General features: G+C 43.2%; 1 pseudogene; it reads right to left on the reverse strand.

The window, feature by feature from the left end:
- Window positions 1-27,008: 27,008 nt before the first annotated feature.
- On the reverse strand, window positions 27,009-27,126 carry LOC126458978 (5S ribosomal RNA; annotated as a pseudogene).
- Between the last annotated feature and the right edge of the window lie 44,963 nt (window positions 27,127-72,089).

Below are 72,089 nucleotides of genomic sequence, written 5' to 3' on the forward strand. Positions count from 1 at the left end.
CAACGTCATGAATCTGTGGACCCTGCATGTCAGCAGGTGGCTGCTCAAGCTGGTGGATGCCCCGTAATGGTGTGGGTCGTGTGCAGCTGGAATGATATGGGTCCCCTGATACGTCTAGAAAAGTCTCTGACAGGTGGCACGTACGTAAGCATCCTCTGTTAGCACCTGCATCCATTCCTGTCCAATGTGCATTGCGACGGCGTTGGGATATTCCATCAGGACGATGCGACACCCCACACTTCCAGAATTGCTACAGAGTGGCTCCAGGAATACTCTTCTGAGTTTAAACACTTCTACTGGCTACCAAACTCCCCAGACATGAACATTATCGAGCATATCTGGGATGCCTTGTAACGTGCTGTTCAGAAGAAGTTTTCACCCCCTCGTATTGTTACGGATTTATGGACAATCCTGCAGGATTTAAGGCGTCAGTTTCCTCAAGGACAACTTCAGACATTAGTCGAGTCCATGCCACGTAGGGGTTGCGGCACTTCTGCGTGCTCACGGGGCCCGTACACGATATTAGGCAGGTGTACCAGTTTCTTTGGCTCTTCAGGGTACATACCTTCGTATTAGCCCTAATTATTCGTATCTTCTCTTCGTGGTCCTTATGCGAATTGTATGTTGTAGGCAACAGAATCGTTCAGCAGTCACCTTCAAATGCCTCTTCTCTAAATTTTCTCAATAGTGTTCCTCGAATTCCGTCCAGGGATTTCCATTTGAGTTGTCCAAGCATCTCATTAACATTTGCGTGTTGTCGGAACCTGCCAGTAACAAATCTAGCAGCCCTCCTCTGAATTGCTTCGATATATTCCTCTAATTCGATTTAGTATGGATCCCAAATGCTCGTGAAATCCTCAAGTGTAGGTCACTCTAGCGTCGTCTCTGTGGTCTCCTTTACACACGAATCACACTTTCCTAAAGTTCTCCCAACAAACCAAAGCCGACCAATCGCCTTTCCCACCACGGTCCTCAAAAGCCCGTTCGTCTTCATATCGCTTTGCATCGTTACGCCCAGATATTTAAACGACGTGACTGTAGCAAGCAGGACACTACTATCCAAACATTGCAGGTCTGTTTTTCCCACTCATGCGCATTAAATTACATTTTTCTACATTCAGAGTTAGCTGCCATACATCACAACAGCTAGAAATTTCGTCTGAGTCATCTTTTATCGCCGCCCGTGGTAGACGCGCGGTGTCAGGCGCCTTGTCACGGTCCGTGTGGCTCCCCCGCCGGAGGTACCAGTCCTCCCTGGGGAAGGGGTGTGTGTGTTGTCCTCAGCGTAAGTTAGTTTAAGTTAGATTACGTAGTGTGTAGGCTTAGGGACCGATGACCTCAGCAGTTTGGTCCCATAAGACCTTACCACAAATTTCCAAAATTTTTTTTCATCTTTTATCCTCCCACTGTCATTCAACATTGACACCTAGCTTACACCGTAGCATCATCAGCAAAAAAACCACAGTTTGTGGCCCAACCTGTCTGACTTAGCGGTCAGGGTAGGCAGCAAGAGAATAGTTGTGGTCCTATCACACTTCCCTGTCTCTGATGAGCACTCACCTTCGTGGACAAATATTGGATTCATGACTTGAAAAATCTTTCGAGCCACTCAAATATCTGTGAACCTGTTCCATCATTTCGTACCCGTCACACCCGGCGATGGGGCAATGTCTCAAACGCTTCCCAGATATCTAGAAATATGAAACTTACCTGTTACCCTTCATCCACAGTTCACAGTACATCATGTGAGAAAAGATCAAGCTCATTTCCACACGAGCGTTGGTTTCTAAAACCATGCCGATTCGTGGACATAAGCTTCTCTGTCAAGAAATTTTTTTGTATACGAACTGATAATATGTTCAAGTATCCTGCTAGACACCGATGTTAGGGAAATTTGTCTGTAATTCTGTGGGTGGTCCGTTCCTTTTCCCTTCTTATATACAGGAGTTATCAGCGCTTTGGACTTTGCGCTGGGATAGAGATTCGCGATAAATGCCAGCTAAATAAGGGGCCAGTGCTGTAGAGCTCCATACCAGCGAGATACCACTGCAGCAGTCATTGCCTATGGATCATCCAGAGCTTTCTCTACGAACGAAACAATGCAGTAGCATACTCTCTGACGTTATCAGCACAACGTTTTCAGGAAAGTAAGCTGAGTTGTTCCATAATCCACCATAAAAATTAGCTTTGTTTATTATCGTTCTCTCTTCCTACTTTACACAGTCGTATGCCACCTGCCCTGCGTTCCGTTAGTGAATTGCCAGAACGTTGTGTTTTAATTCACTTGCTTACTTGACTACACGATATAGAGTACTGTAATTGTTTCTTCTGAGGAACTTTTACTTCTGTACCTCGTATTTTTCTTTGCTGTAGTTATTTCCATGGCGGCCGCTTTAGTCCCGAACCGCGCTGCTGCTACGGTCGCAGGTTCGAATCCTGCCTCGGGCATGGATGTGTGTGATGTCCTTAGGTTAGTTAGGTTTAACTAGTTCTAAGTTCTAGGGGACTAATGACCTCAGCAGTTGAGTCCCATAGTGCTAAGAGCCATTTGAATCATTTTTTCGAATTCTGCCTCGGGCATGGACATGTGTGATGCCCTTAGGTCAGTTAGGTTTAAGTAGTTCTAAGTGTAGGGGACTGATGACCTCAGATATAAAGTCCCATAGTGCTTAGAGCCATTTTAACCATTTATTTCCATTTTGGTAGTTGTCTACCGAAGGTATAAAAGTCGTTTAGTGCCGAGCTGACGATTATCATGAATCCATTCCTACATCGATATGTTTATTTACCTGAAGACGTACCGATGATAATCTGTAAGGTGAGACTGGGATGCCGATGAAGGAGTGATCACACGGAGCGTTTACGGGAAGAACGGACATTGACGTGGGCGACCCTGGCGCGGGACAGCCGAAATACGTCTCCAAATGGCTTTCCAATACAGAACATCCAGTTTCGTTTTAATTAATATTATTTGCGCGAGCAAACAGGTTAACCGCGATTTTTATACTCCACAGTGACTTTAATTTGTGGATCTGACCAATTAACTACTATTTATTTATCAGTTTCAATTAGTATCGTCTGTCATTCTGAATGCAGTAGTAAAAAATAATTGCTTTTGTTGACTAATTATTGTTATGATTCTGTCTGAATTAATTAATATTTCTTCGGTGATAGAAGTCCGCATCATTTTCCGCTTTGGCTGATTTACAGACTCGCTCTGGAGTATAAATGCACACGAAATTGTAGAGCGATTTTTATTGACGAATAAATCAGAGCGAGCAGCTTTGACAGCAAGCTGTCGTTGTCAGAATATATATATTACGTTGTAGCGATAGATGAACACCCGCGTGTGGCGTGGGAATGTGCCAATCCCTTTTGTGCCGTTTCCTGGCAGAACACAATGTACGCAAAGTAACACATCCACTTATTATTATCACGTACAGCAAAACTCCCGTCTTAATCATAAATATTTATTTTGTTTCTCCCATCCTTGCGCTTTTCGGCATTACACCATTTTTAAAGGAACAAAATCCCTATGATTTAAGAATCGCGTCCAACTTATACGTATTAAGCTTAATTACAAGCCCCATGACTTACAGTCTACGGAAGGTAATTAAGAAACTCTTTTAACAGCATTAAAATTTTAATAGGGCACCTTACGATATTAAAGTATCACCTTACGGTAATACAGTATTATGTCGTTTTTAAAAAGTGAGGAAGACAGAAATTGCTACTGCATGTCTCTGACTTAATAGAAACAATCGCAAAAATGTGTCCAACGCCCACATGAAAGTCTATTTGCATCTTGATGCTACGCGACAAAGAAAGCCTTACTTTGTGCAAGAGAGCTGAAAATAAAACTCCAACACAAGTACCAATATAACTGCTGAAAGTCTTCGTAAACAACATACAGTGAGCTGAAAGGTCTATAGACCTACCACAAGACTGCGTAACCATTTCATTTCACAAAATACTCTTAAAACGTCATTACGTGTCTGTAATCTCTCTATATAGGGCAGCAAGCAAATTCTTAAACATTCAGTCCCAACAAGTTGCATGTCATTGACGAATCTACATGTCAGAAGGAGACGGAGAAACACAAATTCTATGCTGAGACACAAAATTAAGTACAATACTGAGCAGCAGTGTTTTCCGAACACATCACTCTATTGCTACTGGTGCACCACGGTATGTTTACATATACTTCCACCGACAATCGAAATCACAGGTTCAAATGGTTCAAATGACTCTGAGCACTATGGGACTTAACTTCTGAGGTCATCAGTCCCCTAGAACTTAGAAGTACTTAAACCTAACTAACCTAAGGACATCACACACATCCATGCCCAAGGCAGGATTCGAGCCTGCGACCGTAGCGGTCGCGCGGGTCCAGACTGTAGCGCCTAGAACCGCTCGGCCACCATGGCCGGCGAAATCATAGGTACAAAGTCATTGTACCGGGACTTGGCACAGAAGTTGAACGAAATGGACATTGTCTTGAAAGAAAGATGCAAAATGAACATCGACAAAAACAGAACAAGGATAATGGAATGTAGTCGAATTAAAGCTGGTGATGGTAAGGGAATTAGATTAGAAAACGAGACATTTAAAACAGTAGACGAGTTTTACTATTTGGGCAGCAAAATAACTGATGATGATGGCCGAAGTATGGAGGATACAAAATTTAGACTGGCAATTGCAAGAAAAGCATTCCTGAAGAAGATAAATTTGTTAACATCGAATACAGATTTATTAGGAAGCTTTCTCTGAAAGTATTTGGGGTGTAGCCATGCATGGAAATGAAACATTGACGATAAACGTTTAGACAAATTGACAATAAAAGCTTTCGATATATGTTGTTACAGAAAAATGTTGAAGATTAGATGGGTAAATCTCGTAACTAATGAAGAGGTATTGAACAGAACTGGAGAGACAAGAAATTTGTGGCACAACTTGACCCCAGGAGGCATCGGTTGATAGGACACTCTCTGAGACACCAAGGGATCACCAATTTAGTATTAGAGGCAAATGTGCGGGGTAAAAATCGTAGAGGGAGACAAAGAGATGAATACAGCAAGCAAATTCAGAAGGATGTAGGTCGCAGTAGTTATTCGGAGAAAAAGAAGCTCACACAGGATAGAGCAGTATAGAGAGCTGCAACAAACCAAAGTCTGATTGCCCAGTGTGAATCAAATTAGCACACTTGAAATATTCCAATTTTTGAATGTTGCGAAAGTACAGAGCCAAGCAAGCTGTTCAGAGAGAATAATATTTAGGGTCTCACAAAATGTCAGTCTGTAGACATTTCGTCAATTTAATTCGCTCGGTCCTGAATACGAAGAGTAAAAAACGTAATTCGAGTGTTCTCTTCTTCTTTCTCCTGACTTGATCGTATCTCCACGTTAATTATTGAACTTGACAATCTCACAGGTAGAAGAATGTGCTACAAAAGGTTTCGAACACGGCTATAATGGGCCGCCAGCGTGGAACTCCTTCCATTTTCAAGCATAATTGATGGTTAACGGTTCATATTTAGCCGGATTTAGTCAGATGTTATCATTGGCATACATCTTATTTTTGAAAATTTCAAGACAAAATTTTTGACAGCTACTGTAGTAAAGATCATGGCACATTCAAATTGTCCTAACATTGTCCCAAGTGATGCGCAATAACACTAGTTTTCCCAATGCTGAGTTAGGGTGAATGTGACATTAATCTCTATAATATGTTAGTAACAAGTTACCAAATGGAAATGTGAGTGAGTCGTGTTGTGCGAACGCCCATAACAGGGTTAAGCGACATTTGTTTAGCCACCATTGAGGCAATTTACCGAGATAGCTATGAATTTTAGTAATTGCTTACATGTTGTTGTTGTCTTCAGTCCTGAGACTGGTTTGATGCAGCTCTCCATGCTGCTCTATCCTGTGCAAGCTTCTTCATCTCCCAGTACTTACTGCAATCTACATCCTTCTGAATCTGCTTAGTGTATTCATCTCTTGGTCTCCCTCTACGATTTTTACCCACCACGCTGCCCTCCAATGCCAAATTTGTGATCCCTTGATGCCTCAGAACATATCCAACCAACCGGTCCTTTCTTCTTGTCAAGTTGTGCCACAAACTCCACTTCTCCCCAATTCTATTCAATACCTCCTCATTAGTTATGTGATCTACCCATCTAATCTTCAGCATTCTTCTGTAGCACCACATTTCGAAAGCTCCTATTCTCTTCTTGTCCAAACTATTTATCGTCCATGTTTCACTTCCATACATGGCTACACTCCATACAAATACTTTCAGAAACGACTTCCTGACACTTAAATCTATACTCGATGCTAACAAATTTCTCTTCTTCAGAAACGCTTTCCTTGACATTGCCAGTCTACATTTTATATCCTCTCTACTTCGATCATCATCAGTTATTTTGCTCCTCAAATAGCAAAACTCCTTTAGTACTTTAAGTCTCTTATTTCCTAATCTAATTCCCTCAGCATCACCCGAATTAATTCGACTACATTCCATTATCCTCGTTTTGCTTTTGTTGATGTGCATCTTATATCCTCCTTTCAAGTCACTGTCCATTCCGTTCAACTGCTCTTCCAAGTACTTTGCTGTCTCTGACAGAATTACAATGTCATCGGCGAACCTCAACGTTTGTATTTCTTCTCCATGGACTTCAATATCTACTCCGAATTTTTCTTTTGTTTCCTTTACTGCTTGCTCAATATACAGATTGAATAACATCGGGGACAGGCTACAACCCTGTCTCACTCCCTTCAAAACCGCTGCTTCCCTTTCACGCCCCTCGACTCTTGGAACTGCCATCTGATTTCTGTACAAATTGTAAATAGCCTTTCGCTCCCTGTAATTTACCCCTGCCTTGTCAAAAGCTTTCTCTAAGTCTACAAATGCTAGAAACGTAGGTTTGCCTTTCCTTAATCTATTTTCTAAGATAAGTCGTAGAGTCAGTATTGCCTCCCGTGTTCCAACATTTCTGCGGTATCCAAACTGATCTTCGCCGAGGTCAGCTTCTACCAGTTTTTCCATTTGACTGTAAAGAATTCGCGTTAGTAAATGCAGCTGTGACTTATTAAACTGATAGTTCGGTAATTTTCACATCTGTCAACACCTGCTTTCTTTGGGATTGGAATTATTATATTCTTCTTGAAGTCTGATGGTATTTCGCCTGTCTCATACATCTACCCACCAGATGGTAGAGTTTTGTCACGAATGGCTCTCCCAAGGCCGTCAGTAGTTCCAATGGAATGTTGTCTACTCCCGGGGCCTTTTTTCGACTCAGGTCCTTCAGTGCTCTGTCAAACTCTTCACGCCTTATCGTATCTCCCATTTCATCTTCATCTACATCCTCTTCCATTTCCATAATACTGCCCTCAAGTACATCGCCCTTGTATAGACCCTCTATATACTCCTTCCACCTTTCTGCTTTCCCTTCTTTGCTTAGAACTGGGTTTCCATCTAAGGTCTTGATATTCATGCAAGTGGCTCTCTTTTCTCTAAAGGTCTCTTTAATTTTCCTGTAGGCAGTATCTATCTTACCCCTCATGAGATAAGCCTCTACATCCTTACATTTGTCCTCTAGCCATCCCTGCTTAGCCATTTTGCACTTCCCGTCGATCTCATTTTTGAGACGTTTGCCTGCTTCATTTACTCCGTTTTTATATTTTCTCCTTTCATCAATTAAATTCAATATTTCTTCTGTTACCCAAGGATTTCTACTAGCCCTCGTCTTTTTACCTACTTCATGCTCTGCTGCCTTCACTACTTCATCCCCCAGAGCTACCCATTCTTCTTCTACTGTATTTCTTTCCCCCATTCCTGTCAATGTTCCCTTATGCTCTCCCTGAAACTCTGTACAACCTCTGGTTTAGTCAGTTTATCTAGGTCCCATTTTTTTTAATTCCCACCTTTTTGTAGTTTCTTCAGTTTTAATCTACAGTTCATAACCAATAGATTGTGGTCAGAGTCCACATCTGCCTCTGGAATTGTCTTACAATTTCAAACCTGGTTCCTAAATCTCTGTCTTACCATTATATAACCTATCTGATACCTTCTAGTATCTCCAGGATTCCTCCATGTATACATCCTTCTTTTATGATTCTTGAACCACGTGTTAGCTATGATTAAGTTATGCTCTGTGCAAAATACTACCAGGCTGCTTCCTCTTTCATTTCTCTCCCCCAATCCATATTCACCCACTATGTTTCCTTCTCTCCGTTTTCCTACTCTCGAATTCCAGTCACCCATGACTATTAAATTTTCGTCTCCCTTCACAACCTGAATATTTTCTTTTATCTCATCATACATTTCATCAATTACTTCATCATCTGCAGAGCTAGTTGGCATATAATGTTGTACTACTGTAGTAGGCATGGGCTTCGTGTCTATCTTGGCCATAATAATGCGTTCACTATGCTGTTTGTAGTAGCTTACCAGCATTCATATTTTTTTTTATTCATTGTTAAACCTACTCCTGCATTACCCCTATTTGATTTTGTATTTATAACCCTGCATTCACCTGACCAAAAGTCTTGTTCCATGCATCTTGCATATTATTTAATTCAAAAGTGGTTCAAATGGCTCTGAGCACTTTGGGACTTAATATCTGAAGTCATCAGTCCCCTAGAACTTAAAACTACTTAAACCTAACTAACCTAAGGACATCACTCACATCCATGCCTGAGGCAGGATTTGAACCTGCGGTCGTAGCGGTCGCACGGTTCCAGACTCTAGCGCCTAGATCCGCTCGGCCACATCGGCCGGCTATTATTTAATTAAAAAGTTTTCGGACTGGAGACCACAGCAACAGTAACATAAGAGAAATATTATACCGTTCTCAGATAACTTAAACACATTTTTGTGTATTGACATCGCACTTGTCTTGTTGCCACACCGCGGATGAAACGAGTTCTCCGCTTAAACTTCTTATATATTACTGCCTAAACATCTATATAGGAGCAGCAGAAATCGGAGTGATGGCACACCCGTCCCCAGTGCCCCCGAAATCACTCCCCCTTGGACAGAATTTGTTTACCACAGCCGTCCGTGTTTAACATATTTCTAAGAATGTACGTCTGGAGCAGAGCATTGTATGTTAGTGATACGTGAGCTGTGGGGAAAACTGGAACAGAAGAGTACTTAATCATTTGAGATGTGATGCTACAAAAGAATGTTGCAAATTAAGTGGACTGATAAAGCAATGAATGATGAGGTTCTCCGTAGAATCAGTGAAGAAAAGAATATATGGAAAACACTGACAAGAAGATGGGATAGTGTGGTAGGACGTCTGTTAATACATCAGAGAATAACTTCCGTGGTACTAGAGGTAGCTCTTAAGGGTAAAAACTGTAGAGGAAGTAGGTTGCAAAATCTGCAGTCAGGTGGAAACGTTGGCACACGAGTGGAATTCGTGACAGGACAAGTCAAACAAGTCGAAAGTCTCATGTGTCCAAAAAAAAAAAAAAAAAAAAAAAAGTAACATGGCAATCCTCAAATTTGAGAGTATTATCAGGTGCTTGCCAGCTTTTCGTCGCTGCGGGATCAGCTTAGAGTAGCGCAACTGTTTGACTCTTCCATAGCGTTTAGTGTATTCGCATACGAGGTTCATATCGACCAAGTGTTCTTCACTACTAAGAACGCCAGTAACATGAATCCATTTGTTATTAAAATGTTATAATATACGTGTTTCGGGTATGGCTCTTCATCAGATTGTCAGAGGAAAGAACACTGGTATTCAGATATTCTGATGATGAGTAGTTGTCTGGAACGTACCAAATAAAAATTCTCACAACAAGCGAACTCTTGTTGTTAATGGCCAAAGACCGTGACAAGAGCGTGCTCAGTATTCATGTAAGAGTCGCAGGAGTGAACTAATACGTAAAGCTGTGTGTCAGTTTTAAAGTACACTTCACACTGCCATAAAACACATAGGAGACCGAACGGAGCAGGCGGAATGGAAGTGAAGTGGAACATGGCCCAAGTGCAGTTTTTTCCTAGTCGGATTTGGGAAACCGCCTAAAAGTCTCATTCAGGCTGACTGACACACAGGCCTTCGTTTTTAACGCGTGGCTTATCCGGGCGGGTAATTGGAGTCAATCGCGTCATACAGGTAGCTCGGAGGAATGATGTGAGAGCATATGAATTGCAAAGATCAAATAACCTCGTTTGTTTGTTTGTAAAGCAAATGGAGGGCTTCACTTTATTTATATGCTACTAGTAAACTGCATTTCGTCTCTCAAATACTCTCTTTACGAAACAGTAATAAGGCTCATAGCAGAACACACATAAAACATGTGCATGTAACGTGAGAAACAGAGCAAGTACAAAGGACTGCAGCACGAAATTATACGGACTTGCTTGCCTGTGACAGTAAAGCAAAAACTGAGAAATCTCAACCACCACTCCAAGAAGAGACGTCTAGTATCTGGAGAATTTCCAAGAACTGGTATACACGACGAAACGTAAAAATGTACGTCAGCTCCATATGTATAGTTCCTGTACATATCGAGAGGAATAAAGTAGCTGAACAACATCATTTTCTGAGTATTTTGATACGAGGAACGCATGGTTCCGGTGGCACTTTGCATTTGTATCACAATGAAGATATCTGCCCAGCTCTGTAAATGTAGACGGTTTGCGACGTATGTCTCGTTTAGAAAAAAAGAATTCCATTCACTCGAGGTATTTGCTGCTGGCATCAGTAATGCCCATGTTACTATTCGTCTGACAGCTTGCATTGATTATTGCTCCGTTCTGCCTCGAATTTGTTTTTCCGAAAATGTGAAACATATGTTAAAACTGACACACAGCTTTATGGATTGATTTACTGTTGAACTGTATGATTTGCGAAATTAAGGCACGCAGAGGACCTGCGAATCTTATATGAGTACTGAGCACGTCCTTATCACAATTTTTTTTTAGCCACTAAAATTAGCGGTTCACTTTTCTGCGAAAACTTATACTTGGTGCGTTTCGGGCAGTGACCCATAATCAAAGTATCTGAGAAAATAGATTGTACAGAGAAACGTGTCACATCTACAATAACCAATGTACATTCTGCTGATAATCTGATGAAGGGACATGCCAGAAACGCGTACATTATAGTGTTTCATTAACAAATAGAACCCTGTTATTAGCGAGCTTAGTAGTAATGAACAGTTGGCTGATATGGAACTTGTGTATAGGTAAGCTGAATGTAGTGGAAAAGCCGCACAATGGTGCTAGCCTAAGCTAATCCCGCAGTGAAGGCAGGCACCTGATTTGAGAGTTGTTGTGTTACCCCATTTTTTTAAACCATCAGTCTTTTGACTAATTTGAAGAGGCCAAAAGTTTCATCTTTTCATCGCAGACGAGCACATGAATCCCATCCTGAATCATTTGCTATTTGTATTCTAATTTATGTCTTTATCTACAATTTTTACCCTCTACAGTTACCTCTAGTACCATGTCTTAATAGATGTCCTACCATACTACTCCACTTTCTTGTCAGTGTTTTCCTTGTATTCCTTTCTTCACTGATTCTACAGACAACCGTACCGTCCCTTACTTTATCAGTCCGCCTAATTTTCAACATTCTTCTTGTAGCGGCACTACCGTTTGGGATAGGAAAAGTCAGTTTTGGTGCAATATTTCCCGCCGCGCAAATTACAGCCAGACGTGGGCCTGTTTGCAGTGAGTAGCGCTCACCAGCAGTTGCCAAGTAAAATAGAGGCCACAGGGGCGTAGAACCGTCAGAAAAAGTACACGCAGTGGTTTGCATTGCGCAAGTCACAGGCAGAAAGGTCCCACTGGCCAACCTAAGTGTTATGAGTATGTGAAGTGGAAAGCGCGTTTAGCGAAACAGAGGCGCTCAGCCGAATATAAATAGGTGCCGGTTCACTAACAAAGCATTCAAATGTGGCAGCTCTCCTGGACAGCGGGGCATGTCACACAGCAGCAGATGGGGCGCCAGCGTTCCAGTCCACGGCGGGTCGCTTGTTCGACCCTCCGAGGCCGATGTGGGGTCCGTAGCCAGCCAGCAGCGAGCCAAGCCACGGCTCGCTACCACAGGCAGTCATCTTGGCTCCTAACACACGCCAGAGGCATCCTGAGGCAAGGGCCGCAGATTCAGATGCCGGATCGCAGGCACTTGTTGTCGCCACGATCTTAACCATGATGGCGAAGAAGGAATGCAGCGAGCCACCTGCGGCTCACACCGAGTGGCGCTGAGGCAAGGAGGATGTAGATCGCACAGTTGGCTGCCAGCGCATCCTGACGACGCCACAACTCCGCAGCCGTACAAGGCCGATACACAGCAGTTCGTGCACAGGTCGCTGAGGCAGCCATTCCGCGCCAAGCCGTTTTGCGGACAGCAAAGTGGTGTCCTCAGCATTGTGGGTCCCGGTGATGCAGACTGAGGGGAATGTGGCACTGTAGTTGGAAACAATAAATCACTTGGAAATCTCAGACGAGTCTTAATAAAGTGTCTTCTACCCCTTCCTGCTACATTTGGTGTTGCTGTCACATTCAGTGCCAGAAGTTGCCACAGCATTCTGTAGCGTCACATCTCAAATGCTTCGATTCTCTTCTGTTTCAGTTTACCTACAGTCTACGTTTCACTACTATACAAAGCTGTGCTCCAAACATAGTTAGAAATTTGTTCCTCAAATTAGGCCTATTTTTTATACTAGGACATTTTTCTTGGCCAGAGATGCTCTTTGTGCCAGTGCTAGTCTTGTTTTTATTCCCCCTTTGCCACGTCTGTTTTTTGTTATTTTGCTCCCTAGGTAAAAGAATTCTTTAACTCTGTCTAGTTCATGATGATCAATTCTGATATTAAGTTTCTCGTTATTTCCATTTCTGCTGCTTCTCATTACCTTTGTCTTCCTCTGATTTACTCTCAGTCCATATTCTGTACTCATTATAATGTTCATTATTATTCGTACTTTATCTGGCTCGCCAATTGCACAGTTCGATTATGAAATGGACTGTTAGCTGTATAAACCATATTTTAATCAATTTGTTCTGTCTGTAGCACACATAAATGAAGACTTCAACATCAGTGTATACAAAAAGGAAAGTTCAATGCCCAGTCAGTAAGGATATCACCTTACAAAACTTACTTTACTAATTTACAATAGTCTTTCACATAAGATAAAGGTTATTTCATCATTCTCATTGTTTAGTAAACTCTAAGGTCACTCTTACTTGATCACTCTTTCTACTCAGTAGCAGAATACTTAGACATAGAGGACTTTTAACAAGTAAGTATAAAATATCTTACTGACAGTAGTGCAAGCTCTCTTAGAGGTAAAGCCCAGCGAACAAACCAATTCTGAGAGAGAGTGCACTAATATTTACGAAACATCGAGTACTACAGACTACACGTCAGTTAAATTACTAATAAAGTCTCAGAACGTATTAGAAAACGTGAAGGTAAATAAAATAAAAAAACTAGTTACAAAATTATGCAAGCCCACTATACCTGAGACTTTAACGAAAATAGATGCATAAATACAAAATACACTACACTGAACTTCCGTAATACAGGAACTGGTGTTCTACGTTATTACCTGCTACAGGCTTTAATTGCGGATATATTATTAGTTGGCCTTTAACTATAAGAAATCGAACCAAGGATACTGTGATTTTGGTGGATATAGAATTGCCTTTGCATTTAAACGGCACGCTTTCATAAGACGCAAGTTACAATTCGAAAATTATTTAACCACCAGTATGCCGTTTCCTGTGATTTTATTATTGGAAATCGTACCAATAAACGACTGGTTTTCGGCAAAGTCTCAATGTGCTGGTGCTTTGAAACGACATGTATTCATGGGCATCAGCTTAAAACCATAGCATCTCCGCACTCTGTACCGAAAATAGATGGCTTGTATGTATTTCAGGTGCTGTCCTTCATCTCATTGGTCTACGGTCAAACGAACGTTCAGAATATCTATCTGCATCCTTTGTAAAGACTCGAAGTGTGCGTTTTCCACTCTATGACGTCATAAACTCCAATCGCTCAAAGTTGATGTTAGAATGCACGGTATGTCTGACGACGTCTTCAGTGATGGACGGCATGTGAGACAAACTACACGACGTATTGCCCCGCGGAATCACTCGGAAATGTTTGTTCTCCTCTGCACTGCTATAACATCAAGTCCGTGTGAAGAAGGGTCACCTGGATCACTTTGACACGCGAGCCAGGACACTGTTCCAATATCATTCATCAACGCCCTACAGAAATCTTTTAAAAGACTCAGACGCGACATTGGGAAACGTACATCGCAGGCAGTAACTAAATGGTTTCAAACTAATTTGTAGCAACTCAAGCAAAACAGTAAAACACCATCATATACAAACACCACACTTTAAGTTTCACTAGAAGAAACAATACTTATTGTTCTCTACTAGACCTCGCCACTGAATAACACCACCAGCCAGCTAATGGCTCCGCCATGTGATACAATGCCCCTGACTTACGAGACCATTCTTTCTCATTAATCGTAATATTCACTCAGGTATCGGGAACTGACTACACCAAATGTCACCCCCACCCACTAGCGTGCACTTTCAATTTCTTTCAAATCTCGCAGTGCTGCTGAACATCATTACTGTTTACTGACGATTCTGCGTTCCCAGCTTGTTAATCCTTGCCACATCACTAAGTGCCACCGATCTCCACTACTGCTGCCAGGTCGCCCCTCGATTTTGAGAGCTACCAACCGCTCAACCAAACCTGTTTCAACGTTCACAACATTCATACCAATCAGACCAGAGAGCGGAATGTTAGCATTTTGAGTGTCATTTCCAGTCCATTGTAATACTCTGCTTCAAGGGCTTCTCAGAAGTTTATTTTTAGCCACGACAATGTCCAATTTAAGAGGTCTAACGAAAGACAGTCCCATAATCTCCACGCTGGACCAAATCCCTCTTCCCAGCCACGGGACATTGGCCCTGGCGTCAACAGGAGCCACACGGTCAGCCCAAGGACGTGGGTTGTAATGATGTCAACAGTGCAGGATGGTTTTTATTCCTGCACCATTCACCAGTACGAGATGCGTCAAGGGCTGAATGTTACTGCAAACGTTCCACTACTTGCCTGATGGGTGTCCAGATGGAGGCATGTGCCATATATGTTTTGATGCACTCTTACACTTCCACTGACGTGTACCAGTTTTTAATGCCGCACATCGTCACACACCTTATTCCATGCCAATATCTGTACCTACCACGTGCAGTGAAAAGTGTCAAAAGTCTGAGGGTGCGGGCTCTGAGCCTCTAGCGAGATGTTATTCTTGATCACCGGCTGCTGTTATGAAATAATGATTTCTCAAATGATTTTCTCCAATAATATGCCTATACCATATACAATAGCTGACTGCAAACCTGTCGCCCGACATGGTGGCACGTACTGCAAAGCTAATTGGACGTGCTGCATGTTCTGGAAGGCGACAGGCGACTCTGAGTTACTGCCCCGATAGCAACCACTTTAACTAGCATACCTTCCACTTGACTACCTGCCCCCTGTGTCTGCTAAACTAATTCTGCCCTTTGGCTGTGTTTGCTGTTGATAGCTTGTATTAGAGATTATCATATTTATCAGAATCCAAATGAACTTGGATGCTGAAATAATATTAATGAAAAAGTGGCCCTGTCATTGTTTTAGTCAGTTTTTAGTGCGTTAGTAATATTTCAATATGGTATTGATCTTTTATAAAAGATAGGGCACAAGTTTATTGTTTATAAAATAGGACGAGAAGATACATGTTAAGCAAGATGACAAAAATAAAACACGATCTGATGGCAGCACAAACGTGCAATGACGGTGTGATGTACTGACGGTAGCAGAGCCAGGATGGGGAAGGTGTAGGCACATTTATTTGGTCCAAGCCCTGTTGACACAAATTTATTATTTAACAATAATTGGTTATACATCCAAGTTAGTACAATAAACAGTTTAAAAGGAAATTTTAGCAAAAAAAATTTTTTTAAAACTCTGAAACATTACATAAAGATACTGTTAGTAAAGGGTATATTATATCGTACAATAGTGCAACATGTACAAATATTAACAATTACATCAGAAAAATATTGAACTTGTGATTTGTACTACATGTAAATCAAACCTTTAAAAGCCGGCCGGAGTGGCCGAGCGGTTCTAGGCGCTGCAGTCTGGACCGCGCGACCGCTACGGTCGCAGGCTCGAATCCTGCCTCGGGCATTGATGTGTGTGATGTCTTTAGGTTAGTTAGGTTTAAGTAGTTCTAAGTTCTAGGGGACTGATGACCTCAGAAGTTAAGTCCCATAGTGCTCAGAGCCATTTGAACCAAACCTTTAAAAAAATCCAATTTGGCAAGAGTGCAACAAATTCCCTATTGCCTGCTTAAAAAAATGTGGCAATGATAACAGGTTTTTTTCTTTTTACTTCCTGATTTCACTTAAGCTTGCATAAACCCTAAACAAATGTCACTTATTTTTCTCTCATGTGACATCAGTTCACCTTTCGTGACAAATACACAAAATTTATAAATTATTTTGTATCATTTAAGTAAGCTACAAGACAGAAATAACATTAACGACTGTTGACATGAGTAAACACAGTCAAGTTTTCAATTTCACCACGGTTGTGTTAGCTAGCAAATTTTCATTTAAATACTAGCCCCAAGTGTTCCAAAATCAATTCAATCACTCTCGAGAAGAAACACAACTTAATACACAAATATGGCAGTATCAAGAAATAGATGGGTTTATCCCAAGCAATATTAGTAGAATTAAGAAATTTGCAATTTAAACGCACCAATTTTAGTAAAGTCTCATGTAATAATAATTTGAACAGAACTTTCATAAAATGATCGATGATAGTGGATACCGTGCCATACACTATGAAACAAATTAAGAATTATTCATAGTAGACACCTGGCACATGATGATATTCTCCGAAGTATTTCAAATCACAAAATGTTGACTACAAGTACCAACCACATAATAAAGTAATGATAATTAATATATGTGAATTTCGGCCTTAGCCAGGTGACGAGAACAACACCAATGCAGTTCCCTGTTACACTCGAGTGCTGGGCCCAACAAACAACAGCTGGTCATGGAGAACCACGCTACGCAAGCCAGCATTCCGTCCTCCCCACATGGTCGCAAACAGCCACTGTCATCGCAGTCCTTAATCGGCAGGCACCAGTTGAGTCCCCGCCGCTTCCGTCCTGTCGCCATCTCGTCCGAGCCGTCCTCCAAAACTGTCGCTTCGTGCACCAGCGCCCACAGCGCTCAGCGACCACGCCCCCTATCGCTGCGGCGAAAACAAGCGAAATAATCTCGCGGGTAAATCAAATGAGCTGAGCCGTGACGCGGCTCAGACGGGTAGGACACCCTTGGGTGACGACTGGTTGGCAAAGACTGTGGTTTGATTGAACTACTTATCCTGGCTCAAAAAATGGATAACGTAATCCAAAATAATCTAATACTGAAAATACTTTGATTGATTTAGTCAACACACAATATATACCGTTTTGCCCTAACAAGCCGGAGCAGCAAAACAATGTGTGCGCTGCCTCAGGCGACGGTCGTGGTTCCAGCGTGTGCAGAGAAGCGATGTGCGACGCCTGTATTTCCATAGTGCGAGCACGAAATACGCGAAGTCGCGACCGGCAGTCTGTTAGACGGATTGTAATTATTCTCTAATGGAGGCCTCAAATCTCGGCAGATTCCAGGACGTGACACTTCCGTCACCGGTCATACCATGGACCAATTTGATTCACTTCTACGGCAGTGTGCACAAGGAGCCCAAACGTCAAAACGACTGACCTGTCACGAATAAAGTTGCCCTCGGCACAGCAGGTTGTCCGAGATGCCTGAGGTATAAACTTTCGGTATAGCTAAGGCCTCACCACCGGCTACCCATTCAAGACCAGTGCTGGTCCGAAATCACTCTCTGGACAAGTGTCCCAAGTGCACCCCACTCATAACAAAAGTCAAGATCAGAACCCTCTCCAAACCGTAGTCAGAATGAGAAGACCCACTCTCCTGCTCACTTTCCATCATACCTCGGTAAACTCCACAAAAGCACTCCCGCAACCGCCGCACAATGGTTTTCTGCCACTCACAAGAATCCATGAGCTCCTCCATGTCGCCCATCTAAATCATCTGCTCTACTCATTGCCCAATCCTAATCAAAGTTAACAATATTGTTCTCTTTTCAAGAGCACTGTCATCAATGGTATCTGTTCTTTCGGGAACAGATACTACCTTTTTATATAGTTAAAATATAGCTACCCGGCCAATGACCTTCTTGTGCGAGCGCACATGTTATGCCTCAACTCGTATGGGACTTGTTAGATTAATCTGCCACGAGTAATGAGTGTGATGGTCAAACATCTATTAGGCGCGCTACGAATGTAGTGGTGTGGACATATTGGGAATGTGGGTCTCACGGGGAGTTTGCAAGGGATAAGCCCCTGCAGGCGCACTATCCTCTGTGTGCTCGGTGGCTCAGATGGATAGAGCGTCTTCCATATCACCAGGAGATCCCGGTTTCGAGTCCCGGTTGGGGCACACATTTTCAAGACGTCCCCAATGATGTATATCAACGCCTGTTTGCAGCTACAGTGCCGATTTAATTATCATTTCTTCTAGAGAAGCTGCACGGTCATCAATGGTATCTGTTTTTCGGGAACAGATACTACCTTCATGTGTAGTTAAAATATGGCTACCCAGCCTATGACCTTCTTGTGCGAGAGCACACGCTATGCCTCAATTCGAACGGGACTTGTTAGATTAATCGGCCACGAGAATTGAGTGTGAAAGGCAAACATCTATTAGGCGCACTACGAATGTAGTGGTGTGGACATGTTGGGAATGTGGGTCTCACGGGGAGCGTGCAAGGGGTAAGTCCCTGCAGGCGCACTCTTCTGCACTCTCGGTAGCTCAGGTGGGTAGAGCTTCTGCCATGTAAGCAGGAGATTCCGGGTTCGAGTCATGGTCGGGGCACACATTTTCAACATCTCCCCAATTATGTATGTCAACGCCTGATTGCTGCTACGGTGCCGATTTAATTACCATTTCATTCCAGAGAAGCTGCACGGTCATCAATGGTATCTGTTCTTTCGGGAACAGATACTTCCTTCATATATAACTGTGTGACCTGATGGCAGATATCTCTTGAAACCTCCCTGCAACTACGAATACATGCCGCGCAGAATCAGTGCTGTATGCCTTCCAAAGACGGACCAACACGTTATATCAAGCTCTGATAGTGTTTCGGCTTAGAATTGTATGTAGCCTTTCTATCTATTTTGGCTTCGATAATATGTTCATTATGTTATTCATAGTAGTTCACACGATTTGCTATATTATTATTCATGAAACTTTCTGGCAGATCAAAACTATGTGCCGGACCGAAACTCGAGTTCTGAACCTTTGTCTTTCGCGGGCAAGTATTCTACCAACCAAGCTACCCAAGCACGACTCACAACCCATTCTCACAGCTGCATTTCCGCCAATACCTCATCTCACATCTTCCAAACTTCACAGAAGTTCTCCTGCGAAAAGTGCAGAACTAGCACTCCCGGAAGAAAGGATATTGCATAGATATGGCTTTGCCACAGCCTGGGGGATGTTTCCAGATTATTATTATTCGTTTTTAGACCAATTTCTGTGTTACCCTTGAGTGATGTTGGACTGAAAATCAGGAATCCTAGTTTTATTGTCACTGTATTTCACTAATTCTCGTTAAATCTAATTTCACACACATACACACACACATATATATTGGCCGCTAGTTATCATTGACTGGAATCAAAGGTGAAAGGTCCGAATCCCGGTGCAGCAAAAATTTTCAACTTTCCGCATTGATTTGAATCAGCGCCCGCCTGTAGCCCATGTCGGTAATTCCTTTGTCTCTTACACCTAATTTTAACATATCCATTTATGTCTTCAAATTCTCGAAACTACCCGTCCCATAAAGTGATCTAACAGTCTACTCTACGATCCATAGAACGCTGAGACGTGCGGCTCGCTTCGATCTCTCGATTGTTTCTTGTCCTGTTGTGCGGTCATCTTTGTCCGAGAGCATCTCTGCGGCACCGCGTAGGTACCTTAGTAGATGGTAGGTGGGTTCCAAGCAGTAACGGATATGAAGAAGAACCGTGGCGTGAAGGAAGCGGCCACGGAGTGCTGTCCTATTAGTTGGAGAAGCCGCGAGCCTGTCGAGGCATGTTGGTGTTTTGGGCGGCCAGCGGAGTTGCATGCCAGAAGCGGGACGGTGACCGAGCCGCGTCAGCCATTTGTGCCTGTCGGGCTGTATCTCGGGAAGTAGGCTTATGAGTAACAGATTAAACGTGGATTTGCGGTCAGCCCCGGCCAGATGCGAGCGCCCTATTTTCAAAAACCTGGAGGGCAATTCGAGACTCTGTTTTACGTTGTGGACTGTCATTGTTTTGGAGGTTCTGTCTGAAAATTGTCTCAGTTTTTATGATATTTGCGATCATTGTACAGTGTGCAGTTATTGCGTGTTAGATTGCAAGGTTTTCTTCCTGAATAGGACGAAGACTGTGCCCACTCTGAATGGTGCGATTCATGATTGAATTGGTGTGTTTAAATTACTATTCTGCTTGTTTAACTGTTGTTACGGTACAGGACGTAAAGTTCACCTTATTGTGTGTTATTTTTAAGGCTTTAGAAGTCTTTTTCGTTAATTGTATAATCATCTTTAAATAAACGTATTGATTAACATTTGTGACCGCTTGTTATTTAGTGGGATTATGGTTGTCGGCAAAATACGCCCTGAGTATGAGCACGGTGTTAAGCTGGACTGCTAACGGTCTACCGTTCACCCTCACCTAAGGGTCATTAGCTGCAGGCCCAGCTATTCTAAATGCCTTTTAATAACAAGTGTTCCCTGAGAATTCGCCCAAATTGTAATTATAATTTTGGTGCTTGTTGGCGAAATATTTAGGCCACTCATTTAAGTTCATCACTGTCTGGCGTATTATGAAGTGATCTCTTGAATTTTTTTTAATGCGTAAATCCATTTTATCGTGGCTGCTGAGAAATCTTAAAAGGCCTTCCGTAGGATAAGTTTAACAGGGGCACAGAATGCTGACTCAGCACTGCTAGGAGCCTGGGCATTTTACCATCACGCACCTCTCTTGGCCTCCTTCTAACGGCATATTGATTTGTGTGTTAATAGGCCGGTAATGGTGTAATCTACCTTAGCGTTAGTTTTTTGTCTACTTCGGTAGTGCTCTGTAGGTCTGACCGGCTGTTAACTTGTCTCGCCGCTCAGACCCGGCGGTTGTTTCCCATGCAGAGGCGTCGGGGTCCTACCTGACTGCAAATGTTCAAAATGTCATCAGTCCCCTAGAACTTAGAACTACTTAAACCTAACTAACCTACGGACATCAGACACATCCACGCCCTAGTCAGGATTCGAACCTGCGACCGTAGCAGTCGCGCCGTTCCGGACTGAAGCGCCTAGAACCACTCGGCCACCGCGGCCGGCCTGCTAAACATTAGCCAACTAAGCGTTTTGCTTAACATTCTAGTATTGCGTATCTTATTTAATGTTGTCAGCTTTAATCACGGGTACTTTTTACCAAGCCACTTCACTCAGCTGTCTCTTAAGAGTTAAACTTCTCATTTGTTGAAGCAGCTGGCAACTGGAAGAGTTCAAAGAAAGTCCGCCAACGAAACTCAAGGCGGGCGAGGAGTTGTGTTGCTTACAGTCGGTCGACAAAAAGCAGCTTGGGCGGTGACACGTGCGCTAGCAGCCCGGCGTGGGCGGTGGCGCCACACATCGAGAGTTCTTGTACGCTCCGTGGAAGGTGATCTTGGTTTAACAAGGCCTGGTGTCTACAAGATTCCCTGTAACTGCGGGACACCATGCAACGGACAAAATTGTCGCACAGTAGAGAATAGGTGTGTCGAACATCGACGACACACGCGTCTAGACCAGCCGGAGGAACCTGCAGTGGCCATGCACTGCCTCAGTACAGGACGGAATATAAAAACACCGAAATTCTGACGTCGACGTCTTCGTACTGGAACAGCATTATTACAGAATCATTGGAAATCCTCAGCTCAACTAATTTGCTCAACGGCCGGCCGCTGTGACCGAGCGGTTCTAGGCGCTTCATTCCGGAACCGTGCTGCTGCTACGGTCGCAGGTGCGAATCCTGCCTCGGGCATGGATGTGTGTGATGTCCTTAGGTTGGTTAGGTTTAAGTAGTTCTACGTCTAGGGGACTGATGACCTTAGATGTTCCATAGTGCTCAGAACCATTTGAACCATTTGAATTTGCTTAACAGCGACAGAGGATACCAACAAAAAATCTTTGGTCGTACGAGGGATAAGGCTGCGGTGGCGACGTGGACATTTGGATGACAACGGCGAGTACGGACACACGCCATCACGGTCACGTATGTCGGCAGGCGGCTCCCGACAGAGGGCGCGGGGGCAGCCAACGGCAGCGTACAGTATGACTGACAGCCTCTGCGCGTGCGTTCTTCGTCCGGCAGGTGGCGTAGCTGTGTCTCTCGCTACCTGTCTGGCAACCGAAATTTGGCGCGTTCATGCCTGCACAGTTTCTCCTCAGGTTGCCATACATAGCCTGAGTAGTCTATTCGTCGCACCTGAAGATGCCGGTCAGTTGCGTCGACGACGTCTCATCCGAGAACTATATTCACAACTAGTCCGTCAGGAAAGCCTCAAGTAACACAGCTAGTAACCGATTTAAACTAAAATTTTTAAGATTCTGAATTTTGTTTGCTTCTACATTTATTAAATTCGTAAACATTTTTAACAAAATAAATTTTAATCTAAAGTGGAAGCTTCTACCATTTATGGGAAATAACCTAAACAATTGTAGTAAGATTTTATTGCGATAATTCGTCACTATCACCTCACCGAGTCTCTAAGCTGCAGTGGTTTAATGTCTTGTCTCATTTGCTGCATGTGTTATTAAATAAAATATTTGTTTGAATTGCGAACAATGCTGTTTTATAAAAGACGTATTTACGCCATTGACTGTAATACTTTCATTATTTCACGACTGCAATTTCAGCCATAGGCCATTATCAAGTGCAGATTTTTGTGGCTTTATGCCATGTCAACTTAAAACGAGTTGACACATAAAGCCACAAAAATCTGCACTTGATAATGGCCTATGGCTGAAATTGCAATCGTGAAATGAAGAAAGTGTTACAGTCACTGGCGTAAATATGATGTCTTTTATAAATTTCTACATGACTGTGAATCCCAGGTCGAAAGTTAATGCTGTTGTTGTTACCCCCTTTGGTCCTGCATCCCACCCCACAGCCGAGTGTGCTGAATACTAGTGAGGTTTGTTAAAGGAATGCAAGGCGTCCAGAAACGCCAATTTTTCGTCTGATGATAAATGTGAATAGCCCTCGCTCAGAAACACGAATGGGATACTACTTCACCTACGGATCATTTCAACGAATAGGATGCAAACAACTTAAAAGCATAGAGCAGATAAGTAACGACTGTAATTTCCTTTCGGTTATCTGTTCATAGTACCAACATAACAATGACCACATCAGTCATCCAGACTGTTGCCGCTACAGTTACTCAAAAGTCTGCTTTATCCGTGTTTAGCCGCTGTTTGCAGCCATCAGTCGCATCTGCATTCTTCTGTGCGATTAATTAGCTACATTCGCTCAGCTGGACAAGTTATCAGGCGCAACTGCATAAAAGGTATCTTTTCATTGCCATCTGGATCCTGTACGACGGACCGTCAGTTCAGATTTAATCAGCAGCAGATATTTGTTAGTTAGTATTTCTCATTTCTAGAAGGTTCTCTAAATTTCTTGCATTCCTAAGAGTTGAATACTTTGCAATATTATACGTTCGTGTAAATAGCAGCACTCTGTTCTGTCTGTACGTTGGTGTACGTAATAAAAGTGCTTTGAGTGCTGATGAACTTCATTGATGTCCCTCCTTTCCGATTTGAACCTGATTGTGGATACTATGAGATAATAACGGATAATGCAGTATGTCCAAGGTAAAAGCGGCCTCGCCACATACCCCATACGTGACTTTACTGTTTCCGATGAAAGACATCTTGTTGTGCTCCATGAGCTGCATTTCAAAAGCATTTACTTGCCAGATCGGTATTCGGGAATGTACACTGGCGGAAAAAAATATCACAACACCAAAAAGTAATTAATGTAAAGTAATGAAAGTTTTGGAAAACATTCGTCTAGGTAAAATATTTAAGTGCTTAACATTTAAAGATAAGCACGAAATAAGCCACGGCAAATGTGAAATGATGGTACTTTAGTAACCGGCGTAACCGTCAGAATGTTGAATGCAAGCATGCAAACGTGCATGCGTTATGTTTTACAGGTGCCGTATGACATTTTTTGTGCCAGTTGCACTTGGTCGGTCACTACAGGGACGGATAATGCTATTTGCGAATGACGCTATAGTTGTCATCCGATGATGTCCTACATATGCTCGACTGCAGACAGATCTGGTGAGGCCGGGACAGCATGTTGACACTCTGTGGAACATGTTGGATTACAAAAAATGGTTCAAATGGTTCTGACCACTATGGGACTTAACATCTGAGGTCATCAGTCCCCTAGAACTTAGAACTACTTAAACCTAACTAACCTAAGGACATCACACACATCCATGCCCGAGGCAGGATTCGAACCTGCGACCGTAGCGGTCGCGTGGTTCCAGACTCTTGGATTACAACAGCGAAGTGTGGGTGAGAGTTATCATGTTGGAAAACACCCCCTGGAATATTATCATGAGTTTTATTTTCACAAGTCCCCCTTGATCACACAGATTTCTTTACACTTTATTGCCGGTTTCGGCTTACCGCCATCTACAGATCTGTTGTAAATATAAATATTGTGTAAGCGACCACATTCAGTGAGTTAAAACTAAATCTGTACAAGTGTTAATGATGCATGAAATATAAAAATATAAAATATTTATAGCCGTGTATAGCAGCCATACATACCGTTAAAATACTCTGATAAAAAATCATCGAAACATGTGAGTACGTCGTACGTGCTGATAACACTGAGATTGCGTCAGGTATTTATACAAGAACCTAATTCCAGCAGAGGGCACTTTAGCTAGAGTACATAGTAAACCAGTGCCGCCGATATAAAGATAAAAATGCAGTATGCACTGTCTCTAGTTAAAAATTTTTCCTTTGGCTAAATGAGCGTCTGACATTAAAAACACATCCTGATATGCTATATGTGAAACTGAACTCATACTTGAAATCCACAGGAAGCCCAAATACTATACAATACAGCCCTTAGCCTGGTTTGGTAACATACAATCTTTTATGAATGCAAGTATAAAAAGTATGAAAATTAAAATGCAGTATGCCCTGTCTTATTAGAATGTGGTATCGATGGCGAATATGTCATGGCTTCTGTGTATGACTTCCTTTTTTTCCTGTGGCTGGGTTAAAGGAGGACGGCCCAGTCTCCTCGTCGCCGGTGGCCGGCACACGCCAATCAGCTGGGGTGGTCCACGCTGTTCAGACTAGTAGATCTCTGAATACATCAAAGTAAGCTTTCAGGTTAAACTTGTTCTGTTCATTCTGTGATAAGTTGTCATGAATGCCACCACAGCTCCTGTCATCAGACTGCTGTACAAGTTTGCAGCCATGGAGCTTAGGATAACCACAAGAGTGCTCCAGCCATCATACGAAATCGCTCTCCAGACTACCAGAAAATAATTCCAAGCGTAGGTTCAGTACGTCTGGCGCGCAGACAGATTGGCTACAGGCCCTCACACGGCCATCACTGGCATCGAGGCAGAACCAGCCTTCATCAGAAAACACAACAGATCTGCACCCTGCCTTCCACTGAGCTCGCGCTTCACGCCACTGAAGTAGCAAATGGCTGTGGTTTGTGGTCACTCGAATGCACACAACAGGGCGTCTGGCTCGGACCTACCTCTGAAGTAACGTATCTTTAGCGGTTCGTTGTGTCAAGTGCTACAATGCGGTACGATGTCCCAGAACCATACACCGAACACCATGGTGTTCCCTCTCGTTCCACGCAACCACGATCTTCTTGCCCCGTACATCCCTCGTGACCACCGCTGCTACCAGTCATGTACAATGGCTACATTCCTGCTAAGTCTCTCCGTAGTATCGAAGAAGGAACGTCTTGCTTCTCGTAGGCCTATTACAGGACCTCGTTCAAACTCACTGAGGTGTAGTTCATCACCAATGCGATGTATTGTGGATATCTACATCAGTGCGGTACACCTACATTCATACCATACATAGATGGTTGTGTGTAAATGTCATAACATTATTTTTAATCATAGTAAAGATTTTATACTTTACGCGTCGTTTCATTTAGTATATGATCCGCTAAGTGCCCGAATACACATCTGGCAAATAAATAATTTTGGAATGCTGCTGATGTTTCACAAGAAGATCAAATACATACAAACTGTAAAGCACCCAACATTTCACATTCCGTGTTTCCCGCACACCTGATCCTTCGATCACCCTCTGGCGCGGGTGACAGTCACAGCTTCAGTCGTTTCTTCTTTCTGAAAAGTGATGTGAGCGTCTTTCGTTACTTCTCTGAGTTATTCAAAGTAATATTTTGCGGTATTCTGTGAATGAAACTGTATGTGTGTAGTTTAAACTTACCTGCGTGTTGGTTCATTTAGGAAGATATGTTAAATTTCCGAATTCTAGTGTTCCTGCATATTGCGAGTGATTGCTTAAAGGGATTGTGCATAGCTAACAGTTAGTTTGGTTTCACCTTCTTAAACTAAACTTAACTCCGCCGAACAGGCCTTGAAGGCTCAACGGTTCCTACCAGCCGCCGTGTCATCTTCAGCCCACAGGCGTCACTGGATGTGGATATGGAGGGGCACGTGATCAGCACACTACTCTCCCGCCGTATGTCAGTTTCCGACACCGAAGCCGCTACTTCTCCATTAAGTAGCTCCTCAGTTTGCCTCACAAGGGCTGAGTGCACCTCGCTTGCCAACAACGCACGGCAGACCGGATGGTCACCCATCCAACATCTAGCCCTGCCCGACAGCGCTTAACTTCAGTTATCTAACGGGAACCGGTGCTACCACTGCGGCAAGGCCGTTGGCGGGTTTCACTTCCCAACAATGTGAATAACCAGACCAATCCGTAATGGTCCATCAAAAATTGTGATTATAGTTCCTCAAGTTCCTCTTCACTACAAAAAAAAAAAAAAAAAAAAAAAAGTGTGCTTGGTTCCTGGTAGCAGAATTACCTGCCTGGTGTTCTTTTTTGCCTCCAAATTTTGCACATTTCTACTCTCAGCAGTTCAGGTTTTTTCCAGCAAGATAGAGGTGTGTAGCTGCAGTGGATCTTGGTCAGTATGAATGAGGATATGGGCTTTTGAAGGGGTAAAACGAAATTTTTTAAATTTCATTCGTTATATGCTACCGCACATAATGAAGCTGAGCGCACCAGCCCATTGGCCAGTAGAGCTGTTCATGGATGTCGCTTATGTGTCGGAACAAAGACCGAGAACAATGGACAGACAAAGGAGAGGGTTCTCGTCGTGCTCAACTGGAGGCTGGAGCAAGCGTCCTACGTATATTTGAGCGAACTCCTGGTGCATTCTGCAGCTAACACGCGACTTTTCTCCAGCGCTCCTCACTGTCTGTTGAAAAGTGTTGCGTATGGACTTGTTGGTCAGTGCATTTTACAGGAACAAATAGCCCCTACTGAGGCGATGATTCTACTCGACACGTAGGAAACAACTAATTGTACTCGAATATTGCAGACGTAAACTTGAGTGAAAAAATTTAGGAATAACACTAAAAATTCATAAAACCATCTACACTGCGTAGACGACCGGTACAGAAGGGTGCCCCATACGTGTCGCCAATCGGTATCTCGTATTCGTGAAGTATTCACAAAAGAACGCACAGTAAACAAATTTTTGGGGTCACGTTGTTCTCTGGACTTGACTCCTTGTGTCTCATCTTGAGAGATATTTAAAAGAAAAACTTTACGAGAATAACTCCGAAAATGTGGTATAACTGAAAAAAGCATGAGACGGAGTGTAGAGACGATCGATGTCCAGTACTGTTTAAAATGATTTGCGGTTACAAGAGTACAAAAATGCATAGGCGTGCTGGGCGATCATTGTCAAGACATGGTGTAAAAATACTGGCTGTGGCAATGAAATCTACGATTTGAAAAGTGAATAAAACACACACGCACACACACACACACATACATACATACATATATATATATATATATATATATATATATATATATATATATATATATATATATATATATTCCCCTTTTTGTTTTAAAAACGATTTATTGGAATTCGGTAGCTCTAATCGACACTTAGAAGCAATGAATACTGTATTTCCCCAAAACAAGGAGCAACGGGCTAAATCAGGAAGACGCACCGGCCAAGGAAGTCATCCCTGATCGGAAACCGGTTCGGTTTTACACAGAGTACGAGAATGAACTTGCCCCCCTTCTTGCAGCGGTGTACCGCAGGTCTCTAGAAGAGCGTAGCGCTCCAAAAGATTGGAAAATGGCACAGGTCATCCACGTTTTCAAGAAGGGACGTCGAACAGGAGTGCAGAACTATAGACGTATATCTCTAACGTCGATGAGTTGTAGAATTTTGGAACAAGTATTATGTTCGAGTATAATGACTTTTCTGGAGACTAGAAATCTACTCTGTAGGAATCAGCATGGGTTTCGAAAAAGACGATCGTGTGAAACTCAGCTCGCGCTATTCGTCTACGAGACTCAGAGGGCCAAGGACACGGGTTCACAGGTAGATGCCGTGTTTCTTGACTTCCGCAAGGCGTTTGATACAGTTCCCCACAGTCGTTTAATGAACAAAGTAAGAGTATATGGATTATCAGACCAATTGTGTCATTGGATTGAAGAGTTCCTAGATAACAGAACGCAGCATGTCATTCTCAATGGAGATAAGTCTTCCTAACTAAGAGTGATTTCAGGTGTGCCGCAGGGGAGTGTCGTAGGACCATTACTATTCACAATATATATAAATTACCTTGTGGATAACATCGGAAGTTTACTGAGGCTTTTTGCGGATGATGCTGTAGTATATCGAGAGGTTGTAACAATGGAAAATTGTACTGAAATGCAGGAGGATCTGCATCGAATTGACGCATGGTGCAGGGAATAGTAATTGAATCTAAATGTAGACAAGTGCAATGTGCTGCAAATACATATAGAGAAAGATCTTTCATCATTTAGCTACAATATAGCAGGTCAGCAACTGGAAGCAGTTAATTCCATAAATTATCTGGGAGTAGTCATTAGGAGTGATTTAAAATGGAATGACCATATAATATTAATCATTGGTAAATCAGATGCCAGACCGAGATTCATTGGAAGAATTCTAAGGAAATGCAGTCCGAAAACAAGGGAATTAGGTTACAGTACACTTAATCGCCCACTGCTTGAATACTACTCACCGGTGTGGGATCCGTACCAGATAGGGTTGATAGAAGAGAGAGAGAAGATCCGACGGAGAGCAGCGCGCTTCGTTACAGGATCATTTAGTAATCGCGAAAGCGTTACGGAGATGATAGATAAACTCCAGTGGAAGACTCTGCAAGAGAGACACTCAGTAGCTCGGTACGGGCTATTGTTGAAGTTTCGAGAGCATACCTTCACCTACGTATATCTCGCAAAAGAGACCATGACGATAAAATCAGAGAGATTAGAGCCCACACAGAGGCATACCGACAATCTTTCTTTCCACGAACAATATGAGACTGGAATAGAAGGGAGAACCGATAGTGGTGCTTAAGGTACCCTCCGCCACACAACTTCAGGTGGCTTGCGGAGTATGGATGTAGATGCTGATGTAGATATCGAGACCCGCCAATTTTTTAGACGGAAACACGCATCGTTGTTCGGCCTGTATGAGTCTTACACCCATCTTGCTGGAACATCTATTGCTTCAAGGCTACGCAAAAGTAGCTGTTAATCAGGTTGAAAAATCTCTGGGAACTCACATTCATAGTCTAGGTGTGTTCAAAAGGTACCTACTCTCAACAATGCTAAGAGTTCCACGATATGAATAAAGAAGCCTCTCATGCATTTCTCTAGGACTGTTGACACTCCAGTAGCCTATATTTTGTTTCGTCATGTACCTAGAGATATGAAAGTGTGAGACACCAGTGAAGAACACTAGCTGATTGTGAGGCAACTTTACATGAAACTCTTCACATACATTTTGTTCTTGCACATCACCTAAGTTTTATGGGTTGAAATCGACGCCATAGAGAGTAACTCGCCTCGCAGAACGATCAGAAATAGAAACAGTAGCTGGGTGTCAACGTGCCGAATAAATCACGGCCGGCCGAAGTGGCCGTGCGGTTAAAGGCGCTGCAGTCTGGAACCGCAAGACCGCTACGGTCGCAGGTTCGAATCCTGCCTCGGGCATGGATGTTTGTGATGTCCTTAGGTTAGTTAGGTTTAACTAGTTCTAAGTTCTAGGGGACTAATGACCTCAGCAGTTGAGTCCCATAGTGCTCAGAGCCATTTGAACCAATAAATCACGACATTAGGTGAGTTACTGCTTCGAAGTTTTGTGGTGGCCGCACGGGCCATGGTACACCCATACTTATGTTTTGCTCATTTCCAGTTGCCCTGCTAGTGACTACTGACGAAACAATCGACACCGTTCAAGATGAAGAATGCGGGTGGGATATCAACGTTCGTGCACGAATCGCACGCTGTGCCGTGACTGCTGACCAGCCGGTAGAAGAGTAAGCCTCTGCGAAAAAATGTGTCCCTTCGGTTAAAGCATTGTCGCTACTGTGGCAGGCGGTGCAAATCCCGGATACTAGAATACATGGTAGGGCTCACGCAAGCGGGCTGTGAACTGTGACTTGAGCATGTACCCTCTCTCCACGCCGCATTGCACTCAAGCTTATAGGCACAGGGCGCACACATTCTTAACTCATACGCAGATATGAATGTAATCGAGATTTTAAATATTTTTGTGTATTACTATCATAACTAGGATTGTTATTATTACTAAGCTCCATTTTTATAGTTACCTTATGGGCATGTTGTAAACCTATGCCATTGTTTTGAAGATCAACATACTTAATGAACGGTTCTTTTGAGAGCAAAATACTAGATTTTGGTCGATAATCATTGTCAAGCTGACTGAGATGTTGTAAAAATTGCTGTTTTGATGAGCGCGCCGTAGCGCGTAGTGTGAAGCAGTCGCCCTCCGTTTCTGGCGGTGGCGCCGCTGTGGCAATCGCAGGTTTGGTGTCTCCCTCTGGTGGGAAAAGGGGAAAGGTTACTGTTCACGTGCGTCTAAGGGGTGCTAAGAGCTCGCCAGTCGGTTAGTCTGAGTCAGTGTCTCGTCCCCAGCTTGCTAGTCTGTCTCTCGTCCGAATTTGTGAGGCACTTTCTTTTGGGGTCGTCCCACCATTCTTCTCCGTTTGCCCACTCGCGGGAAGGTGGTTATTTATGAATTGGTCCGTTTTTCCCTTGTGGAGCAGGGGGGGGGGGGGGGGGGGGGGGAGGGTTAGAGCAACCTGTGGTTCGAGTTGTTCGGTAATCTCCCTATCAATCTGCCGTACGGTAGTAGCTGCCTCTGTTATGTTTGTCGGATTCGGTGTGTTAACGAATTTATTGCTTGGAGTGTAACGGCCTAATTCTTGAATCTTACCTATCATCTTGAGAGGCGGGATCTGTGTACTGTAGAGCATGTTAACTTGTTTGGCCAACCTTGTATAATTTTATATAAGATTGCATTTCATGGGCTTTTATTTAAATGGTCATTTTAGTATAAAAAAGTTGCCACTCTTTCACCGTAAGACTTTCTTAGAAGTTAAAATCAAGTTGCACCTTCGGTGGCAAAGTTAATATTTTAATTTTAGTGTTTTGCACCATTTCCATTCCTCCTACGGGGTGCATAGTTTGTGTGGTTGGGTGAATTGTTAAAACTTTTAGTTTAAAGTAATCTGGTGTGTTGCAGATTTGCACCAGTGTAGTCTTTGAGATGTTGTTGTGAGCGGTCGTAGCTACGTCCATGTCAAAATGGAGCGCAAGGTTCTCAGCTCGAAAGCTCATACAGTCAAAAATTTGTTTCTTTCTGCCTCTGAATAAATTGTAACTTGATATTTAGAGGGTGCTTTCTGAATATAATTTTAAATCTGTTTCTTTTTAAAAATGCTTTAGGCACCATTAAAGTGAATAAATTACCATTTGTTAAAAAGGAATTTGCTTATGATTTCATCAGTTACTCCCTGGCGACTACTTCCACGCTCACATAGTGTAACTAAATGTGTTAATGTTCTTGATGAATCGCTAGTAAATAAGAGAAATTCTTGAGAATATTCTTTGAAAATAAATCCACGGTTCACTGACGATACCGTAAAAATTGTAAGGCATGAGGCATATCACAAAAAACCCGTGCTTTACTGTCTAGATTAGATGGATTTTCGAATCGTGAATTGTCATATGTAGCATTCAGTTTGATGGTCCCATATCACATCCACTTTCCTACCAACCTTCTGAGCATTATTGAGTGGTCCTCTTACAATCTCCTCTACCTGGCCATAACATAAATGACTGTTTACTTTCGTTTCGCCAAAGCTAAGTACTACGTCATTTTCAAATTTTATTAATAACTTCAATTGAGTTTTCTAAACACCAAAGCGTAAATCAAGTAGAGCCTGGTGGAACGCTGTATTGCCTGTGTTTTCTTTGAATAATGACTTCAATAGGAGGTGGATATTGCAATACCACCTTCGTAAAAGATAGCCCTTTATCAGACAGGCAACGAAAAGTCGTAGTCTTTCCAATATCTTTAGATGCCCAATTAGGACACCAATTATTAACTGTCTGAAGAAGAGCCATGAATCACTCTCTCAACTTTGTTTTTATTTCAGTACTCAACGTTGCATCTAGAGAAACGATTCTGTAAATCTGCATTCTTTTGCCTAAGGCAGCGGTGTCCAGCACTTTATTTTACATAGGCCACGTTAGATGAAGATAAGAATTTGTGGGTCGCACATCATAATATGCTAGACACTAACACACTGAGCATTTGAAAGATACTTACTTCATGTTTTGCTTCGCACGCGGACCACTGCCCGCGGGTTGGACACCCCTTGCCTAAGGTGTTTTATTCTTCATCCATTATTTCTAAACGTTGGCGCGAGCACGCAGTGTTTCATTTGCAACAGTGTTTCTTTTGGTGGTTATCATTTTGTATGTAGCAGTTTCTTCATTAGTCTTACCTTTAAAATAGATCTATTTTCTACTTATTTATGGTAGCTCGTTATTAGCCACATCACTACGCTCTAAATCTGTACCACATGATGGCAGATTTTGACTTGGAACAGCATCAGTCTTCTAGTTTCGTTTCGAAGGAATATTAAATACTTCATTTTCCAAACCCCTTTCATAATTCGAATCAGTGAAATGTATTGAGCAGACACATGATTTTTCAGTTGGGAATGAATCTGTACATTTACAAGCCACTATACATCTTCGTTTCGTCTCATTGTTTTCAGAAAATATATGAAACTTAATTTCTATTTTACTTGTGAGCTGTGATTATTACAAGTGACAATCCCACAGCAAACCATTATTTTTCACTTAAGAGCTAACTCAATAGCCTAGTAAGAACTCACGTTTCTGTAAACAACTTTGTTTTCGCTCATAAACGCAATTACGTCGCAATAGGTTGTGACAATTGCGGGCTACTGAGCGCTGATTGGGTTCGTTCTGACGTCAGTAGCGCGGCTTGCTACGGCGCATGCACCTCGTATCCCTAGCGTGTAGTACAAATAATTGTAGAGCCGTCGCATGCTGTACCACGCCTCCTTCCAGTGCGCTCCATTCAAATAAACAAGTTTCGCTGCCGTACCCTGCATTTTCTGGTATTAAATAAAACTTTTTAAGAACTAATATTGGGCAGTACCGCCTCAATCTTGGTCAAATTGTATAAGCAATACGTGAATGAAGCAACAGCCCCGTCAGCGAATGTGCTCTCGGTGACAAAGGAGGGCGCTACCGGTTGTTCTTCCTGCTTTTCTGAGTTCCAGGTGGGGCAAATTGTTAAGACGGCCTTATTTACTGCTAACTGAAGCTGGCACGGCGCGCAGCGTGGCGTTGTAGCGCGCGGAACAGGTGTAGCCGGCCGTAACCCGCGGCGGCAGCTGCGCTATACGGCCCGTTCACGCCGCCCCCGCGGTGCTGCGGGTAGTGCGTTATCCGCCAACAACTCACGGGGCGGCCCACTCGCCGGCACATACACTTGGTGTCCCTTCGCGTGGCGTGGCGTGGCGTGGCGTGTAAATGAATGCGCCGCTACTGGTCCTGCGAGTGCCGTGTACGGCCATGCAATGTTTATCAGCCGCGGAGGCCGGCTGTTTGCCGCCGAGCAGAAGAGACACGGCCTCCCCGGAGGCGGTGCGCCGCTGCAACACGGGCGCACTTGTCGCGGCTCCGTTTTGTCAAGCCGAACGCGCTCACTTTTCCTTTCAGTTACGGCGCCACAATCTCTGCTCTTATTTTCGTTATACGAGAAAGGTTCTCTGTCGAGTATCAGATGCCTTAAAACTGCTGACGAGAGCACCGGAACAAAATCCCTTTGGGCATTAAGCCTCGCCTTTTTGAAACTACAATCGCTATTAAAAACGCACTGCCATCGCTACATTATTGTAATCAGCTACTTCGATGTATGAATTGTTACGCTGATTGTGCGATAGTTCCTCACTTGTCATCTCTTGCTATCTTCGAAATTATGTGGATCACATTTTCCCGAATGTCTCTCGTTGATTCTACACGTCAACTTGAATAGTCGTTTGGTTGTCACTTCACCCAATGATTTTAGAAACTCCAATAATGTTATCTACTCCTTCTGCCTTATTTGATCTCAAGTCTCCCAAAGCCCTTTTACATTCTGGCTGCTGACATTTGAACTTCTGTCTCTTCCATATCAACTGCAATTTCTTCGTCTACCTTGTCATCATACAATTCCTCCCCCTCTTACAGCCCTTCAAGGTACTCTTCCTATCAACCCGCTACTCTCTTCTGGGTTTAACACTGGAATTCCCGTGGTATTCTTAATGTTGCTCCCTCTGCTATAAATTTCACCGAAGGTTGTTTTGCCTTTTTTATCTGCTGTGTCAGTCCTTACGATAATCATTTCCTTACCTATTTCTTCACATTTTTCCTGCTGCCATTTCGCCTTGGCTTCACTGCGCTTCATACCATTTTATGCTGTATTCCTACCTTTTCTTGACCATTTTTGTACTTCCATCTTTCTTCTATTATCTGAAATATGTCCTATGTTACCCAAGGTTTCTTCGCAGCTATAGTACCTACGTTTGTCTTTCCGATATCTGTGATTGCCTTTGTCAGATATGTCCTCTCCTATTCAAGTGAACTGCCCACTGTGTTATTCCTTATCGTAATATCCACATTTTTAGCGAACTTCAAGCGTGTTTCATCCTTTTTCAATACTCCAGTATCCCACTTCCTTCCACAATTTTTCTTTCATCGTTTTTCAGTCTTCATCATTATTAAATTGTGATCTGAGTCTGTATATACCTTACATTACAATATCTTATTTCGGAATCTCTGTCTGAACGTGATGTAAGGCAGCTGGAATCATCCAGTGTCTCCAGGTCTTCTCCATGTATACCCTTAAACAGAGTATTCGCTATTATCAGCTAAAATTTGTTCCAGAACTCAATAATACTTTCTTCTCTCTCATTCCTACTACCAAACCCACATTCTCAAACAACTCTTTCTTCTACGCGTTCGTCTACAATAGCACTCGAATCCCCCATGGTTATCAGATCTTCATCTTACTTTACTTACTGAATTACCCATTCAGAATCTTCACTTTGTTCTAATCCCGTCAGCTTCTGATTGTTTCATAACCACGTAAATCTATTGTTGTCAGTATTCGTTTGATGTCGATTTTGATGAGAATCTTCCATCACTGAGCTATTCGAAATAAAACATTCTGCGCCCTACCTTTTTATGACAACAAATCCTATTCCCGTTGCACCATTTTCTGCTGCTGTTGATATTACCCTACATTCATTACACCAAAAATCCTTATCTTCTTTCCATTTCTCTGCACTGACACCCATTACATATACAGGGTGGTCCACTGATAGTGACCAGGCCAAATATATCACGAAATAAGCATCAAACGAAAAAACTACAAAGAACGAAACACCTCTAGATTGAAGGGGGAAACCAGATGGCGCTATGGTTGGCCCGCTAGATGGCGCTGCCATAGGTAAAACGGATATCAACTGCGTTTTTTTTAAACAGGAACGCCCATTTTTTATTACATATTAGTGTAGTACGTAAAGAAATATGAATGTTTTAGTTGGACCACTTCTTTCGTTTTGTGATAGGTGGCGCTGTAATAGTCACAAACGTATAAGTACGTGGTATCACGTAACATTCCGCCAGTGCGGACGGTATTTGCTTCGTGATACATTACCCGTGTTCAAATGAACCGTTTGCGGAAAGGTCGATACCGTGTTGATGTATGGCTATTGTGATCAAAATGCCCAACGGGTGTGTGCTATGTATACTGTTCGGTATCCTGGACGACATCATCCAAGTGTCCGGGGGGTTCGCCGCACAGTTACGTTATTTAAGGAAACAGGAAGTGTTCAGCCACACGTAGAACGTCAACCACGAACTGCAACAAATGATGATGCCCAAGTAGGTGTTTTAGCTGCTGTCGCGGTTAATCCGCACATCAGTAGGAGACAAATTTTGCGAGAATCGGGAATCTCAAAAACGTCGGTGTTGAGAATGCTACATCAACATCGAGTGCACCCGTACCATATTTCTAAGCACCAGGAATTGCATGGCGACGACTTTGAACGTCGTGTACAGTTCTGCCACTGGCACAAGAGAAATTACGGGACGATGACAGATTTTTTGCACGCGTTGCATTTAGCGACGAAGCGTCATTCACCAACAGCGGTAACGTAAACCGGCATAATATGCACTGTTGGGCAACGGAAAATCCACGATGGCTGCGACAAGTGGAACATCAGCGACCTTGGTGGGTTAACGTATGGTGCGTCATTATGGAAGGAAGGATAGTTCACCCCCATTTTATCAATGGCAATCTAAATGGTGCAATGTATGCTGATTTCCTACGTAATGTTCTACCGATGTTACTACAAGATGTTTCACTGCATGACAGAATGGCAATGTACTTCCAACATGATGGATGTCCGGCACATAGCTCGCGTGCGGTTCAAGCGGTATTGAATAGCATATCATGACAGGTCGATTGGTCGTCGAGGCACCATGTAATGGCCCTCACGTTCACCGGAACTGACGTCCCCCGGATTTCCTTCTGTGGGGAAAGTTGAAGGATATTTGCTATCGTGATCCAACATCAACGCCTGATAACATGCGCATTGTCAATGCATGTGAGAACATGACGGAAGGCGAACTACTCGCTGATGAGAAGAATGTCGTTACACGTATTGCCAAATGCATTGAGGTTGACGGACATCATTTTGAGCATTTATTGCATTAATGTGGTATTTACAGGTAATCACGTTGTAACAGCATGCGTTCTCAGAAATAATAAGTTCACAAAGGTGCATGTATCACATTGGATCAACCGAAATAAAATGCTCAAACGTACCTACGTTCTGTATTTTAACTTAAAAAACCTACATGTTACCAACTGTTCGTCTAAAATTGTGGGCCATATGTTTGTGACTATTACAGCGCCATCTATCACCAAGCGAAAAAAGTGGTCCAACTAAAGCATTTATATTTCTTTACGTACTACACGAATACGTAATAAAAAATAAGGGTTCCTATTCTTAAAAATGCAGTTGATATCCGTTTGACCTATGGCAGCGCCATCTAGCGGGCCAACCATAGCGCCATCTGGTTTGCTCCTTCAACCTAGACAAGTTTCCGTCTTTGTAGTTTTTTCGTTTGACGCTTATTTCGTGAGATATTTAGCCCGGTCACGATCAATGAACCACCCTGTAGATTGAGCCTTATTAGCATTTCCGTTTTTAGGTTGTCTAACTTCCCTACCACTTTCAAAGTTAGACATTTCACGTCCCGACTTCATAGAATGATACCGTTTCGTTCGTTATTGCATCTTTCTCTCGTGGTTACCTACCCTCGGGCAGTCCCCCCTCCCTCCAGAGATCCGAGTGGAGGACTAACTAGGAATATTTCGCCAGTGGAGAGCATCATGACACTTTTTCAATGACGAGCCACATGTCCTGTTTGTGCAAATCGCCTATGAATAATGCAGTGGTTTCTCTTGCGTCCTGCATTCTCATGCTGTTGATCGTTGCTGACTTATCCGTCTTTTAGGGCAGCTCACCATCCCAAATGGTTCAAATGGTTCAAATGGCTCTGAGCACTATGGGACTCAACTGCTGAGGTCATTAGTCCCCTAGAACTTAGAACTAGTTAAACCTAACTAACCTAAGGACATCACAAACATCCATGCCCGAGGCAGGATTCGAACCTGCGACCGTAGCGGTCTTGCGGTTCCAGACTGCAGCGCCTTTAACCGCACGGCCACTTCGGCCGGCGCTCACCATCCCAGGAGCTACCAGTTTCAGGAGGCCAGGAGAACAGCGACTTGCAGGATGTCGAGCGAAGGATTCTCTGATTTCAGAATTAAATATCTAAAACTAAGATCGATAGACGAGTGCAATCAATCCATCAGTTCCATGGAACTTGGTTCCCCCAGTGAAGCACGAATGGAGGACAGCGTACCGAACAAAGAGGATGACATCATGTTTCCCTGGTTTAGAACACAGTCCTACGGCAGCAAGGCACAATTTTCAAACACGATTTAATGTTCCGAGGACCAGGAAGCTTACCGCCAAAGCGTGGCTGATGATTTTGCGGGGACTATTGGTCACAGGCAAACTGCAGTTTCTCTCGGAAATCTCGCCACGCTTTCTAGAATTATTCAGAAAATTTTAAGAAAATCTGTCCGAAAAATTGCAGCGGAGTCTAGTTTAAGGAGTTCCAGCAGATAAAAAAAGCTATGTTCTATAAGTTCTATTCAAAATCCAAAGCCATCAGGTCACACCTGTAGGAGCTATGGAACAGAGAGATCACATTGACTGATCGTGAATGATCTGATGTTAGCTGCATCTTGTTCACAGGTGAAGCACACTTGGTCTTGGATGGAATCGTGACTAAACAAAACTGGCGATTCGGGGATTTCTAAAATCCCATTTGTGTGAAGAGTAATAAGTGTATTCTCCCAAATTTAATCTTTAGGCTGCCGTATGCAGCAGAGACATTACTGGATCTTTTTCCACGCCGAAAAGATCTCTAGTGAACATTACGTTGCAATTTTCGAACGACTTGTCGCCACACAGCTAGCGTTGGAAGATCGGCTAATCACCGGCTTGTTCATGTAAGATGGGCCCACACCGCATGTCATCGAACAGGTGTTCCGCCTTTTTGATGAATACTTCGGCAATAGTCACTGCCTTGGATTACTGCAAATTCACCAGCGCCGGCCTGACCCCTTGCGACTTCTTTTCGTGGCACATGGGAAGACATTGTGTACCGGAACCATCCCAGCACGCTGATGGAGATAGGGTCAGCGATTTGTGTGACATCTGAATCCGTTTCTTGGAGACACTACAGGATGTGATGGAAAATTTCACTGTTAGTTTGCGCAGTGGTGGACATTTCCAAAAGATTTTGTTGTGACTGTTAAGACTGTTTGCAGAGGACGATATTCAAAAATTTTTTAATGAGTGTGAACTCCTAAGGGGCCACACTGCTGAGGTCATCGGTCCCTAGACTCCTACGTAGCCAGGCGGTGTGGCCGAGCGGTTCTAGGCGCTTCAGTCGGAAATCGCGCGACCGCTAGGGTTGCAGGTTCGAATCCTTCCTCCGGCGTGGTTGTGTGTGATGTCCTTAGGTTAGTTAGGTGTAAGTATTCTAAGTTCTAGGGAACTGATGACCTCAGCTGTTAAGTCCCATAGTGGTCAGAGCCATTTGAACCCCTACTTAAACAAACTTATGCTAAAAACAACACACACACCCATGCCAGAAGGAGGACTCGAACCTCCAGTGGGAGGGGCCGCTCAGTTCGTGACATGGCGCCTCAAACTGCGCGGTCATTCCGAACGGCAGGACGAAATTAATTATGCAAACAGATATTGCACGAGCTGCACAGTGTACAGTGCCATCTGTTAGCAGCTTTCGGATTTCGAAAATTTTGCATGGAACTCTTCCAGTTTTCTTAATAAACACACCTTTCGTTGCACTTGCGTATCGATCATAGTTTTCTAGATATTTAATTTTGGACTCAGGGACACTTTCCCAGGACACCCTGCAACAGACAATTTCTCAGCTGAACAGTGTTGTGAAGAGTGGGAGACAGGGATCCAGCTTAGCAGACGTTGTCAGAAATATGGTGCATGGGCAATGAATTTTTCTGAAAGATGTGGCACTAAACATTAATTTTTATTGCATTTGGATATTACTTTTGATTTACTTTAAACTGAATAAGCATTCCAGAACTTTTTGAAGGCAATAACTTTAAGTAGACAGTATGTTTTATAGCGCAAATTTTTGCACGGTTTTTTAACTTTTCGAACAACAGCAAAGAAATCTAGTCTCTGCAATAATATTTGAATGTGGTAATATCGGCAGACGAATGTAGGGCAATGTCGAAAGGACGTCGATTTTTCTCCATGGTATAAGCTTCAGAAAAAGGTTTTTATAATTAGCGTCTTGTATCTATTTTCTAATGGTGAGAACAAGTAAAAGAAAAACAGTCTTCAGTTCATCTACGACTGAAAAAACAATAAATGGCATTAAGTTTAGTGAAGTAAAGGATATCATTGAACAGCGTATCAAAGGAGCTGAACATATGAAAATTATAGTTTATTATCGATTAAAATAGAATTCACACAATAAAGCTACTTTTTTGTGAAGAAAATATGTTTTATTCTCGAACAAGAACAAGGATTAGTCAGCCACATGACTACACTGGCACAATTGTTATATGTCATTTCCCTGGTTGAGTTGCAGCGATTTGCCTGTAGCCTTACTGAAAAACTAGGCCTTGAGCACAATTTCAATAAAATTACCAAAAGGTCTGGAATTCATGGCTTTAAAAATAGAGATCCTACAATAAACTTAATAGAACCATTTGAATATGTATCAATAGGGCTTCAGGTTTCATTAAATCAGATGTTAGTTTATTTTTTTCCAACTTGATCATTTTCAAAAAGCATCCTGTGTATGTATTTTGATGATTGTTAAGATAATAAAGTGTGCTACGTACTTTATTAGAACAGGAATTTCATTCTGCCTATATTTCATGCTGTTTCTGTTACCCTGTTAAAAAGCTTGTTGATATTACGCAGGTGTCTGGGGCAATCCCGACACGCTGCAGACTTGAGGAAATGTTTGTGTACCTCTGAAGGAATTCAAAATATTTTGATTTTTCTCGTACAGATATTCGTCTAATATTCCTGGTCCAAGAAAAAAAACACCAAAATACATAAGGATTTCTGTTACAGATCTCTCGTAATTTAATATTTTTATAAGATATGTCTAACATAAAAGGACTAATGATAAAAGTTATATAGACTAAACTGAAGTTCGATATCTGTACCTCACTTTGCAGGTCACAATGGAGCCTCAAATTAAATATTTTTACGCCTGTATTGTCTGTATTGTTCTCAAAATAAGCGTGGCTCACTTATCGGCACTACTGATATAATTTACTTGATAAAGTGCACTTTTGGCGTTAATAGTTTGATCTTTGCACGAAAGTAAACAACGTTTTCTGCATGTCGGAACTGGCTATATTATTTGTCAAAATCTTTGCTAATTGTTATAGTGACCCAAATGCTGGGGTATTAACTTCACCTTTCAGTACAAAACGTTTGCTATCTTCCGCTGATAATCTTAATTCATGACCTTATCTATGTAAATGGCAGTCACCGCATCAACTGAACGTTATTGCCTCTTTCCGTTTCAACTAAATATCAGTGTCTCACCCATTACCCTAACTATTACTGGCCCTAGCTCACAGCGTATATATACTGCAAGTGTCAGCTACCGGGTCCTTAAACTAAATTCTAGCACCAGTAGCTGACGGTATGTATCTAGGGTAATAGTGGTCAACCTGTAATCAAATGGAATGGAAGAATCCTACTGAACTGAACGGAACATGAAAACAACTCCAGAATTAATTTCGTGTGGTAACATTTATGCTCAGGCAATGAAAATGAAATGGAACAGGACCGATCAAAATGTCAAAATTTTAACAATGCGTTTCAAATGAGGACGTTCCCACATGGATTATCAAAACAGAATGGAATGGGATGAGACAGTAACGAACGTCAAGAAATTTCGAAAAGGTTTTCAAACGGCAACATTCACACAGACCATTAGAGCAATGGGACGTAAATGTCGAATTTTCCAGGAAGACAGTATTACGTTAATGGAGAGGGGAGGGATGGGGGCGGCGGAATAGTGCACTCGTCTGCTGAAATTGAACTAACAGACTTTGTGTTTTCTTTGGTTTTCTGACACACTGCTAACGTCCCACGAGAACTAAAATATTTTTTCCTACAGGTATTCTTCCACTAAAGAGACAAATACCTGAAAGTGAAAAATGATTTCAGGCTCCGACTTGTTCCAAAAAGCTAACGCGATTAGTCGCGATGTTGAGACTTTTCGATGGCAGCAAGTTAATACTTATTCCAACAAGCAATGTGCTTAGATGGAGTTGTAACACTTGTGTAGGTTAGTATCCCCTTCGTAACGGTGAAACGCGACAAGTCCTTCAACGAGACTCTTTTTAGTCTTTGGTCACCTTTAGTTATGCAAATGGAGTGGAGTTGAATTAACTTGACAGGAAACATATTGTCACAGTGAGGGGATGTGGTGAGTTCACACTCTCTTCCTAATTTTATTATATTCGAAGTTGGTGCTGGGTACTTTCAGTTGCTTTCTGGTCTTACTGTAGAAGAGAGAAATGTTGTGAGCATGAGACATGTGAAACGGACCACGGGAGTCAATCCGACCGTTTGCAGAAACAGGGTCGATTATCACGGGGGTGCCAGCCTCCTGCCGAGAGGATGAAAGTATAGAGTCACTTGGGCAGGCGGAGCACTAATGGCAAGCCATTGTCCATTTGTGACAGTCAGCAGTCCGCCAAACAAAAATGCATTCGCTCCAAAAAGGGGAACACTGCAGTGGATAATAGGTGCTTGTGAAGTTAAACTTGGGGAGATAAACATCACCTGGAGTTCCTAAAAAATTCTAAAACTGCTTTGACCTGTTTCACTGGTGGCCACTCTAGCAGAGTCCGCTATTAACCTCAAAGCGGTCTCTTCGCGTTTTTCACGGGACCCATAATGAGAGGCTATCTGATAGTAGAATGAGCACCGATTGGCATGTTAGTTGCAACGTCATGGGGCATAACACAGGCACCAAGGTTTCTAGGAAAGAGGAGAATAAATCTCATTCATTGGCCTCTTGGCGTTCTGGAATGTTTGGGCACGAAATCTTGTATGTGAAACAATTACGCTGCTGGGCATCGCTGGCAACCTTTTAGAGGATTGGTAAGAGGACAGAAGAAACCTTCGTCTTTAGAGATGTGGAAAAGTGAGTCGAGAGGAAGACAACGCCGAAAGAAATCTGTGGAAATACAAGGCCAATGGGTGTCAATGGGAATATATGTACGAGAAGAGTCGTGTCCAGGAAACGGAAAGGAGGAGTTGATCGAGAAACGTGGAAGCTAGATTGCAGCTGCGCTCTCAGGTTGTTGGGTCGCTATGTCTCCATCCTGTTCTCAGTTCAGAGGACATTATCGTAATCGTCGCGTACAGCTCCAGCATATTAGGAGAACCTAAGGCGTAGCAGTTCGTTTGCAAGACAGCTGGCACTGGCTCCTATATCAGCGCGTCTTCAATTCTGTAGTATCTTGAGTGTTGGTTGCAGACAAACTATCACTGTGATCAGGCTACTGCGCCGGTCTCACAGAATTAGATCCGATGCTGCTTCATCTCTTTCACTGACTCTGTCAATTCAGAGCGCTGGTTAGCAATATTTATAGTAAGAAATATCTTTCTAACGTTCTTGTCATCAAAATTGTGTTTCACTGCATTTATATTCATACGTGTTTGATAATAAAGCACAATATTATTTAAATCTTGAGTTCATTATCGTAACCAGTTCCTTTAAATGATAATATTAAGTCAAATCCTCACATTCTAATGCTTTACTAGGGCCAGTCAATTAAGACGTAAGTAAGTCTATTGCCAAACTAAATTTAGCATTGTGTCGCAAGGGAGTGCCCGAGTCTCGATTCATTTAAGATACAAATGAACATGAAATTTCTTTCTCATACATGGTGTTTTGCAGTGTCACAAGCCACGCTCCTTTAACTACGAAGACATCTTGACACCTCTTATGGCTCATTGACCTTGACTGCATAACATCACTATGTTTCAGTGCCTAGTAATAAACTGCACTGATTGTGACATCATGCAGTCTTGGTCACTGACACGTGTATGTCAATACCGTGTCATAGTAAAGGCGACGTGGCTTGTGATATCATGGACACTGACTTTGATTTAGGGGTGTAGAGTCTCTTGAACAATGAGGTACAGATATCGAAATCCAGTCATCGACAAATGTTGTTTTAACCTGTAAGTTATATCAGTAGTGCTTCTATGCAAGTCTTGTTTATTTTGATCAATATTACAAACAATGTAGAAGTGGGAACATTCAGTTCGAGGCTCCATTGTGCTCCCAAAGTATCATGCAGACAAATAACTTAAAGTGTCCACAAATTCTGGTTAATCCGTAAGTGTTATTATCAGTGCCAATATCCTAGCTATGTGGTTTCTTTTTTTTCTTTTTTCTTTTTATCTTATAGAAAATTAAGTTACAACAGTAATGACACATGTGTTGTGTGCTCAGAAACATTAGGTATTTTGAAAAATAATTTTATTTTGATGAGAGGTTGAATTTTTCTTTGCAATCAGTGATCTATAATTACAGCTGCGCATTACGTTAAGCAACCTGTGTGTGTTTGATAAATAGTTCTATTTTGGTGCAACCACTGAAGTTTCAAAATGTTGAACATTGTCTTTGGAAGTTGTTTGCATTATAGTTTTTGATCATGTTGTACATAACATTTCGTATGTTGTACCTTACAAAGTCATATTTCCGTATAATGAAAATATGTGATTGAGTGATATACTGTAAGAACTCTAGTGACATATACTGAAAGAGAGGAGTTCTATATCACAGTGCGATCTACTCTTAAAATTCCAAGGTCCTACATTCCTGGAAGGGTCGACCAATATACTGCGATCTGCTGCACTTACCTTGCGAAAAGACCACGAAGATTTGAGTTCACACAGAGGGTTACCAGCAGTGGTACTTCCTGCGAACCATATGCGACGAGAACAGGAAAAGGTGAAGTTACACTGGTACACAGGGTGGCTTGCAGAAAATATATGTAGATTCTGATGTAGGAACTCTTAATGTGACTACACAACGGTGTGGGTAATGTAGTTCACACAGAATTTTTAGGTACTTTGTGACCATCTATACTGTGCTGTTGAATCTACATTAATGAATGTGCGGAAATGACTTTTTGTAAAATGTCACCTGAATGATTTTGTTTCCTGTGTCTACGAAAGAAAGCTTAATGTGTTTCGCATAAAATATGAAGTGATGCAGAAACCTTCACATACACAGATTTTTGTATTTCCACTACACAGCTAACATGAAAAGGTAACTGCACGCTTAATACTTCCACAAAAGCCGAGGAATGTGATGGCTAATTTTCGTACAAACTACTCCAAACGCAGTATAAAGGCGTTCAGTATCGGCCAGTACCGATAGGAAATTGTGGGCTACATTACGCTTTGGATTAAAGGTTTTCCAAACACGATGATAACCATTTGTTCCCGTATTTCCTATAGCTGTCATTATATTTGGAAATCCACTACATACGATAAGTGTGGCGAAGGTAGCAGTGTACATAGTGTGTATGTTAATTGTTCGCAATGCATTACACGTAAAAGAGGGAGGAAGATTGATATTTAACTGCTGAAAGTAAAATTCTAGAGGTAAATCGTATTTTATATCGAGAAAAAGCTGCCTACTGTAGGAAATGTAGACGAGTGTGTTTTATTAATACACTTAACTTCAGAAGAACTATTTGATTCGTCAGATTAGGCACCTTCACTGCTTCAATCGAGAAACTATGTATTTGGTGCTGGATGTACGTTTATTCTGTTTTATAAATGGCCTGTGCCAGATGAAAAATTGGCTGTAAGCTTCTGACAAGTTCAAATAAAAGACAGAGTACAGTTATCCGTTGTTTGTTACATGATCAGTTTGATGTAAAAGAGAGCAACGGACATTTGTTGTTTCACCTGATACTTCGTTGATTTGTGATTTACTTACACTTTAAAAAATACGAGAATCATCAAAGCATTCCATTCATTTGTGGGAGGGCGATATTCTCTGTAAAATAATAGCACCGGATAAAGGCTTAACCCCCCACAGGAGACATCACGCTAATGACACGTAACACCGCCTCTCTCTTGCTAGTTTCAATAATTCATCAATGAAGAGACTACGCAAGTTTTTCCACGTATGTCATGCCCAGATGCATCCATTTATTGTCGACTAGATCTTTTATATTTGCCATATTGTCTGGATGGATTAAATAAGGTAGGTGGTGGTGTGTTTGTGTCTGTTGGTAGTAGTTTATCTTGAAGTGAAGTTGAAATAGTTAGTTCCTGGGTAGGGGTTATACTCAACATCCTACCAAAATACTAACTGGCTCCTTCTACCGACCCCCGACCCAGATGATATAATAGCTCGACGCTTTAAAGAAGTATCTCATTACAAATAAGTACCCCACTCATACAGTTATAATTGGTGAAGACTTCAGTCTGCCCTCGATTTGTTGGCAAAAATACATGTTTAAAGGTGATAGTAGACAGAAAACATCTTCCGAAATTGTACTAAGCGCTTTCTCTGAGAATTACTTTGAACTATTAGTTCATGAGCCCACACGAATTATAATTGGTTGCGATAACACACTTGACCTCTTAGCCACAAATAATCCTGATATAATAGAGAGAGTCATGACGGATACAGGCATTAGTGAACACAAGGTCATTGTAGCGAGGCTCAAAACAATATCAACCAAAATCACTAAAAATAAACGCAAAATATATCTAAAACAGCAGATAAAAAATTCTCTTGATGCCTTCCTAAGAGAGTCTCAATTCCTTCCAAGCTAATGGTTTAAGTGTAGACCAGATATGTAACAAATTCAAAGATACAGTATCGACAGCAATAATTCGATTCATACTGAATAAGTTAATAAGAGACGGGTACACAAAGCACTTCAGAACACTGTTGCAGAAGCAACGAAACAAGCATGCCAAGTTCAGAAGAACACAAAATCCCCAAGACTGGCTAAATTTCACGTAAGCTTGAATTTAATGCGGACGTCAATGCGAGATGCTTTTAATAGTTTCCACAATGAAATGTTGTCTCAAAATATGGTAGAAAACCCAAAGAGATTCTGGTCGAATGTAAAGTACACCAGTGGCAAAAAACAGTCAACACCGACACTGCGCGATAGCGATGCAAATGCTACCGACGATGGTGCCACTAAAGCGGAGTTACTAAATACAGCTTTCCGTAATTCCTTCAGGAAAGAAGACGAAGTAAATATTCCAGAGTTGGAAACCAGAACCACTGTTAGCATGAGTGACATAAAAGTAGATATCTTAGGTGTTGCGAAACAACTCAAATCACTTAAGAAAGGCAAGTCTTTCGGTCCAGATGGTATTCCAATGAGGTTCCTTTAAGAGTATGCAGACACAATAGCGCCTTTCTTAGCAATCATATACAACCGCTCACTTGACGAAAGGTTTGTTCCTAAGGAAGGTACTACAGGTCACACCATTATTCAACAAAGGATATATGAGTAACCCAATGAATTACAGACCCATATCAATTACCTCAATTTGCAGTACGATTTTGGAGCATATACTGTACTCGAACATTAAGAACACCTTGAAGAAAATGACTTATCGATACATAACCAACATGGATTCAGAAAATATCGTTCTTGTGCAACACAGCTAGCTCTTTATTCCCATGAAGTGATGATGGCTGTCGACAAGTGATCTCAGATCGATTCCATTTTCCTAGATTTCCAGAAGGCTTTTGATACCGATCCTCACAAGCGACTGCTAATCAAATTGCGTGCATATTGAGTATCGTCTCAGTTGAGTGACTGGATTCGTGATTTCCTCTCAGAGTAGTGATAGACGGTAAATCATCGAGTAGAACAGAAGTGATATCTGGCGTTCCGCAAGGTAGTGTCATAGGCCCTCTGCTGTTCCTGATTTATATAAATGATCTAAGTGATAATCTGAGCAGCCCCCTTACAATGTTTGCAGATTACGCTGTAATTTACCGTCTAGTAAAATCATCAGACGATCACTTCAAATTACAAAATGATCTAGAGAGAATTTCTATACGGTGCGAAAAGTGACAACTAATACTGAACAAAGAAAAGTGCGAGGTCATCCACATGCGTACTGAAAGAAATCCGATAAATTTTGGGTATACGATAAATCGCACAAATAAAAGGGCTGTCAATTCGACTAAATACCTAGGAGTTACAATTACGAGCAACTTCAATTGGAAAGACCATATACATAATATTGTGGAGAAGGCGCTTTGTTGGCAAAACAGAAGATGCGACAAACCCACTAAAGGCACAGCCTGCATTACACTTGTCTGTCCTCTGTTGGAATATTGCTGCACGGTATGGGATCCTTACCAGGTAGGATTGACAAAGGACATCGAAAAAGTAGAAAGAAGGGCAATTCGTTTCGTGTTATCGCGCAATAGGGTTGAGAGTGTCACTGATATGATACGCGTGCTGAGGGTGGCAGTCACTGAAACAACGGCGGTTTTCTTTGCGGCGAGATCTATTTAATAACTTTCAATCACCAACTTTCTCTTCCGAATGCGAAAATGTTTTGTTGGCACCCACCTACGTAGGGAGAAATGATCATTATAATAAAATAAGAGAAATCAGAGCTCGAGCGGAAAGATTTAGGTGTTCCTTTTTCCCACTCGCCATTCGAGAGTTGAATGGTAGAGAAGTAGTATGAAAATGGTTCGGTGAACCCTCTGCCAGACACTTAAGTGTGAATTTCAGAGTAACCATGTATATGTAGATGTAGTTGTAGATGCTACGCTTCACTCGCTGATCCATATAGCGTCAGACATTTTTTATGAATAATTTTGGAGGTAAGTCGAGGTATGTTAGGACGTTTGACTGATTCTTAAGACAAGAACGTACGCATGCAGACCTTTGAACACAGCAATTGCCAGCTTGGAAGTAAGGAGCGTCCACATCACGAACATGTTGAAGAAAGGGCAACACCTGGTCACCCTGAATGTTGGTATAAACAAGCTGGTTTGTGTTAACGGTAATATGGTTGAGTGGCTCCGAGTTCTAATACGGCAAAACCATCAAATAAAACAGACCCCTCACCCGGCTTGAATTACGCCCTCCACTGACTGCTGGGAAAGCCTCATCGGGCAGGCGATGCACTCGGCATTTGCGTCATTTGAAAAAGAGATAAAACCGCATATCGACTTACCACACTACTAGCCACCAGTCGGCTTCTGTTACGTGCTGTTTAGCACATTGAAAATCAGCTGTTTTGTACTGAAACGCCAGATAAACTGGTATAGGCATGCGTATTCAAATACAGAGGTATGTAAACAGGCAGAATACGGAGCTGCAGTCGGTAACGCCTATGTAAGACAAGTTGTTTGGTCGGTTGCTGCTGCTACAATGGCAGGTTATCAAGATTTCAGTGAGTTTGAACGTGGTGTTATAATTAGCGAACGAGCGACGGGACACAGCGTCTCCGAGGTAGCGATGAAGTGGGGATTTTCCCGTAGGACCATTTCACGAGTGTACCGTGTGTATCAGGAATACGGTAAAACATCGAATCTCCGAAATCGCTGCGACTGGAAAAAGATCCTGCAAGAAAGGGAGCAACGACGACTGAAAAGAACCGTTCAACGAGACAGAAGTGGAACACTTTCCCAAGTTGCTGCAGATTTCAGTGCTAAGCCTTGTACAAGTGTCAGCGTGCGAACCTTTCTACGAAACATCATCGATATGGGCTTTCGGAGGTGAAGACCCACTCGTATACACTAGATGACTGCACGACACAAAGCTTTACGCTTGACCCGGTCCTATAAACACCGACATTGGAATGTTGATGACTGGAGACATGTTGCCTGGTCGGAGGAGCCTCGTTTCAAATTGTATCGAGCGGATGGACGTGTACGGGTATGGAGAGAACCTCATGAATGTATGGACCTTGCATGTCAGCAGGGGAGGGTCCAAGCTGGTTGTGGCTCTGTAAAGGTGTGGAGCGTGTTCAGTCGTAGCCATACGGGACCCCTGATACGTCTCGATAGGACTTTGACAGATAAACGTACGTAAGCATCCTGTCTGATTACCTGCACCCATTCATGCCCATTGCGCATTCCGACGGACTTGGACAAACCCAGCAGGACAATGCGACATCTCACACGTCCAGAATTGCTACAGAGTGGCTCCAGGAACGCTCTTCTGAGTTTAAACTCTTCCTCTGGCCACCAAACTCCCCAGACATCTAGGATGTCTTGCAACGTGTTCCACATCCTCGTTTTCTTAAGGATTTATGGACAGCCCTGCAGGATTCATGGTGCCAGTTCCCTCCAGCACAACTTCAGACATTAATCGAGTCCATGCCACGTCGTGTTGTGGCACTTCTGCCTGCTCATGGGGGCCCTACACGATATTAGGCAGCTGTACCAGTTTCTTTGGCTCTTCAATGTATATGCCACGGTGTGCAATGGCCTTTTGCGAGGTACCCGACTTCAAATGCCCATTGCATTCTGTGCATTTACGAAGTTAACAGTTTTCTCTTTATCAGAATAACACTTGCATCTCCATCCGACAGTGAGACACGCCTGTCAGCTATGGAGATGATAGGACGTGTCGAGACTTCAGTGAGTAGCTTCTTTGATACTAGCGAGAGCTCTGGAGGATTAAAACGATAAAGGAAGGCAGAGTCTAGATTACATGCAACAGATAGTTCAGGATGTAGGGTGGAGGGTGGAGGTCCTTTCTGAGATGACGTGTTTCGGACGGGAGACGAACTTGTGACGGGCTGCATCAAACCCGTCGAAGAATCATGATTAAAAAAATAATTTATGCCACCCTCTGAGACAATGGGTAGATTCCCGCGACCCATACCAAGTAAAAGTACAGCCCAAAAAGGAATAAATAAAAGAAAAAACCATAAAAACATCTCTAATCATCTTACAATCGTTCTCTCATTATTTTTTCCTGTTATTCAATATCTACATGTGTTACAAATTTCCTGACAGTTTATAAGTGTGTTATCCCTGTAAACAACATGATGTTACTATTTAGAGCAGTTTCTTTGAATAAATGCAAGTGGAACTGTTTCGTTTGCATGTATGTGTATATGGGGGCTTGGGGGGAGGAGGGGGGGGGGGCAAGTCGGGAGGTCAGAAATAACGGTGACAACAAATAAATTCCTCCCCTATGGCCCCTAAATACCTCGATTAGACTCAAGTCTGCCAGTGGTCCTAATCTGTTCAAAGTCGTCAAAGTTTGACTACTGTAGAATATAACACTGAGATCATAAATATAAGGAACAGTAATTTCATTAAGTGTTCACATGAGGTGAGAAGATTTCAAGTTTGGGAATACTGTACAAGAAGTGGCTCCAGTCTTGTGGTATTGTGCAACTGGTTGTCACAATAAAATTTAGCTCTTGCATGATGTGAGGACTAAAACTAATTACAATGTATCTCAATTCCGTTCTTACATCTGGTTCACATTTTAACTGCAGCTGGTGCACTCCAATCAAATACGTGTGTTTAATTATGTAATAATTAACAGTTAATTTGAATATCCCATATTTACTCAGTGATGTACAGGACTGTCAAATAAAGGTCTCTCAACAAATTGAACGACACAATATTAGAATCTCATTCTATGTGAACTCAGCTTCCTACATTTATCTGTGAATTCACACTCTGACTGGTATAGACAGCAGGTGATATTCTCACATGTCGCGTGCATTCTCTGTTAGGCAGATTTCTTCATCTTATAGTCCAACCAATGATAAATATTACTAACTAACGTTTAATGCGGATGAGACTATTCCAGACAAATATGATTAGCAAACAATGGTTCAAATGGCTCTGAGCACTATGCGAGTTAACTTCTGAGGTCATCAGTCGCCTAGAACTTAGAACTAATTAAACCTAACTAACCTAAGGACATCACACACATCCATGCCCGAGGCACAAATATCATTACCCCTTTGCTGTAATTATATAGTGTGACTATCACAAACTTGCCCTTCAGCCACAGGTAGTTCACTTATACTCCCCTGTTTATAAATTAAATACGATGAAAGAGTTAAAATACGACTAGACTTCCGCTGTGCGAAATAATATTTTCGGGTAATGTAGAGGTAAACAGCTGCACTCAACCTTCAAATTAGTTAACAACAAACCAAACGAAATTCCATTATAGAAGAAAAGAGCAAACAGACAAATAGTCGCCACATAATAATAAAACTATAAGTGCTTTAAAGGGCACTAAAAACATACAATATTACTTAATCTAAGATACACGTATGGCTTCACCTCACAGAAAGAAGTGTTACAAGGGACACAGAAAATAATAGAGTACGATATTGCTACTTACCGTAAAATACAACACACAGCTACAACCAGCACCTTACCTACTCACCGTATAGATAACAAATATGAACAGTACATCCTACACTGACACAAAAGATTAACATACAATCAAATATAAATGCCTAACAGAATTAGAAAACTTTTCTCTTACAGCACAATTAGACCATATCATGACTTGGCCAGGCCTTTCTGGTTCAATCGCTATAACACAAGCAGAGCACTCTATAGCCTCTGTGTGCCTTTTTAATTCAAGCATGGCTATGTAAGCACTGCTCCACCAACGAAGGCGTATTACGGCGTCATTGTGTTTCGAAAATAGAAACACTTGTCACACTCTTGCTAGCGCACATGCAATTCTGGGCACACATCGTAACGGAAACCCTCTTCCATAAGTCCTGCCTGGCTCCCAGCTGCTGTATCTTCTGCAGGTTGAGAGGAAACGCCGTCTGCTGCCCCAGCCAAACGATGTACGCGTGACAACTGGCCACGCCCCTTGCAGACCGTTGCAGTCCCATTTATCTGCTGCCTCCACCAGTCTCTGCAGCTCCCCGGCACTGTCAGCTTCTCTGGGTCATTCTCGTTTCACCGGCGTAGACAAACTCTCTGCAGCGCCCTGAGCTAACGACTGAGGCCAACCACTGGTCTAGCCACGCCAATAACGAAGACAAGTTTTGCTGACACGCTATTACAGACCGGCGAGGAACTCGAGGCTTCTAACCACTCCCACACCAGCCCCAGCACTGCTCAGATTGATACTTTGATACTGTACATGATACTGTACACTGCAATCCTCTGCTACCAGTCGCCCACAGGACACCTACAGCTGTCTGTCTAATCTCCGTTTCTCGGTGCTTAACTCTCAGATCGAGCGACCCCTGGAACGGGACCCGGAGCTGTCTGCACGGTGTTACTGCTTTAACGTCGTGCCATCTAACTCTCAACCGCTGTGCGCGCAGCTACAGTAGGGCTCGGTGTGGCGCTGCCTCCGGCAGTGTATGAATAACTGCGGCGAAATGAATGGAAAGGAAACGGGATGGCTAAGAGATGAAGGAAACAATGATTTCCAAAGTCTCAGGACATTGCGACAGTGCAACGGCGAGAAATGAAGATCTGTAGCGGACAGGGACTCGAACTTAGAGGAGGAGATTAGCGTTTAACGTCCCGTCGTCAACGAAGGCATTAGAGACGGAGCACCAGCTCGAATTAGGGAAGGATGGGGAAGGAAATCGGCCCTTCCCTTTCAAAAGAACCATCCCGGCTTTTGCCTGAAGCGATTTAGGGAAATCACGTAAAACCTACGGCAGGACTTTCTCATGATATTTGAATCACCAACTTTCTCCTCCGAGAGTGAAAATAGTTTGTTGGTGGCGACCTACGTAGGGAGAAATGATCATCAAAATGAAATAAGAGAAATCACAGCGAGTACGGCAAGACTGGTATGTTCGTTTTCCCGGACGCTGTTCGAGAGTTTCCCGGAAGAGAAGTAGCTTAAGGGTTGTCCACTGAACCCTCTGCCAGGCACTTAACTGTGAACTGCAGAGTAATAATGCAGATGTAAATGCAGATCCCGAGTCGAACCGCCACTTATCACTTGGCTTATCATTTTGAACTTGTGTGTACTTCTATTCGTCAACGTATTTCTATTATCATTTCGGATAGGGTTCATGCAGTCTTACTGCTTTTAACTGCAGTGAAGAATAAAAGGTACATTATATCTCACGCAGGGCAGAACCGTTATCTGTAGGTACAGATGTTTTCTTTTGTAAAGTTTTTAGTGATGCTTATGGTTTTAATTTTAAAATATAAACTTAAATTCAGCCGACAAGGAACATAACGTCTTTTATGATCACCTACGCTTATTTCTGCAGAGACAGAACACTCTACTTCTGCTATGGTCTGTTCAAAGTATCCACAGCGCAAGTTTCCGCTACAGTCAGTAATTCCGTAATTTCAGGAAACTGTCTATCGATTATGAAGTTGGTTGTTTACTTAGCAACAATTTTGGATCACTCAGACAACGTAGCTCGCGTTTTGTTTTTATGCTTATTTTTCCAATAGATCAGTACAATAATACTCCGCAGCTTACCTTTCCGAGTACGCTCTTTGAAAAGCATACTTCTTCGTACTTGTTTACTACATTTTTTTCATTTCTGCTGAAGGTTTATTCAATTTAACAACTTCTATCGGAATGAAGATATTCTTCTACGTATGATATCAATGGGACAATAGAAACCTAGGCCAGTTGTGTTTCGTCATCGCCAGCTGTATATCTACTTGACTACAAGCCATACTAACGCACCCATGAAGTGGTGTCCAAACTTCGGCCAGTATTTTGTCGGAAACTGTTGTGTGTCGGCACATAAATCCGGCTCCAGAAAACATCGAAACGGTTTCGGCGCAGCGTGGCGCGGTCAGTGTGGACGTCGAACCAGTCTGCGCTACTACGAACAAGTTCCGCGCAGTTTCTGTAGATGAAGGGAAATAGTTGGTTCGTGCGTGGCTCTTTTTGGAGGGCGTTTTTCATCTTATATTGTTATTATCTACTACCGTTATTGAAGCGCGCGTGCACACACCGAAACATTGCCGCGAACCTACGAACACTCTGCTCCATTCTGCGCAGATCTGTGCTGCTCTGCGCCGCGCATTTGTAGGCGGCGAGGTGCTGTTCGGTGCATGTTAGGCCAGTATAGGTACCCTATATTTTCAGCATTCATTGATCACGCCAAGTTTAAGCTGCATCAGAGAGCGATCGGCAATTGATGAGGCGTTCCACGTGTTAGATGCTAGATATTCGAACTGTACGTCTCCATGTTATGCTTAAACGTCATCACCAACCGATACAGGAAGATTCAAATGGCTCTGAGCACTATGGGACTTAGCATCGGAGGTCAATATTCCCCTAGAACTTAGAACTATTTAAACCTAACTGACCTAAGGATATCACACACATCCTAAAATTTTTGAAATTTTTGAAAACATAGTCAGCGATCTTAAAACTTGTTACAATTGAAATTTAAAACAGTTTTGGTCGCAATTTTTTTATTGGAGTGAGTGACCGGTTTCGACCCTTTCAAATAGTCACCTTGAGACTCCAGAGCGGTGGATGGAAGCTGCCAGACGCAGTTACACGAGCGTCGTAGGGTCGACGGAACTCGTCTGGTAGCATCCATCCACCGCTCTGGAGTCTGAAGATGAATCCATGAAAGAGTCGAAACCGGTCACTCACTTCAATAAAAAAGTTGCGATCAAGACTTTTAAATTTTAACAGACGTCCATGCCAGAGGCAGGATTCGAACCTGCGACCGTAGGGATCGCGCGGTTCCAAACTGAAGCGCCTAGAACCGCTCGGCCACTGCGGCCGGCGATACAGTAAGAGTTGATAGGCGCATTCCACTCCAACAGTAGAACACACACAAACACACACACACACACACACACACACACACACATACACACACACACACACACACACACACACACACACACACACACACTCACACACACAAGCAAATAAACAAACAAACCCAAGCGCCTGGAGAGACATAAATAACAAATGTGTGCTAAAGTAATACTTATCTTTCCTATGGTAACGCCTCAGTAAATCAATTTCTATGTGTGTAACACGCCGAACTGTGAACCGCTGCCGGCCGGAGTGACCGAGCGGTTCTACGCGCTACAGCCTGGAACCGCGCGACCACTACGGTCGCAGGGTCGAATCCTGCCTCGGGTATGAATGTGTGTACTCAGAGCCATTTGAACCGCTGGCGTCAATAAATACTAATAAAGCTGCAGAATTTAATTTAATTTTTTGCTTTATTATGTATTTCGCTTAATGTACCAGTTCACGTAATGTCTGCTTTATTTAAATATAAGCAACCCACCAAAAATTCCGTTTATTGCATGTGTATTGTGCGTACTTATTCTCTGGGAAATAAAACTTACTGTGAACCTCCTCTGTTTTTCGAGCATCTACGGCAGTGACGCCACCGCGGCTGGCCAGTAAAGTCATCATCTGTGGGGGTGAGATAAGGGGCTGAGCGGTGATCGGGGCATTAGCCGCGCCGTGGCGCTGCGCTGCTACAGCCACGGTGCCAGAGCGCCCGTAAACAGGCGACAGGGACAGGCGCTGGCGGCAACCCGCCGTGCAGCGCCGCGCTGCGCGGGGCGGTTTTACGGCGTGCCCAAATCGGGATGCCCGGCGCGGCCCGACCGCAGTAAAACATTTTACGCCGCGGCCGCGCGTTGTGCCGGCGTCGAACTGCCGAATTACCGGCTGCCACGGCACACGCTGCGACAGCGCCGGGGGTGGAGGCATTCTCCGTGTCGCGACGCCGCACCGTCTGCGACAGTACTGCTCACTGCTGTCGCACTCCTCTCTCGTGACGCGTGTGAAAAGGCCAATCTCTTTCACAGAGACAAGGGCCACAAGAATATCATAAAAAAGAACGAAGTGGACTTTCCGAAGACATTCTTTACCGATGTGAAATGAGAAAGAACATCCAGAAAAGTTCACGTGGAGCACTGCGTTTTATGCAGGTGAAAAGTGGACCATCGGAAGCCGAGGGGTAGATGTAATTCCAAGATTTTGAAAGACGACTCACCAAAAATATTGAAAGTTAATTGTGTACAGAAGAATGCTGAAGATTAGATGGGTAGATCACATAACTAATGAGGAAGTATTGAATAGGATTGGGGAGAAGTTTGTGGCACAACTTGACTAGAAGAAGGGATCGGTTGGTAGGACATGCTCTGAGGCATCAAGGGATCACCAATTTAGTATTGGAGGGCAGCATGGAGGGTAAAAATCGTAGAGGGAGACCAAGAGATGAATGCACTAAGCAGATTCAGAAGGATGTAGGTTGCGGTAGGTACTGGGAGATGAAGAAGCTTGCACAGGACAGAGTAGCATGGAGAGCTGCATCAAACCAGTCTCATGACTGAAGACCACAACAACAACAACAACAATTGTGTAAACACAGAATGAAGTGAAGAAGTACTAAAAGAATCGGTACGAATATGAACGCGCACCAGGAGGTGCAGTCTAGTGGAACAACTACACTCCTGGAAATTGAAATAAGAACACCGTGAATTCATTGTCCCAGGAAGGGGAAACTTTATTGACACATTCCTGGGGTCAGATACATCACATGATCACACTGACAGAACCACAGGCACATAGACACAGGCAACAGAGCATGCCCAATGTCGGCACTAGTACAGTGTATATCCACCTTTCGCAGCAATGCAGGCTGCTATTCTCCCATGGAGACGATCGTAGAGATGCTGGATGTAGTCCTGTGGAACGGCTTGCCGTGCCATTTCCACCTGGCGGCTCAGTTAGACCCGCGTTCGTGCTGGACGTGCAGACCGCGTGAGACGACGCTTCATCCAGTCCCAAACATGCTCAATGGGGGACAGATCCGGAGATCTTGCTGGCCAGGGTAGTTGACTTACACCTTCTAGAGCACGTTGGGTGGCACGGGATACATGCGGACGTGCATTGTCCTGTTGGAACAGCAAGTTCCCTTGCCGGTCTAGGAATGGTAGAACGATGGGTTCGATGACGGTTTGGATGTACCGTGCACTATTCAGTGTCCCCTCGACGATCACCAGTGGTGTACGGCCAGTGTAGGAGATCGCTCCCCACACCATGATGCCGGGTGTTGGCCCTGTGTGCCTCGGTCGTATGCAGTCCTGATTGTGGCGCTCACCTGCACGGCGCCAAACACGCATACGACCATCATTGGCACCAAGGCAGAAGCGACTCTCATCGCTGAAGACGACACGTCTCCATTCGTCCCTCCATTCACGCCTGTCGCGACACCAGTGGAGGCGGGCTGCACGATGTTGGGGCGCGAGCGGAAGACGGCCTAACGGTGTGCGGGACCGTAGCCCAGCTTCATGGAGACGGTTGCGAAAGGTCCTCGCCGATACCCCAGGGGCAACAGTGTCCCTAATTTGCTGGGAAGTGGCGGTGCGGTCCCCTACGGCACTGCGTAGGATCCTACGGTCTTGGCGTGCATCCGTGCGTCGCTGCGGTCCGGTCCCAGGTCGACGGGCACGTGCACCTTCCGCCGACCACTGGCGACAACATCGATGTACTGTGGAGACCTCACGCCCCACGTGTTGAGCAATTCGGCGGTACGTCCACCCGGCCTCCCGCATGCCCACTATACGCCCTCGCTCAAAGTCCGTCAACTGCACATACGGTTCACGTCCACGCTGTCGCGGCATGCTACCAGTGTTAAAGACTGCGATGGAGCTCCGTATGCCACGGCAAACTGGCTGACACTGACGGCGGCGGTGCACAAATGCTGCGCAGCTAGCGCCATTCGACGGCCAACACCGCGGTTCCTGGTGTGTCCGCTGTGCCGTGCGGGTGATAATTGCTTGTACAGCCCTCTCGCAGTGTCCGGAGCAAGTATGGTGGGTCTGACACACCGGTGTCAATGTGTTCTTTTTTCCATTTCCAGGAGTGTATAACAAAGGGGATATCCAGTACTTCCTCAAGGGTCGGTGCTGGGGCCACTGCTGTTTCTTATTTATATAAATGATATGCCTTCTAGTGTTACAGGTGATTCAAAAATATTTCTGTTTGCTGATGACACCAGCTTGGTAGTGAAGGATCTTGTGTGTAATACTGAAACATTATCAAATAATGTAGTTCATGAAATAACTTCGTGGCTTGTGGAAAATAATTTGATGCTAAATCACAGCAAGTCTCAGTTTTTACAGTTTCTAACTCACAATTCAACAAGAACCGATATTTTGATCAGACAGAATGGGCATATTATAAGCGAGACGGAACAGTTCAAGTTCCTAGGCGTTCGGATAGATAGTAAGCTGTTGTGAAAAGCCCATGTACAGGGTCTTGTTCAGAAACTAAATGCTGCTTTATTTACCATTAGAAGAGTATCTGAAATAAGTGACAGTTCAACACGAAAGTAGTCTACTTCGCATATTTTCATACGCTTATGTCATATGGTATTATTTTTTGGGGTAATTCTTCTGATTCAAAAAGGGTATTTTTGGCTCAAAAACGGGCTGTTCTATCTACATGTGGTGTAAGTTCGAGAACCTCTTGTCGACCCCTATTCAATAGTCTGGGAATTCTGACATTGCCCTCACAGTATATATTTTCTTTAATGTCGTTTGTTGTTAGCAATATTAGCTTATTCCCAAGAGTTAGCAGCTTTCACTCAGTTAATACTAGGCAGAAATCAAATCTGCATGTGGAATCCACTTCCTTAACTCTTGTGCAGAAAGGAGTGCACTATTCTGCTGCATCCATTTTCAATAAGCTACAACAAGAACTCAAAAATCTTAGCAGTAGCCCAAACGCTTTTAAGTCTAAACTGAAGAGTTTCCTCATGGCTCACTCCTTCTATTCTGTCGAGGAGCTCCTGGAAGAGCTGAAAAATTAAGCAAATTCCAGTGTTACATTGTTGATTTTCTTTAATTAAACTTACGAATTGTTGCCTGAATACGTTTTATGTATTTCATTTTATCTGTTTCTACTATCGTGTTATAATTTCATGTATTGACTCATTCCATGATCATGGAGACTTCTCATTAATTTGGTTCCACGGAACAATAAATAAATAAATAAACAAATACATAAGCTGCATAAAGACGGGGAGGGGTCAGAAAAACCTCAGTAAAAGGTTGGGGGTTGGGTGGAGGGGGATCAAATAAAATCTTACAACTTTTTAATTCAGCAAATACACACTATGTGATCAAAAGTATCCGGACACCTGGCTAAAAATGACGAGTTCATGGCGCCGTCCGTCGGTAATGTTGGAATTTAGTATGGTGCTGGCTCACCCTTAGCCTTGATGACAGCTTCCCCTCTCACAAGCATACGTTCAGTCAGGTGCTGGAAGGTTTCTTGGGAAGTGGCAGCCCATTCTGCATGGAGTGCTGCACTGTCGTCGGTGAGGCCTGGCACGAAGTCGGCGTTCCAAAGCATCCCAAAGGTGAACGCGGAAAGCCGCGCTCGCGGGGTGGAATCGGAGCTAACTATTTGTAGTATCGTTCCCAGAACCGATCGCGGTCCTCTGGTTTGGAGCCGAGTGGAAGGCTTAAACCAGAGGCTCAGACGATTCTGCGGAGATCTGGGGTGCAAATTTCTCGACCTCCGCCGTCGGGTGGAGAAACGTAAGGTCCCCCTGAATAGGTCAGGCGTGCACTACACGCCAGGAACGGCTACAAGGGTAGCGGAGTACGTGTGGAATGCACATGGGGGTTTTTTAGGTTAGAGAATTCCCTCCATAGGCCCGACAAGACGCCTCCTGAGACGCGGCAAGGTAGGAGTAGCCAAATGCAACAGGGAATAACAATATTAATGTGCTAATAGTAAACTGCAGGAGCGTCTACAGGAAGGTCCCAGAACTGCTCTCATTAATAAACGGTCACAACGCCCATATAGCACTAGGGACTGAAACCCGACGTAAACAGACAAAAAGCAGGTTACAGAGTACCTGACGGCTCAACACAAAAGTTTTGTCTCAAGTACAGATAGTGTTGAGGATCAGTGGACAAAGTTCAAAACCATCGTACAATATGCACTAGATGAGTATGTGCCAAGCAAGATCGTAAGAGATGGAGAAGAGCCACCGTGGTACAACAACCGAGTTAAAAAACTGCGGAAGCAAAGGGAACTTCACAGCAAACTTAAACATGGCCAAAGCCTTGTAGACAAACAAAAATTACGCGAAGCGAAATGTAGTGTGAGGAGGGCTATGCGAGAGGCGTTCAATGAATTCGAAAGTAAAGTTCTATGTACTGACTTGGCAGAAAAATCCTAAGAAATTTTGGTCTTATGTCAAAGCGGTAGGTGGATCAAAACAAAATGTCCAGACACTCTGTGACCAAAATGGTACTGAAACAGAGGATGACAGACTAAAGGCCGAAATACTAAATGTCTTTTTCCAAAGCTGTTTCACAGAGGAAGACTGCACTGTAGTTCCATCTCTAGATTGTCGCACAGATGACAAAATGGTAGATATCGAAATAGACGACAGAGGGATGGAGAAACAATTAAAATCGCTCAAAAGAGGAAAGGCCGCTGGACCTGATGGGATACCAGTTCGATATTACACAGAGTACGCGAAGGAACTTGCCCCCCTTCTTGCAGCGGTGTACCGTAGGTCTCTAGAAGAGCGTAGCGTTCCAAAGGATTGGAAAAGGGCACAGGTCATCACCGTTTTCAAGAAGAGACGTCGAACAGATGTGCAGAACTATAGACCGATATCTCTAACATCGGTGAGTTGTAGAATTCTGGAACACGTATTATGTTCGAGTATAATGACTTTTCTGGAGACTAGAAATCTACTCTGTAGGAATCAGCATGCGTTTCGAAGAAGACGGTCGTGTGAAACCCAGCACGCGCTATTCGTCCACGAGACTCAGAGGGAGACACGGGTTCACAGGTAGATGCCGTGTTTCTTGAATTCCGTAAGGCGTCCGATACAGTTCCCCACGGTCATTTAATGAACAAAGTAAGAGCATATGGACTATCAGACAAATTGTCTGACTGGATTGAAGAGTTCCTAGATAACAGAACGCAGCATGTCATTCTCACTGGAGAGAAGTCATCCGAAGTAAGAGTGATTTCAGGTGTGCCGCAGGGGGGTGTCATAGGACCGTTGCTATTCACAATATACATAAATGACCTTGTGGATGACATCGGAAGTTCACTGAGACTTTTTGCAGATGATGCTGTGGTGTATCGAGTGGTTGTAACAATGGAAAATTCTACTGAAATGCAGGAGGATCTGCAGCGAATTAACGCATGGTGCAGGGAATGGCAATTCAATCTCAATGTAGACAAGTGTAATGTGCTGCGAATACATAGAAAGATGGATCCCTTATCATTTAGCTACAAAATAGCAGGTCAGCAACTGGGAGCAGTTAATTCCATAAATTATCTGGGAGTACGTATTAGGAGTGATTTAAAATGGAATGATCATATAAAGTTGATCGTCGGTAATGCGGATGCCAGACTGAGATTCATTGGAAGAATCCTAAGGAAATGCAATCCGAAAACAAAGGAATTAGGTTACAGTATGCTTGTTCGCCCACTGCTTGAATACTGCTCAGCAGTGTGGGATCCGTACCAGATGGGGTTGATAGAAGAGATAGAGAAGATCCAATGGAGAACAGCGCGCTTCTTTACAGGATCATTTAGTAATCGCGAAAGCGTTACGGAGATGATAGATAAACTCCAGTGGAAGACTCTGCAGGAGAGACGCTCATTAGCTCGGCACGGACTTTTGTTAAAGTTTCGAGAACATACCTTCACCGAAGAGTCAAGCAGTATATTGCTCCCTCCTATATATCTCGCGAAGAGACCATGAGGATAAAATCAGAGAGATTAGAGCCCACACAGAAGCATACCGACAATCCTTCTTTCCACAAACAATACGAAACTGGAATAGAAGGGAGAACCGATAGAGGTACTCAGGGTACACTCCACCACACACCGTCAGGAGGCTTGCGGAGTATGGATGTAGATGTAGATGTAGATGATCTAAAGGATTCAGTTCAAGACTCTGTGCAGGCCAGTCCATCACAGGGATGTTACTGTCGTGTAACCACTCCGCCACAGGGCGTGCAGTATGAACAGGTGAATATCGTGTTGAAAGATGCAATCGTCATCCCCGAATTGCTCTTCAACAGTGGGAAGTAAGAAGGTGCTTAAAACAACAATGTACGCCTGTGCTGTGATAGTGCCACGCAAAACAACAAGGAGTGCAGTCCCTTCTTTGAGAAACTCGACCACACCATAACACCACGGCCTCCGCAATTTACCGAATTTTACTGTTGGCACTGTACACGCTGGCAGATGACGTTCACTGGGCATTCGCCATACCCACATTGTATCGTCACATTGTGCACCGTGTTTCGTCACTCCACACAACGTTTTTCCACTGTTCATTAGCCCAACGTTTACGCTCCTTACACCAAGTGAGGCGTCGTTTGGCATTTACCGACATGATGAGTGGCTTATGTGAAGCCTCTCGACCACGAAATCCAAGTTTTCTCACCTCCCACCTAACTGTCATAGTATTTGCAGTGGATCCTGATGCAGTTTGGAAGTTCTGTGTGATGATCTGGATAGATGTCTGCCTATTACACATTACGACCCTCTTAAATTGTAGGCGGTTTCTGTCCATCAACAGACGAGGTCGTCTTGTGCGCTTTTGTGCTGTACGTGTTCCTTCACGTTTCCACTTCACTGTCACATCGGAAACAGTGGACCTAGGGATGTACAAGTGTGGAAATCTCGCGTACAGACTTATGACACAAGTGACACTCGATCACCTGACCACGTTTAAAGTCCGTGAGTTTCTCGAAGCTTCCCATTCTCCTCCCTCCCGATGTCTAATGAATACTGAGGTCGCTGATATGGAGTACCTGGCAGTAGGTGGCGGCACAATGCACCTAATATGAAAAAAGTGTGTTTTTGGTGGTATCCGGACACTTCTGATCACATTCTGTTCGTCATTTTAGTATTATAAAGTAAAAGTCGCAGAAACGACTTCCTGTCACGCGTCCTTACATGATTTGGGATACAGTGTTATGAAGTACAATTCGAAAGGCACGCTTCCCAATGGCGGTACTCGTTTCTTCCAGCCACTAAAAATCTAGTGTCATCCTTCCTGTTTCGTAACAGGAAGTGGGACGGCTGGGTTCATTGGTGAGTTATCCTGATTTTAAAACTGTTATTTATACTACAACAAATATTTAAAAAAACTGATAAGATAATCACGTTAAAATAAAACTACAAGTGGCTGAATCATAACAAGTATTGAGCAGCAGACTAATTCCCAATCAATTAAGGGAAAATGGAACAAGTATTACAATTAATAAAAATCCAAAGCTAGATAACATCCTCTGAAGATACTCACCATAATAACAAAAACAAATAAGATAGTAGAATTACACTTGGCCATACGTATAGAATAAAAAATAAATTTAAAATCACATACCACTCCAAAAATGAATTTACTGCTCATCGACGAGACCACCAAATACAAAGTCACTGAATGCTGGTCTTTGAGTACTTTCCCAATAAGACAATCACGGTGACGAGCTGCTCGATTTCGATAGGATGTTTCAAACGCGGCAAAAGTTTACCCACGACCATATCAGTGACTTTACTTGCCATACCAATACTTTTGACGAAAATCTGTTCCCCTGGCTCCAATAATGTGGCCATTTCTCCATGTAACAGGGCTCCGAAGTTCTTTCATGATTCATCCTTGGACATATCCATAAGTCTCGAATTTGCGCAGTATTAACCCTCTCCGGCTAATAAGTCCTTAAGGATCACAGACAGGAGAGGCAAGAATCACGCCTGACTGAAACCATGAGAGTGGATGGGTATCCTTGTACACCTCATGGACAGCTGTGTTAAATGCGTAGCTCACCCAACACAAAAACATATCGGTCTTTGTGTGGGCCTCGTGACGGAGAGCGATGAGCATCGCACGTAAATCTCAGCTAAGATATTCCGCAAATGAGGGGTTCGGGTACCAACATCTAGTACTGGTATGTGATATCCCCATCTCGAAGCAAAAGTTTCTACATGCCACTGATGTAAAAGCGACATCATCATCATGAATCTTAAAGGACCCAACTACTGAACACTTGATGTTATTCATCTACATCTACATCTACATCCATACTCCGCAAGCCACCTGACGGTGTGTGGCGGAGGGTACCTTGAGTACCTCTATCGGTTCTCCCCTCTAATCCAGTCTCGAATTGTTCGTGGAAAGAAGGATTGTCGGTATGCCTCTGTGTGGGCTCTAATATCTCTGATTTTATCCTCATGGTCTCTTCGCGAGATATACGTAGGAGGGAGCAATATACTGCTTGACTCTTCGGTGAAGGTATGTTCTCGAAATTTTGACAAAAGCCCGTACCGAGCTAATGAGCGTCTCTCCTGCAGAGTCTTCCACTGGAGTTTATCTATCATCTCCGTAACGCTTTCGCGATTACTAAATGATCCTGTAACGAAGCGCGCTGCTCTCCGTTGGATCTTCTCTATCTCTTCTATCAACCCTATCTGCTACGGATCCCACACTGCTGAGCAGTATTCAAGCAGTGGGCGAACAAGCGTACTGTAACCTACTTCCTTTGTTTTCGGATTACATTTCCTTAGAATTCTTCCAATGAATCTCAGTCTGGCATCTGCTTTACGACGATCAACATTATATGATCATTCCATTTTAAATCACTCCTAATGCGTACTCCCAGATAATTTATGGTATTAACTGCTTCCAGTTGCTGACCTGCTATTTTGTAGCTAAGTGATAAAGGATCTATCTTTCTGTGTATTCGCAGCACATTACACTTGTCTACATTGAGATTCAATTGCCATTCCCTGCACCATGCGTCAATTCGCTGCAGATCCTCCTGCATTTCAGTACAATTTTCCACTGTTACAACCTCTCGATATACCACAGCATCATCTGCAAAAAGCCTCAGTGAACTTCCGATGTCATCCTCAAGGTCATTTATGTATATTGTGAATAGCAACGGTCCTATGACACTCCCCTGCGGCAAACCTGAAATCACTCTTACTTCGGAAGACTTCTCTCCATTGAGAATAACATGCTGCGTCCTGTTATCTAGGAACTCCTCAATCCAATCACACAATTGTTGGATTTTAACGCAGTTTTCTTATCAGTTTTTTTTAAATTATGGTTGCAACATAAATAAAATTATAATATTCGGATAACTCATCGATAAACCAAGCCCTACAACTTCCTGTTACGACACAGGAAGGATGACGCTAGATTTCAAAATTACCTTTCAGACATTTGATGGTCGTCGACACGTTAAAATTCCTCATGGCTAGTAGCCGGCAAAAACAAATACATGCACCTACGCACATGAGTGGGAACCAGTTCTCCGCTTTCGACCTAGGAAATGTACCGACGTAGTCAATGTTAATTTTGGGCATCAGAGCCTGAAATACGTCGAAGAACAGTAAACTTTGTCAGGGGTTCAACGGCAGATAGTCTTCTCGTCTTAAAGATGAATTTAAGCGTTTTGACTTAAAAGTTAAATTTAAACTTTATTGAGATACAGATGATTTCTCGTCAGGCTGTTTACGAAGAGAAGTCATTCACAACTGTACAAACTTCTGGATCGTCTTGTCCACGAAGTCGGCATTCCAAAGCACCCCAAAGGTGATCTACAGGATTCAGATCAGATCTCTGTGCAGGCCAGTCCATTACAGGGATGTTGCTGTCGTGTAACCACTCCGCCACAGGGCGTTCATTATGAACAGGTTGAAAGATGCAATCGCCAACCCCTAATTGCTCTTCAACAGTGGGAAGCAAGAAGGTGCTTAAAACAACAATTTACGCCTGGGCTGTGATAGTGCCACGCAAAACAACAAGGAGTGCAGTCCCTTCCTTGAGAAACTCGACCACACCGTAACACCACGGCCTCCGCAATTTACCGAATTTTACTGCTGACACTATACACGCTAGCAGATGACGTTCACTGGGCATTCGCCATACCCACATTGTATCGCCACGTTGTGTACCGTGATTCGTCACTCCACACAACGTTTTTCCACTGTTCATTAGTCCAACGTTTACGCTCCTAACACTAAGCGAGGCGGCGTTTCGCATTTACCGGCGTGATGTGTGGCTTATGTGCAGCCTCTCGACAATGAAATCCAAGTTTTCTCACCTCCAACCTAACAGTCATAGTACTTGCAGTGGGTCCTGATGTAGTTTGCAATTCCTGTGTGATGGTCTGGACAGATGTCTGCCTACTACACATTACGACCCTCTTCAACTGTCGGACGATTTCGACCTGTACGCTTTTGTGCTGTACGTGTCCCTTCACGTTTCCACTTCACTATCGCATTGGAAAGAGTAGACCTATGGATGTTTAGTAGTGTGGAAACCTCGTGTATAGACAAATTACACAAGTGACACCCAATCACCTGACCACATTCGAACTCCGTGAGTTCCGTGGAGCGCCCTATTCTCCTCTCTCACGATGTCTAATGACTACTGAGGTCGCTGATATGGAGTACCCGGCAGTAGGTGGCGGCACAATGCACCTAATATGAAAATCGTATGTTTTTGGTGGTGTCCGGTTACTTTTCATCACATTGAGTAATTCTGTAACAATGTCACAGATTTCTAAAATTTTTCTGCTTCTTGCGCTACGCATAACGGACGGTTGGTCACCTCACGAAAACGTAGCTCCATTTCAGCTGCGCATCCTGCAGTATCCGTGCTCCAGATCTCAAGTTCAATGATCACCTTTCCCCAGGTCTACGCACAGTCACCTCCACTCTGGGCGTTCTGAAACAGAACAGCAAGCAATGTAGTATTTGACTACGTAAAAAACCGAAACAGATATTCCGACAATATTCTCTAACTAGTTCCACCCATCACTCCGATCACCACACCCACAACCGCGCTCTTCTACCAGAGGTTGACGCAGCAGGAACTGGAAGGGCTGTATTGAGCGGTGGGTGATCATAATTTTAAATCTTTCATTTAACAACCTGGCAGAGATTTTACGAGGCAGTGTTGGATTAATGCCTCCGGATATTTTATGGAAGCCTCCTATAGCTTTTTAAATAAAACAAATATTATTAACATTCTACATCTTTATTCTTCACACTGGCGACGAACACTTTTCTTGCAGTGAAAGACCAGTTTATTGATGTCGTTACTGCAGAATTACCTCTACTTGCACCACTTTATCGCTGTCAAACAGAAGCTTTCTAAGGTGGTCGTTAAGTTTTGGAAACAGATGAAAATCGGATGGGGCCAATTTGGGACCGTATTGTGGATGATTGATGGCAGTGAAATCACAGCGTCGGAGTGTTGCAGGTGTCGCAGTACTCTTGTGTGGTCTGGCTCTGTCACGCTGAATAAGAGGGTGCTCCATGTGTGGATCTTAGAAAGGCGCTTACAGTGCGCTGTTCCTCGTGCGCCGACACCGTTACGTTATAAACTGTCATGTTGCAGTCTACAATTCGGAGCCCTCCGGCATATGGGAACATACATGTAGACATGAAGAGTAAATATGTAGAATGTTCGTAACGTTTGTTTTATTTAATAAACACAACACCCACAAAAAATTTCGTGGTATTGCTTTTCAGGTCTCACTCATATATACTGACGGAAAAACAGTCGCAGCACCAAGAAGGAGTTGTGCAACATAAACGGAAATTGGTAGGCGTGCCTCTACATTTGGAAGATGATATTTATTCAGATTTCGCGCCAGTCGCATAAAAGTGGGACTAGTGTCGACACTATGAGGATGCAAATCTAGTTTACTTTAAATACACGCTGTAATGGTCGTGAGTGTCAGTTGACTTAGAGACCTGACGTCGTGAGTTGACGTCAGTCAAGAATGTCTTCATTGTAAGAAAATGGAACACCTACAGCCGTCCATATGATCTTATTTATTGTGTAGCTAACAGTTTCGGTGCTTCAGAGCGCCATCTTCAGGCCGTAGTTGATGCCGAAGGGGCTATCATGATCCATTTATATACCCGCATGTGGCCAACATAACTGGTTTACGCACACTATCTGTAAACTTTGGTGTCTCCTCTAGAATATTCAAATGATGGTTGGAGAGCTGACACCAAATTTTTCAGATAGTCTGGATAAACCAGTTATGTTAGCCACTGATGAGGGTGTATATGGATCGCAGTAGCGGATTAGCCCCTCAGCGCCAACAACAGCCTGAAGATGGTAGCCACACGATAAAATGATACGGATGGCTGTAGGCTTTTCATTTTCTTACAATAGCGAACGACCGTGTTCCCCAAGACCTCCAGTCAAAAGCATGGCGTACAAAACCAGAATGTCTGTTAGCTGAGAAAGACGCAATTATCAACACCGCACTGAGTTTGAACGAGGTTGTGTAATAGGGCTACCAGAAGCTGGATGTTCCTTCTGTGATACCGTAGAAAGACTGGGAGGGAATGTATCCACTGTACATGATTGTTGTCAGAGGTGGTCACTAGAATGTGCGGTCGCAAGAAGACGGGGCTCTTGAGGGCCACGTGGCACAACCACAGGGGGAAGACCATCGTGTTCGGCGTATAGTTGTGGCGAATCGTACTGCATCTGCAGCAGCAATTTGAGCAGCAGTTGGCACCACAGTGACACAACGAACTGTTGCAGATCGGTTACTTCAAGGACAACTCCGAGCCAGATGCCCTGTAGCGTGCATTCCACTGACCCGAAACTAACGCCATTTGGGATTTCAATGGCGTCAAGCGAGAACCCGTTGTAGGTCAGATTGGATGTATGTTGCGTTTTCTGATGAAAGATGGTTCTACGTCGGTGCCAGTGATAGCTGTGTGTTGGTTAGAAGGAGCCCAGTTGAGGGCCTCAAGTAGCCAGTCTGCGTGCTAGTTACACTGGACCTACATATGGTCTGGGGTGCGATTTCGTATGACAGCCGAAGCGCTGTCCTGGTTATTCCACGCACCCTGACTGCTGATCTGTACGTTAGTCAGGTGATTCGACCTGTTGTGATGCCATTCATGAACAGCATTCCAGCGGGTCTTTTCGAACAGGATATTGCTCGCCCACGTACCGCTGTTGTAAGCCAACATGTTCCACAAAGTGTCGGCCAAGTGTAACAGGCATGATACTGCGTCCCACAAACTGACATCTGTCACCTGTGCAACACAACGCATGCACGTTTACATGCTTGCATTCAACATTCTGGCGATTACACCGCTTATACATGCATCAGCGCTTTACATTTGTAATGGTTTTTCTCGCGTCTATATTTACCTGTGACCTTTTAATGTTAATCACTTAAGCATGTTACCTAGGCAAACTTATTCCAGAAATTTCATTACTCTACATCAGTTATTTGTTGGTGTAGCGACTCTTTTTCCTTAATTGTATTACAACCAATACTAGAACGACTTACGAGAGCAATGCGTTAAAATTCAACATGTGGGTGAATAACAAGACGTATTCAGTACTAATGTCGTGAAGCCAAAATCCAAGAAACACTGCAGTTAAGTAAAGTACCAAACCAATAATCAGTCCCCAAAGGACTAACCCTAATATCAAGAACAAATAACGTATTAACATTACGCTGGGGCAAACCATGAAATGTGAACACTAAAAACACGTACCAGATTCGAAAATGAATTGACTTCACACTGGCCAACGCACCAAAGACAAACTACAATCCTTCTATAACAGTGAGAATATGTAGAGGGTTACAAAATGTACGTTGACATTTGAATATTCAGTATTTCACTGAAAATTGTGGATAGAGAGGTAAAAATTAATAAAAATGTTTGAAATGACAAGGGATTTTACTGAAACTGAGGAAGGTACACAAAGTGACCAAGAGATACAAACACAAAAGCGATAGTTAGCATAACAATAATCTTTTAGCAAAGACGATGTTTTGGACAACAAACGGTCAAAACGTTGGCCGTCATTCGTAAATAATAGCTATAGTCAAGGGAAAATGTTAGGAGCAGCATTGTACAGCATTTCAGTAGGTATAGCGAGAAGTTGTCGTCGGATGTTGTCATTTAGCATCCCTAATGAGGTCAGACGATAGCGGTAGACTTTCGACTTCAGGTAATCACGCAATCTATAATCACATCGCTTGAGGTCTGAGGAGCTGGGAGGACAAGCATGATGGAAGTAGCACCTCAGCACGCGATGCTCACCAGATTTTTCACACGTCTAGCAATATGAGGTGGACCACCATCCTGCATAAAAGTCGTACATTCCAGCAGGTGTTTATCAACCTGGATAGGGGTATTGCTACGCTGTTATATATCTCCGCACCTCGCCTCTGTAACGCAGGCACTTTGAAAAGCAGCACCCCTCATATCCAGTGCCAACACAATCACATATGAAAGGCTGTTCTGAATAATCGTGCTTGTGGTCTCTGCCAAGGAGTCAGAAACAAGACAAGGTGTAAGGAATTTCGTTAAAATTCAAATTTGCAACAGGATGAGAGAATGTTCCCAGATAACTTCCTAAAGTACCTCTAGTCCTTGTACTCAGAACTCACGGTATGTGTAAGAACATTAACAAGAGTATGCAAGATTCTTAGCTCACTCATTGTAGAAAGAACCAGAGTGGTAATTACGACAACGCTATATCGAAGACACCGAACTATGCCAAGGGTTTGCTTTACTTACAAGGGGAGGCCGCCAATT

The sequence above is a fragment of the Schistocerca serialis genome, chromosome 2, assembly GCF_023864345.2.
Source record: "Schistocerca serialis cubense isolate TAMUIC-IGC-003099 chromosome 2, iqSchSeri2.2, whole genome shotgun sequence".
NCBI classification, from domain to species: domain Eukaryota; kingdom Metazoa; phylum Arthropoda; class Insecta; order Orthoptera; family Acrididae; genus Schistocerca; species Schistocerca serialis.